Genomic DNA, 72,089 nt, shown 5'->3' on the forward strand with positions numbered 1-72,089 from the left:
GAGAAGAATTAGTCAACAAGGAGACCACCACCTGAAAGCCATTCCCTTTTTGGGGTTGGCTTGAGGTTCCTCTGCAGGATGGAATAATTGTCTGTGGCCACCACCTGAAAATATTTTTTTTGGGGGGTTGTCTTTCTGTTCCTCTTCAGCGCTCCTGTTGTCATTTTAATTTTGCACCAAAGCCAGTGACATTGACTCACAATCAGTTAGGGTACGGCTCTACATATTCTGCCGAAACTCATCCCACCATCATGGCCATGATTCATGATTGTGCAGACATTGGCCCACCCTTATGTTACCAATCTGGACAGATTGAGGTCCCTGACGTTAATTTGACTTTGGGGTCACATTGTGATGTGAAAGTTTCTTTCATTTCTTTGAGCTTTGTGTATAAGACCTACAAGATGACTACGTCTGTGCGGTTATTCAGACCTACACTTTTCATCATTCCAGTTGTGCAACAGACTGATGATTACTTATCGCTTGTTTCCATATACTCGGTCGGGGTCCATAACCTTTTCCGTTGTTTTTCTGACGTACTTTAATGCATCCAGTGCAGACAATGGGTGTAGACGGGAAAATAAATGAATATGAAGAAAGTGCTGTGTAATGGATAATATTGAATCATGCTCAAGGGTTTACTAAAAATCCAATCAAAGTATATAGGGAATAGGTTTTTACAATCAATAGTCCTGACCACATCTTCTTGGAGTGTGCATGTTCTCCTGATCTCTGCTTTTCTTGTGCACTTTGGTTTCTACTGAAAAAATCATGTATTCACCTCCAGGCGCTGTATTCTCACATATAGAATGAATCTGTAAGATGCCTCAGAAAGAGAGAGAAGAGGTGTTAATTGGGTCGCCCTCCGTCCCAGGGCTGTGGGGTACTCGGTACCGGGCCGGTGTCAGTGGGATGTGTCACAGTGGCGGTGACCCGGTCCGTGGCCCTGGGCGCCCAAATCAATGGTAGTTTGTAGTTAATGTAGTTTAAGTGGAATGGAATAGTTCGTGACGCCACCTGTGGTGTTTGGCAAGCAAGATGTTAAGCCAACGCTGTGTGCAGATCCTCTGGGACTGATGGTGTGTTGCAGCATAGATGGTGTAGCTCCCCACAGGTGAAGTTGTAACCCTAGGGCAGTGTATAGGCGCAGGCAGTGTGAGGAATGTTGGTACCCAGATGTAGCAGTGCTAGCAGTGCTGGCAGTGTTGGCACAAAATTGAATGGAAGACACCAGGGCTTGTAGTTCCAAAGCTTTACTCACAGTTCATGGTACACACTGGTGCCTGCCTCCGTGCCATGTCCTCCGGGGCAGAGACTCAATCAACCTCCCGGGCAAGTCAGGCTTCTCCTCTCCGACACTCCGTCAACATGTACCTTTCCTGAACGACTCCTCTATTGCGCCTTTTAGTGTGAAGAGCTCCAGTACCGTGGTACTCTGAAGTTCCTCCTGTCAGATGTTCCGAACAACTCTCCTTGTACGGCAGACAGCTGTAGCCTACTTCGGGGACTCCCTTTATCCTGAGTCCCGGCTCTCTATACAGATGCTGTTGTGCCCCAAGTCTTGGATGGGAATAGTGCATTTACAGCCAACTACTCTACCGGTGTCTGCTGCAGAACCATAAGTGTCCATACAACCTCGGGGACCGGGCCCCGGCCTTGCGCTGAGAACCTATAGGCAGGGTTCTTCTTCCAACCCACAACTCCTCTTTGTTCTCCTACTCCTTCGTTCCGCGCTGTTCCTTCTCTCTCTTATGGAAGCTTAGGTTGCAGTTCTACATCTTTCTCCTTCTGTTCCTTTCCCGTGCCAGCTGGCTCAGATCACTGAGGCAGATGCAGCCCTCCTTCCTCCATCCCTCCTCCAGGGATCCGTCCTCAGACTCTCCTGACTGACTGACCTCCAGACTGACCTCCAGACTGGCCTGTAATTCTAAACCTTCCCAACCTTTTATATATCTCAACTCCACCCATCACCCAGCACATCTCGTGTTACGAAGCAAGGACCCACGAAAGGTGCTCTGCTATCCTCTAAGCGTGGAGCCGCAATCTGGTCCATTGCTGAACTATCCTGTGAGTGGGTGCAGGTGTTGGAGTGTGGAAAGGAGTTCCCAACTTACTTAGTCGGTGGGGCACTACACCTTAGGAGAAGGTGCAGTACCTCTGTGGCGACTGAGCCTCAGGGGCACCACATACCCCCCCGTTAAACACAGCACGTCCGCGGGCTGCAAGATCACAAAGTAGCCAGCAAAGAAACATACAAAAATTTTGTAATACATAACAAACTTTTCTTATACTAATCTTCCTAGTATAGGAGGTACTCATCTTGAACGTTACAAACAATTCTATCTTAAATTTTTAATTCTAAGTGCAATTCTCAATTCAAAGTGCTATTCTCTGTAACACATTTTTCTCTCATTTTCCTTCTCTAGTACACATTTATTTTTCTACTTTCACTGTCTCTTCTAGACGCAAGACACTGACCGCAAGTACCTGGTCCGTCACCTGTCTACTTTCAATTCTTTATTCACATCACTCATCTCTAGATCAGACATTCCTAATTCTTCTATAAAAGCCATTTCTCAGTTACTAACACTCTTGTAAAACACATTATCAAATACTTCACAGTAAAACATTCAACAGTTATTCTTGTAAGTGCTGGACACCGCTCCCAGCCGGGATTTCTTGCAGTGTCCATTGAGGTAAGCATCATCTTCGAAAAGTCTCCATGCAAAAACATTATCTTCGCAAAGTGTCTCTATATGTAGAACCAAGAGAGGGCACCTAAAGAGGTGCAACTATTTACAATAAAAGTTTTTGGATCACTCCAAGTTCATGATTGCTAGTTCAAAATTGAAGAACGCTGCCAATCAAAACAGGGCAACTAAAGGTGCTACCAAAAAAACATGATAGCAAAAATAGAAAAATAGAAAAAGGCACAACTGGTGCAAACAAACCCTCCTGGGCAACGAGATTTAAAAGTTTTTATTGCTGGTCCCCTCTTGGGGTTCTGGAAGCTGAACTGGAACTGTTCTCATCCTGATTCTGGTTTCTTGCAACAGGGCCTTGAAACTGTGGCAAATTGAACCCATGATGTATCTCAACGCCCATCAACTGCTCTTCCACAATAGGTGACTCCTTTGCTCTGGTACGAGGTCTGGCTCCTAGGGCCTCCGCAGCTTGTCGGCTTTGACAAGCCACTGCCTGGGGACTTGGCATGAAGGAATCCCGAGATCACCGTCCCAAAACGATCCAGACCCCCCCTCTGGCCAGTAGATGTCGGATCGGGCATGCCGGCTCTAACCGTACCCCTAGCAGCATGGTCCTCCTCCTCCTCCCCATCAACCCATTAGGAAGGCCGGGGTATATACCTGGGAGTTCCCGGCGGTGCGGCCTCTGCTCCGGTGCAGGCGTGGTGGTAGCGGGCGCTGCCCGGCGTGACACCGGGGACGGCGGTGGAGCCCATGGCAGCTCCGGTTCCGTGGGGGTCGCTGGCGAGACCTGCACAGCTGCGCCAGGTCCGGGCAGGAGCTTCTCTTCCTCCGCTTCAGCTCCCTGGGCTCTATACAACTCCTCCGGTATCAGCGGCAAAGAGGGGACAGTATGCACTGCCGATGGCATGGCAGCGGCTCCAAGCTCCGCAAGGTATGCCGGGAAAAGATCCGATGCAGCAGCGGCGGGTACCGGTGTCGCGGGTACCGCAGGTGTAGGCCCCTCCCGGGCGCGCTGCAGGTTTAATGTCCGTAGCGCTTCACGCCTCAGTCGCAGGCGGCGCGTCAGCTGGATAATCTCATCCTCCAGCTGTTGATTCATCCCTGAGATCGGGTCGGAGCCTTCAGCCATGGCGCCGGTGAGATCCGTTTCTCCGCGCTCCGCAGGCCTCCTTCCCTCACTCTCCAAAATGGAGTTCTGGCGTTCTTCCTCCTGCCTCAGCCCCTTTCCCGCCACTGACTTCTTCTGCCCCTCCTTCCGGGGGCGGCGTCTTCTTCCAGCGCCTCCATACCAAGCCAGTATACGAACCCCTCGGGGGGGGGGGGGCCATGTCGCTGTCACATAGTAATTCAGGCAGGGAAGACCCAATACTCTTCGCGGTCTTTTCCTAGGACCTCCCATCTCTTCACGCCCTTCTTCTCCGCGCCAGCGGCCATTTCTAATGTCCATTTTAGTCTATTAAATCAGGTCTTCTGCACATTTTCAAAAGCAAAAAGTCTCACAAATTTCAGGCGCACACAACCCGATGGCATCGGGTCTCGTCATCCTGTTCGTGATGCCAAAATTGGGTCGCCCTCCGTCCCAGGGCTGTGGGGTACTCGGTACCGGGCCGGTGTCAGTGGGATGTGTCACAGCGGTGGTGACCCGGTCCGTGGCCCTGGGCGCCCAAATCAATGGTAATTTGTAGTTAATGTAGTTTAAGTGGAATGGAATAGTTTGTGACGCCACCTGTGGTGTTTGGCAAGCAAGATATTAAGCCAACGCTGCGTGCAGATCCTCTGGGGTTGATGGTGTGTTGCAGCATAGATGGTGTAGCTCCCCACAGGTGAAGCTGTAACCCCAGGGCAGTGTATAGGCGCAGGCGGCGTGAGGAATGTTGGTACCCAGATGTAGCAGTGCTGGCAGCGTTGGCGCACAATTGAATGGAACACACCATGGCTCGTAGCTCCAAAGCTTTACTCACAGTTCGTGGTACACACTGGTGCCTGCCTCCGTGCCGTGTCCTCCGGGGCAGAGACTCAATCAACCTCCCGGGCAAGTCAGGCTTCTCCTCTCCGACACTCCGCCAACATGTACCTTTCCTGAACGACTCCTCTATTGCGCCTTTTAGTGTGAAGAGCTCCAGTACCGTGGTACTCTGAAGTTCCTCCTGTCAGATGTTCCTAACAACTCTCCTTGTACGGCAGACAGCTGTAGCCTACTTTGGGAACTCCCTTTATCCTGAGTCCCGACTCTCTATACAGATGCTGTTGTGCCCCAAGTCTTGGATGGGAGTAATGCATTTACAGCCAACTACTCCACCGGTGTCTGCTGCAGAACCATAAGTGTCCATACAACCTCGGGGACCAGGCCCCGGCCTTGCGCTGAGAACCTATAGGCAGGGTTCCTCTTCCAACCCACAACTCTTCTCTGTTCTCCTACTCCTTCGTTCCGTGCTGTTCCTTCTCTCTCTTATGGAAGCTTAGGTTGCAGTTCTACATCTTTCTCCTTCTGTTCCTTTCCCGTGCCAGCCGGCTCAGATCACTGAGGCAGCTGCAGCACTCCTTCCTCCATCCCTCCTCCAGGGATCCGTCCTTAGACTCTCCTGACTGACTGACCTCCAGACTGACCTGTAATTCTAAACCTTCCCAACCTTTTATATATCTCAACTCCACCCACCGCCCAGCACATCTCGTGTTACGAAGCAAGGACCCACGAAAGGTGCTATGCTATCCTCTAAGCATGGAGCCGCAATCTGGTCCATTGCTGAACTATCCTGTGTGTGGGTGCAGGTGTTGGAGTGTGGAAAGGAGTTCCCAACTTACCTAGTCGGTGGGGCACTACACCTTAGGAGAAGGTGCAGTACTTCTGTGGCGACTGAGCCTCAGGGGCGCCACATTAAAGGGAACCTGTCACGTAAAAAAAACGCAATTAACCTGCAGATATGGGGTTAATAAGCAGGTTAATAGTGCTTCTGCAAATAAACTAGAAATACAAAGTCTACTGGTTAGTTGTAGTACAAAAATTAACCTCTTTTTGTACCATGTACATAATGATGCAGGGGCGAGTATATGGAGAGGGCTCCAGGGATGAGTCTGATGCATACAGGAGGCAAATGTCTTCTGTGTAAGGGTGTGTGCACAGGTTGCGGATTCTCCCGCTGATTTTTCCGCACAAAATCCACATTTCTTGGCAGAAAACGCAGGTGCATTTTTGATGCGTTTTTGCCACGGATTTGATGCGGTTTTTCAGTGCGGTTTTGCCTGCAGATTTGTATGCGTTTTTGTAAGCTAAATAAAGATATGCTGTTTAACAAAAAAAAATTGTGATGTCATTTCTGGTCCAACCTCCTCTTTTACATTTGTCCAACCCACACTCCATTACACACACAGATAGACAGATGATAATAGATAGATATGGGATAGATAGATAGATAGATAGATAGATAGATAGATAGATAGATAGATAGATAGATAGATAGATAGATAGATAGATACTGTAGATAGATAGATAGACAGATAGATAGATAGATATGGAATAGATAGATAAATATGGAATAGATAGATAGATAGATAGATAGATAGATAGATATGGTATAGATAGATAAATATGGAATAGATAGATAGATAGATATGGTATAGATAGATAAATATGGAATAGATAGATAGATACCGTGTTTCCCCGAAAGTAAGACCCTGTCTTACATTAATTTTACCCCAAAAAGTCCCACCCTGTCTTACTTTCGGGGGAGGTCTTACATTAGCCGAAAAAAAATGACAATTTCTTTTTAACCAATAAATTAACATTTATTAACATGCTGTTATACCCCATAACAGTGCCGTATCCCACTGCACACAGCCCCACACCCCACAACAGTGCCGTATCCCACTGCACACAGCCCCACACCCCATAACAGTGCCGTATCCCACTGCACACAGCCCCACACCCCACAACAGTGCCGTATCCCACTGCACACAGCCCCACACCCCATAACAGTGCCGTATCCCACTGCACACAGCCCCATACCCTATACAGTACATGTTTCCCTACTTGGTTTTTAAATGCTGGACGTTTTCCTCTGCGGTGCGGCTGTGGGTGCGGAAGGCCTGTGCTGCAGGGAACGCTGTGCCAATCAGCAGGGAAACAGCGGTGACGTGGGGCTGGGGCGGCCAATTACAGCCCGAGCTGCTGGACCAATCAGTGCTCGAGCCGGGGGCCGGCGGTGACGTGGGGAACAGGGGCGGCCAATGAGCTGTTGAGCTGGGCGGATTGCGGGGTTAACACGGCGAGTTAACCCCATGAGCGCTGGACCCGCCCAGCTGCACCTGAGGACACCTCTGGAGCCTGGGGACCCAATGGGGGACAGCGGCGGCCCAAAGGTAAGGGCCTTACATTTCACAGCGGCCCCCAACCCTGCCTTACATTCGGGGGAGGCCTTACCATTGAAGGACCCCCCCGTAACCCCCACCCTGTCTTACTTTCGGGGGGGTCCTACTTTCGGGGAAACACGGTAGATAGATAGATAGATAGATAGATAGACAGCTAGCTGCCCCCCTCAGCTTCATTTGAGAGCTTGTTTCTGTGAGGAGTGGTTTAGTGTACTTTTTCTCTCAGTGTGAGTTGTGCCTGTAAAAATGGATGTTACTCCACAGAAGAGGTCTAGAATTGTTACTCTTAATGAACATGCAAGTCTGACTGTTAGAGAAATTGCTTCCACTGTTGGTATTGGAAAATTTACCGTTTCAAGAATAATTCGCAGACACAATGAAACTGGATAGTTTTCTCCAAAATGAAATGGGAGATGTGGAAGAAAAAGGAAAACGACATCAAGAACTGATAAAACACTTCTCAGAAATAGTAAAATTAATGCAAGAAAAACAAGTAAAGACCTCCAAAGAGACTTGTTCGCTGCAGGTATTGATATTAGCGATTCGACTGTACGGCGCAGGCTTCTGGAAGTTGGTCGGAGGGCAATAAAGCCAGTAAAGAAACTTCTGACATCTCCAATGAAGGCAAAACGACTCGCATGGGCAAAAAATATAAATCTTGGACAACTAGCCAGTGGAAAAGCGCTCGAGCAGCGCGAAACGGCCGTTGTTAGCCTTCCTTGCACTCCTTATGTCACTCCCCCGACTTGACATGTTCATGATATGTCAATAAATCAGTGAAACTTTAATCTCGATGAGTGCGACCTCTTCTCTTTGCATGGATTCCCAAGATTGACTGTTTCCAGGTCTGGCACCCGAGATTCCCAGCTGCTGGACTTCTGCATGCCGCACATCATTTGAAGTCATATGGTAACAGCGGTGCCGTCCGCTTTTTAGCTTGAGTTTTGTGAAACCCATCTTTTTGTTCAAGGGTACAGAGCAAGTGTTGTTAGAAGAAGCAAAAATGAACCATTGCGAGCTGATCATATTCAACAAACTGTAAAATACCCTCAAAAACAGATGTTTTGGGGCTTTTTACAGCTGATGGTACACAGAGCTTATTTCCTGTCGATGGGATGATAAATTCATCCAAATACATAGTCATTTTATTGTGCCATCCATGCGTAAATTTGAAGGGACATTCCAACAAGATTTGGCTCCATGCCACAATTCCAAGTGTGTGAAGAAATTCCTGGAAGAAAATAAAGTAAAGGGGCTGGACTCACCTGGCAATTCACCAGACTTAAATCCTATAGAAAATTTGTGGAGCATTGTGAAGCGACGTCTTGGCAAAATGGACTGTACAACGAAAGAACGCATGATAAACAGTGCCATACAAGTGTGGTTCCATGATGGAGAATTTATGCAAAAACTTGGTAGAATCAATGCCAAAACGCATTGAAAATCTCATATCTGCGAAAGGAGGACATATTTTTTACTAAAATTAGTATGTAGCAGTGCATTATAACATTTTATTGTTAAATATTCAAAAATATGTGTTTTTTTTGCTTTGTCCCAATTAATTTGCACAAATCTATAGATAGATAAATATGGGATAGATAGATAGATAGATAGATAAATATGGGATAGACAGATATATCTTTCCATATATTTATCAATATATATCCATGTTTATTAATGAACAATATGTTTCATTAAAAAAAAATGAAAAAAAAAAAGGCGTGGGTTCCCGCACAATTTTCTGCGCCTTAGGGGGAAAGCCGACAGCCAGGGGCCAATATTTGTAGCCTGGGAAGGGGCCATATTTACTGGCTATTTAAATAGGGGGACCCCCCAAAAAATGACGTGGGGTCCCATGTTTTATAGCCAGAAAGGCTATGCAGACAGCTGCGGGCTGATATTCACAGCCTAGGAAGGGGCCATGGATATTGACCCCCCCCTTGGCTACAAATACCAGCCCACAGCCGCCTCAGAAATGGCGCATCTCTAAGATGCGCCAATTCTGGCACTTAGCCTCTCTCTTCCCACTCAAGTGTAGCGGTGGGATATGGGGTAATATAAGGGGTTAATGTCACCTTGCTATTGTAAGGTGACATTAAGCCTGGTTAATAATGGAGAGGCGTCAATAAGACACCTTTCCATTATTAATCTTTTGAAAGGGTTAAAAAACCACATACACAAGACTAAAGTATTTTAATGAAATAAAACACGACACTGTTTTCATATTTTTATTGCACTCCCAGATCCAAGCGACGCCCTCAGTCTCCTATAATAAAAAGTAAAAAAATAAACCAACTGTATACTCCTGTTAGGGACAGCGGAACGCACTAATAATAAACAATAGAAAGTGCGTTCGCCGCCCGGGGTCCACCGTGCAGAAGGTGTTACACTGCTGCTAGGTAATGGCGGACACGCAATATGACGGTATATCGCACTCGGGTTGAATGTCACCCGGTGTGCGCTGGGCGTACCCTGTTGATTCACAGAGGCGCCAAAGCAATAAACTTAAATACCAAACCTGTTGGACTCACAGGTCTCAGCGGAATGTACGCATGGTATATGGTCACAGGACTAGGGCCCAAGACACAGGGTCAGTGTCCGTCTAGAACTACCGTGCGTGCGGCATCGCTACCGCGAACGCCGACAAGTGCTACTGATTGCAGCGTGGCGACTGACACAGCCGCTATACGACAATGCCCAGGAGGGGGCGTACTGCGGATGCTAGTTCTGTGGAAATATGCACTGTGGCCTGTAGCGTACCACAGACTGGTGCTGACTCTATGACTAAGTCCCTATCCACACACGTAATATCAGAGGGAGGGGAATCTTAATGAGTCATTCGCAGGTTCATGCATCCGTCATCATTCACACAGGTAGCAACTAGAGTCTATACTAGCGCATGGCCGAGCGGCGATGTGAACCTTTTATAGCCGGGACCTTCCGGAAGCTTCCAGATCCCTGAGATGGACCAATCAGATCTGGAGAAGGACCTGGGCATGTGACTCCCGATCTCCAATGGGAGATCGTCTCGTGAGCATGCTCAGTGGAGCGACAGAAGGACAGCCTCTGGAGTGGTTTGCTGCTAAACAGCCTGCATTGCTATTGCTGGCCCAAAGGTGGCAGCAACAGCCAGACCCACAGAGCAGGTCTGGGCAGAGCGTCGGGAACGACGGGGCTGCTGAGCAAGCTCCTCCGCGGTCGATGGGGAATGGGAGACCGCAGAATGTGAAGCTCTGGATTCCTGCTGTGTCGCTGCAGGAATCAGACGCAGTCCAATTAGTAACGATAGTCCTACAACAATCTCCCCTATAGAACAGTGACATCAGGTGATGTCACTGCTCTATAGGGCCTCCCAGTGATGAACTGACAGGAGACAATGCCTCCTGCAGTGCATCACTGAGGTTACCTGAGTTCAGGGTCTCACTTTACCGCAATCCTGCGTGAGAATTAGGGTTAGGCTTACGGGACCACTTTCCCAGCAGTGGAGGGATACACAGCAGAGGATGACCTCCGCCTGTCATTTCATCGGTGGAGCCCCTGGAGAGCGGTCGCATCAGCAGATGCTCTCCACGGGAGATTGTCATGGGACCCTCGTTATTTATTGGACTACGGCAGAAAGGTAAGTATAGGTTGTTTTATTATTTTATTTTTATTAAAGGAGACGAGGGCATCGGGGAATTAGGTGATTGGTAAGTATGTACTCTATGTTATGTGTTGTATGTTATATGTATGTTCTGTATGTTTATAAAAGCTCTCAGTACAGTACAGGGGTATGTGCATCTTTTATTACCTTGTTACCTGATCTTTAGCATTGTTATCCTTAGCAACATAGGTCTTCTATGCCTTTCTGCTATCCGATGTTTGAGGTTTCTTGGCATGTATTATCTATGAATTTATTATCTTGTTCCCAGACAAACCTCTGTAAAAGATATGTATATACTTTATTTTTTATGTTACAAAAACTGTAATTAATTTATTTTCAGTACATTGATGAAGGTCACAAGACCGAAACGTCACTGACTGTATGTACTGCATTCTATTAAATACTTCTGCCCATTTGAAATTCACTTGTGTGTGCCAGGTTTATATTACACTTACCAGGGATTGGGCCCCTACTTGTGCACCGCCTACACTGAGTTGTGCCAACGGTATTTCATTACATACACACGCACAGTCACCACCCACACTCTTCACCCCTCCCGATCTGCTGCGTTTCATCTGCAGCAAACCCGCAGATCTTTTTTAGCCTTGCGGTTTTGCTGCGGATATGCCGGAATCAATGCAATTCAATGGGTGCAGAAACGCTGCAGATCCGCACAAAGAATTGACATGCTGCGGAGATGAACCCGCAGCGTTTCTGGGTGGATTTTTCCGCAGCATGTGCGCAGCACTTTTCAATTTACATAGGATATAATGGTATTGTACAGTACAACGCAGCAGAATCTGCAGCGGACCCGCAGGGCCGATCTGCAGTAGAATACGCAACGTGTGCACACAGCCTAAAAGGCGTTTTTTCAGGACTATCTGGCCCAGCTTTCAGCACCAAATCCCTTGTAATCAGATGGTCTGCAGAGATGCCAGAAATCAGACCCTCGCCCATCTGATCTGTATGGTCTGTGGCGGATCTGCAATCTCCCAATACACGTCGCACTACTTCAGGCCCTCACCATTGTTAGATCTGATCGTTCAGTAAATACAATTCTATGAACGACTACTGAAAGCTGGCAGAGTTTATAATCTGTCGCTAGGCAGCATCTGAGAATCGTCACACAATCTGATCACAGGTGCCATCGACTCTGATCGGTCACCGACCTCCGGCGACCAATCACTGTGCAGCGCCTGTCACTAGCTCCAGCGCAGGAGAGAGAGAGAGGCTACTTTTGCATAACCATTACTATTGGCTACCGGTTAGGGGGTGTGTCCGTGGTTTAGTGTTTCAATTGGTTACATGGGACAGCGGTAATAACCCATAAGCACCTCCTAGTTTGTTTAGATCACCTGACACAATCTCATCCAATCCCAGCGTACAACTTGTCCGGCACGTACACGCCTGCGCCATTTTGTCGTAGCTTGTTTGCGTGGGGACTCCGAGAAAATGTCTGGTGTGGTGGAGACACATTGATAATGATAAAGCTGGCAGGGGAGGGGGGCGCTGAGTGATGTCAGCGGGTGTCGGAAGTGGAGAAGTCAGTGAGTTGCAGGGCGGCAGGCCCATCCATAGCTGCAGGTATCAGGTGCGTATCAGCGGCTCAGCCTCCCCTACCTGCATGTGTAGCATAGAGCTGCTGGTTACCTGCAGGGCAGCCCTCCTCCTGCCATAAGTGTCTGTGTATGCTCTCCACGAGGCTTGCACGTTCCTATGTGTTTGTATTATTGCACCATGATTCTGGGACTTGTAGTACTTCTTTTGCACTGGTACATACCTTGACATACTCCCTAAAAGCTGCACCTGCCTCTGGTGGGAGATATTCCACTAGGGATTGTGGAAGATTGGAAAAATCACTTACTTAATAATAAAGTGCCTCCCCCCATCTGTGGCTGTTATTTAGTCTTGCAGCTCTGCTCCTTTCACAGCACTGGAGTCAAGCTGCAATACCGGAGTCAACCTGTGGTCAGGAGTGGCGCTGTCTTTCTGCTGCTTTGAAATCCCATCCTCTCCTGGGAAAGCTGTGTGACGGACATGGTTGCCATTACAGATCGCATCCAGATGTCATCCTGCTTGTCTAGAATACTGAATGGCATGCGATCTGATTATCAGGGGTGCGAGACTGAGGCGACTATCCCCCCCCCCCCCCCCGTATAAGGAGATGACTGATAGAAATATTGGGCCTGGTGTCCAGCGATGGGGAGGTTTTGCTACATTACGGGACACAGGGAAAGCTCAGGACGACCCAGTGACTAACATTTACGGGTATATTTCTAATTTGTGGGATACTTGCCCTTTAAGCAACGGTTGCAGTATTCAGCCCCCACGTCTCGCATGTCAGCGTGATGAAGGTCAGGGCATGACGCTGCATCTGCCAAGAGCCGGGCATCGCGCTGACAGATCTGTGACTTTCCTAAAATAAACCCGCACTTTGATGCCTGAGACGTGTTACACTCCTCCACCCCTGCTCCGAAGGGAGAGCGCCATGTCACCCAATCACAGATCGTGTTATCATTGCTGTGCACTAATGTGGCCGTACATATTAGATGGCTGCCTGAGCTTGTGCAGCTGTTCCTTCTCCCATACACATGCACACTCGCCTCAACTGAGCATCCATGTGAAGTAGGGAGTCAGGCAGCGCTGGCCTCTTATCTCTTGTAAGAAGAAGAGATTGAGCACGTTGAACTCCAACAGCCCCATCCTACTTTCCGCCAACATCTGTTGGAGAACAGGGGCCCCACCTGCGCATTGGGTGGGTGATTGCTCTTAGGCCTCATTCAGACGTCCGTGTTGCATGTATGTGTTCAGTCTTTTTTTTATTTATTTATTTTTTTTATTAAAAAAATATTTGCACCCATTGAAATCCACGCAATACAAGTCAATGGGTCCATGAACATCACGGACGGCACATAGCTGCATCAGTGAGCGGTCCGTGATTAACACTGCAATGAATGGGAGAAGCTTTGCCATTTAATTATCTAGTGAAAAGCACTGAGCGAACACAGACGCTCTGATCCAAAACGCTGATGATCGGTACAGGCTTTATGTGTAAACACTGACGTCTGAGGCTTTTAGTTTATACTGCTGCCCGATGTCTCCCCGTAGGCCGGGTGCAGATGATCCGGAAGCAGCAGCGCTTGGACGCAGTGTGTGTGTTCGCTGCATCCATAGTGCTGCCATCTACCGAACGCAGGTGAATCCTCTGTTCACTGAACCGTGCAGAGTCGCCATGTCCAATACATTCTATGGGTGACATTTGCGTCTCCGCAAGTGAAATGGACCTGCTGCGGTCTGGAGAAATGCTTTGTTCCTCTCAGATGGTGACACACGGATGTGTGAAGGCAGCCTGAAAGAATTGGACATGTTGAAATCCAACATGCTCCATCCTTCTTTTCCTCAGCTTGTACGACGTGCTTGTTAAAGGGAACCTGTCAGGTGAAAAACCGCTATTAACCTGCAGATATGCGCCTGCACTGAGAGCCCCACTGCCAGGAGGAAATGAACTTTATTCTTCCTGGCAGCGTTGGGTGTTCAGTTACAGGGGTTGTGATGGCGCAGGTTTAATCACCTCTCTGTATATAGAGCGGCGGCTGTAACTGCGTCCCTGGCCCTCGCTGACAGCCGGCCCTAATGCTGAGCTGCTGTCAGTCAGTGTTGGGGGTGCGGATATCGCCTCTGCTCTCTATACACTTATGTGGTGACTGAAACCCAAATGCTGCCAGGGCAAATAAAGTTAGTTTCTTCCCGGCAGCGGAGGTCTAGGTGCCAGTGCTGGGCAGATTCGGAACACTATTAACCTGCAGATTAACCCCATATCTGCAGGTTAATAGTATTCTTTCACATTACTGCTTCCCTTTAAATTGTTGGGCAGTCCCAATAGGCTTATTCGTCTGTCTATGGCCAACCTATAACTGCCTATGAAATGGCCAGTCTGCCGACGTCTCTCCTGACTCGTCCATACATGGGAGTTGTTCATTTATTTTCAATAGAGAGAGGAGATGGCTGCTGCCACACATCCCGGGCGGCAGCTTATCTCCCCTGAAAACAAATCGGGCATTGATAGTCCAACTGGAGAAGTCAGGAGTAGAGCTGAGCGAATATCTTTGGTTCCCCACTTATTTGACATGCTATAGCGCTTGCTGAATGAGCTACAGTGGGATCTCGGCTTCCTGGATCGCGCCGGCTGAGCAGCTGATCGCCGCTGCAGTTGCATGTGTCGCGGCTGTGTCACAGCACATGCATGGAGATCCCAACACACAGGCTCTCCATGCATGTGCTGTGACACAGCAGTGACACATGCCGCTGCGGCGGCGATCAGCTGGTAAGCCAGTGCGATCCAGGAAGCCGAGATCCCATCCTCCCATGCTTTGTAAATACTAATACCCTTTATGAAGCAGTCTTTGCTTCTGTTGCTCCAGTTTAGAGAGCGGATCCATTCGAACAGTCCTATTTGCTAAGGATGTATTCCCAATAAGTGTAGTATTTGCTATTTAACGGCCTACAGCTCGATCTCGACCCAGGGCAACTTGATGGATGAACAATCTGTAGCACAATCGATCTTGTGCAAGCCTGGATAGGTCCACCAGGGTCTTCTACCCCTGTTATCTTGTTAATATCAAGCCATCAAGTTGTTGGTCTTCCTCTTCACCTTGTTCCTTCTATCCTTCTCCAGTTTTTGCTGTCTTTGTTATGATGTGTCCAAAGATATTGGCTCATTATAGTTTAGGGGTCTTTGCCAACAGTGATCCAGTGTGTCAATGCCAGAGTTGGGGGCTGTATTGTCAGGTTCCATAGTATGACACTTTATTTCAGAGGTGATTCCAAATTTTCAATGATTTCCATAAGAAAAAGTGGACTTTTTACCCAAATCACAGGGGGACGTAAGGGTTAAGATTTTGCCTTAATCTGTGTAGAAAAGGTGAACGTGAGTAATGTGACCTTCATTCTATAGGGATGAGGACAGGACCTTCAGCGTTGTCGTACCTGATTATTGAACAGCTGGCTGGTGTTAATTCAGTGCTGGTCTCATGGGTGGTCACCCAGCTTTCCCAACCCCACTGTTGACAGATTTGCCTTTCAGGACTCCAGGAAAGCTGCAGTCTGTACAGGAGCTTTGTTGTTGGCCATTTTGTTGGTCACCCAGCTTCTCCTGCAGCACTTGAGGTCGTGTGAAGGACGCCTGCTCTCACTGGTGGCTGTGCGATCCATGGTGGATGTGTGCTCTGCAATGTCGTGGAGTAGGAAGCCTCGGTGGCCTCCTCTGGTATGTGTGAGCCTGTGGTTGGTTGGTTGGCGGTGGGTGGCAGTCAGCTGGGATGGATTGGCAGAAGGCGGGGTAGATTCCCCTCTTTACACTGGGGTGTACTGGCCTTGCTGTGTACTGATCAGATGTAATGGAGGCTGGTGTATACCATCAGTGCGACTTGGGTCACATTTTTCAGAGCCTTGGATGTTGCTTCAATTATTCGTGTGGTGCAGTGTCCTCTGGTGGGCTGCACAGTATACAGAGGAGGAGGAGGGAGAGGACGTGCTCTGTGTCTATGGTCCCCCGGGCTGTCACATGCCATGTCAGGCACTCCCACTCCCATTGATGAAATGTGCATGTCGAGTGCTCAGCCCTGCACAGTGCATCATCGCAGGAGCTGCACACACGGAGGGGGCACTAGTGCCAGTGAACTTTCCCTGCCTGCACCCCATCTGTGGAGGAGGAGAACATCCCCCCCACTCTACAGGAATTTGTTTGCGTTGCCTCCTCCTTGGAAGCCAATATTAATGCCTGCCCATTGATGCTACTTCCTAATTGACTCAAGTGTCGCCCGTCTACGTTAGCCCTAACAGTGACCGTACATTGCCCAAGATTTTTACCACCATGTCTTCTCTGGCAAGCGGTAAGTGCACTCTGTATTCACCTTCTAGTAAGTGCTGCCTTGTGGTAGCCGAGGGGTTAACGGAATCTGCCAGGTAACCTGTGTATGGGCGCTCGGGGCTGGGGACGTGCGGCCGGATTACTGTGCTGGGGTCATTGGGAAAGGATAAGGCAGCGAGATGTGACAGCGGCTTGTTTGCTGGGCTCCTTGCATGGGGTTTAATAATGTATTAAATGGTTGGAGCCATTAGCCTGTCATAGTGCTGAGCTGTGGACGTGGTCTGGGGCTCTGATCCCCGGCTTGTGGAATGGCAGGCACCTAGTCCTCAGGATCTGGAGGTCAGGGCTGGAGCACAGATGACTGCTGCATTGCTGCAACTGTGGGATCCATGCATGCACGCCCGCTGCCCGTCACCCCGTGCATCTCCTGGATGCCCACTGTCTGCCATGGGCATCTGTACCTGGATATTATAACCTACTGATTCCTATGAAAATGAGTTTTACTTATGAGGTAAGGGATGTGTGTGTATATTACGTATGTATGTGAAATATATATGTATGTATCCTTGTTGGTAGCTTAATTATGACTGTGACTATATGATTACATGCCATAGGCTGTGTGCAGATCCGTCCCTGTCGTAACCCCCTGACATCGAGACAGATTGGACTTTATCCATATCTCTACGTACAGCCATCTCCTCCTGTTGTCCAGTATAATGGTCGGCTCTTAGGTCCTCGGGGCTTGAATAAGTTGGTGAACTTCTCTGTGGTTCTTGAAAGCCTTCTCCATTCATTCTTATAATACACCATGAGAGGAGACCCCCACTGATATCCACCACCGCTCATGTTCTGAATATGCTTCTACACTAATTGAGGTTTTGTTAATCGGTGAACCCCGACACCGCTCTTCTTTGGAAGAACCATTCATTTTGGTGCCGCTATGTTGGCACACTAGGTATGGCATCTTTAGAGTCCTTGCTATGTAGGTTCATATGTACATACAAAGACGTCGACCAGCCTCGTTATGCTACCAGCGAGTCCCCCTGACCCTTCCCCATTCCTGTGGACATTCATCTGAGAAAAGGTTCAGGTGCACTCTTTTAGCCCAATTCATCTTGATCTTAGAACCAATTTTACTCCTGGGGAAAAGTTGAAATTTTGACTTTGTTTTGCACTTTTTTTTTTTTCCCCCTTTTTTGTAATTGTGGCTTAAAAAAAAAAACTATGACCACTGTATATTACTTAGTGACAAAGTAATTGGTGACGGAAAGTTGAACTTGATGGACCGGAGTCTTTATTTTTTTCATCCTGTGTAACTGTCCTTCAGAACCCTATTGGAGTACAAAATCGGAAGTTGAAAGCTTTTTTTTGCGACATTTTAGCAGATCATTGTTGCTCAAAAAAGGTGCAAAAAAAAAAAAAAAAAGTAAGAGAAAATTAATTTGCATCAGACGCCACCAGACTAAAAAGAAAAATCATTAATAAAACCCAAACCAGCAAATGATGAACGAGTAGATCACACGTGCTGGAATTCAATATGCCTGACCCCTTATTCCCAAAACCAGTAGACCCCTGTACACATTTGATTGAACCCACAGAAATTTGCCTTCATGGCATCAGAAAATGACAGAAGTGCCAGATTCTTGCTTCGATACAGAGCTGACGGACTCCATTGGGTATATCGGAGTGGTGTGGGATTCTGTCGTGGCCGCCTTTATTTTATGTATTTTCCCGGGATCTGTGACTGAGTCTCAAAATGAAGTCTCCAACCCAAATGTGAACAGTGACTGTGTATGGCTACCGAAGGCTGTCCTATCGCTCTGCCCAGATCCTCGCTGATATTGGTGCTTGTGACCTGTCTCTGCATTGTGATATATGTGATAAGGGCGTCTATCTACTCTCGTCCACCTCCCCTGGGGATGGTCTTCTGTCTTTCTGTAGCCTTTTCCATTAGGCAATAAAAACACTGTTAATACTGCAATTTTGAAGAAGAAATCTGCTAGTGTTTTGTTGCCCAACATAAGCCTCTAAGTAACCCGAGGCAAACAGAATATCAGGATTATTTATCAGTTTTTCAAAAGCAAAATTCTAAGAAAAGAAATAAACCCGTCTAAAATGTGCAGCACAATCCAATTCTCTCACCATCAGTGGGCTTTTCTGGGGTGATATGAAACCAGTGGCTTTATTGTGATCTGTGGATTTGTCAACTGTCCGTACTAATAAGCCACTTATTTTTTAAAAGCCCTGACAATATAATGTTGGGGTCATGGAAAAAATGGACGACCGCGTGATGAATGTCAACATGGGTCCGTCAACCAGAGAGGAGCTGTTTCTTACTGGCTGAGCTGGAGCCCCCTCAACCTCCTCTCTGGCATCCATATACTCTAAGAAGTGTATGGACAGGGGTCATCATCGAGAGATTAATCATTTTGGATCTATTAAGCTTGGAACTGATCTAACCCCCCCCCCCTCCCCAAATAAAAAAAAAAAAAAAAAAGATATATATATATATCTATATATCTATATCTATATCTGACGGTGCGGATGCCAATCCCGGACATACATACATACACACACTTGAGCTTTATATATTAGATATAAAGCTCAAGTGTGTGTATGTCCGGGATAGGCATCCGCACCGTCGCAGCTACAGCCACAATATTTGGCACAGTCACACGTCTGGACCCCGAGAGCGTCCTAGGCTATGTTGTGAGGCGAAAATTTAACCCCGCGTGTTCCAATTCACCAAATTTGCCCCTATCTACATAATGGGGGGAAAAAGTGTGTGTATCAAGCCCCACCGCTCATTATGATGTCATAATGGTTGACTATGGGATGGAGGATGTGTGATGGGTATATGGGCACTGGACTATGGGATGGAGGATATGTATGACGGGTATATGGGCACTGGACTATGGGATGGAGGATATGTATGACGGGTATATGGGCACGGGACTATGGGATGGCGGATATGTATGATGGGTATATGGGCACGGGACTATGGGATGGAGGATAATTATAATTTGCTATAACTAACCACAGTTAGTTACTATGCCCGGGCAGCGCCGGGCTCTTCAGCTAATATATATATATATATATATTATATATATATATATTAGTCTGGTCAGTATCTCACCTGGTTGCTGATGAATAATTCGAGGGCGGATATAAAAGGATGCCAGGTGGTTGTGTGAGTGTCTCAGCCTGGGAACACAGAGAGTCTGTCTGAGTGAGAGACACAAGTGAGTGAAAGCAGTGCCCACGGTAACTGTGGTTTGGCTGGACGGGAGAAGCCTGCCAGTTGGTAGTTAGGTTGTACCTTGTTTAGTTAGTGCCGGACAGGCAAGGATTTGTTTTGTTATTTCTTTTATGCATTGCTTTCACCTTTAATAAACCTGACCCAGTGTCAGTTACACCCGGACCCCGGCCGTGCGCCTGAGTTTCTTGCTGAACGCACGTGACCTTTGACCCCAGCAAAGATGATCCCGGAGTTTTTTATCACATTGTGGTGGAGAACGCGGGCATCACGTTGGAAGCACGAGCATGGAGGACGTGGTGAAAGCGCTGGTACAGTCCACCGCCGTCCAGCAAGAAGCTAATCGGGTGATGATGGCCCAGCTGAAGGAGTTGGTGGACATGGCAGCTACCGATCGTTCGCTTCTCCAGCAGGTGGCGCAGCGCCTGGCAAGCTTACCTGAGGTTAACCTGGAAGCCGAGTCGAGAGTGATTCACTTGAGTCGGTACTGGCAGAAGATGACGACCGAAGATGACGTCGAGGCGTACCTGACCACGTTTGAACGGACGGCGGTGCGAGAAAAATGGCCGAAGGCACGATGGGCCGGCCTGATTGCCCCGTTTCTTTCCGGTGAGGCCCAAAAGGCATATTATGACTTAGAGCCTGAAGCCGCGCGGGACTTTGACAAACTGAAAGCCGAGATCTTGGCCCGGCTGGGAGTGACGACCGCTGTCCGTGCACAGAGAGTGCATCAATGGACTTATCAGCCGTATAAACCACCGCGGTCACAGATGTTCGACCTGATCCACGTGACAAAGAAGTGGCTACAACCCGAGGTGTTGACAGCGCCAGAGATAATCCAGAGAGTCGTCATGGACAAGTACCTGAGAGCTCTACCGCCAGCCCTGAGGAAGTGGGTAAGCCATGGAAATCCTACGACGGCAGATCAACTTGTGGATCTGGTTGAACGTTACTCCGTGGCGGAAGGACTCCGAGACGACGCTACCCCACCTCGTTCTTCATCATCTCCACGTGGAACCGGTGAGACTGTTCCAGGGATTAGGGGAGAAGGAAAAATCCCTAAGACAGTGGGGGAGGAAAACGGGACTGCCCGCACTGCTAGGCCGAGAGTAACGAACTTTGGTCTAAGCAAGGGGCCCATTAGGTGTTTCCGCTGCCAAGAGATGGGACACATTGCTGCGAACTGTCCGGTCACTACTGAACCCGTGCAGTGCGACATCACAGACTCTAAAAACTGCATGTCTATGGTTGCACGGGTAGTGAGTGTGAATGCCGGTCAAAAGGATGTGGAGAAACACTTGTGTGATTTAACTGTTAATGGAAAAAATGTGGTGGCATTGTTAGACTCGGGAAGTGTGGTGACTCTGGTGAAGGCCAGTCTGGTGTCAGCCCCGACTGGACCATCAGACAAATTTTCTGTAACGTGTGTGCATGGAGACACCTGTTCGTACCTCACCGCGGTCATATGCATTACTACTTCCTATGGGTCTGTGCAACATAAAGTGGGACTCGTCCCTGCGTTATTGCATGATTTTATCTTGGGCCGGGATTTTCCCCACTTCTGGCAATTGTGGGAGAATCAGTTGATACACCAGGGTAATAGTGTACGTGATTCTTCTCCCAGGACGTGTGTGGGTCCCGAACCCCTGGAAGAGGTCTCCCCGGAAGCCTCGGGGGAAGAGTCTGCTGAAAATGACCTGCAGTTCCCATTTTCAGTCATGGCGGCTGATACGGAGGAGACCGGGGAAGAGGAGGAGGCCGACAGCCATCCACCTCCCCGTTTGCTGGATTTGGAAGTTCAGAAAGATGACTTCCAAAGCGAGCAAATAAAGGATCCTATCCTTTCTCAGGCTAGGACAAATGTAAAAGTGATAAATGGGGTACCCGTAGAACCTGGCTCTAGGCTGGCATATCCTTACATGGTCCTGGAGAATGATTTACTCTATCAAATAGAGAAAAAGGGGGAAGACACGGTGCAACTATTAGTCGTGCCAAAACCCTACCGGCGGCAGGTGCTGGCCCTGGCCCACGGACATATGATGGGAGGTCACCTGGGAGTCCAGAAAACCACCGAAAAGATATTACACTGTTTTGTTTGGCCAGGCATGCATCACGATATTCGTGTATATTGTGAGTCTTGTCCTGACAGCCAAGCCTCTGCGCCTAAGCCCCGGTTCTGTAGCCCTTTGGTACCCCTACCTATTATTGAGGTCCCGTTTGAGAGGATTGGGATGGATTTAGTTGGGCCCCTCCCACGGTCTGCACGTGGACACCAACATATCCTGGTCATCTTGGATTATGCCACTCGTTACCCGGAGGCCATCCCTTTGTGTAACACGGCTACCAAGACGATTGCCAAGGAACTGGTGCATGTGTTTAGTCGGGTCGGTATACCAAAACAGATACTCACTGACCAGGGGACCCCCTTTATGTCCAGGGTAATGAAGAAGCCCTGCAGGTTGTTACAAATCGAACAGCTACGCACATCCGTATATCACCCTCAAACAGACGGGTTGGTCAAACGGTTCAATAAAACTCTGTAGCAGATGCTGAGAAAGGCGATAGACAAGGATGGGAAGAACTGGGACTATTTACTTCCGTGTTTGCTTTTTGCCATCAGGGAAGTGCCCCAGTCTTCCACGGGATTCTCGCCTTTCGAGTTATTGTACGCCCGACGTCCTCGCGGACTGTTAGACGTCGCCAAAGATACCTGGGAGGGTCAGGTCACTCCGTTTAAAACGGTGATAGATCACGTATCCCAAATGGAGGACCGTATTGCGACTGTTATGCCTATCGTCAAAGAACACATGATGCAGGCTCAAGGAGCCCAAAAAAGAATCTGATAGGGGCGCCAAGATCCATACGATTGCACCTGGAGATAGGGTGTTGATCCTGGTTCCCACGGTGGACAGTAAGTTCCTAGCCAAGTGGCAGGGCCCCTTTTGAGATTAAGGAAAGAGTTGGTGAAGTAAGCTACAAAGTATAGCAGGCAGGTAAACGGAAACCTGAACAGATTTATCATGTAAATCTGATAAAACCCTGGAAAGATCGGTCTACCTTGTCAGCGGAGCTAGCCTGTCCCGTCTGCTCGCATACCGTACCGGAGGTAGGGGTTGCCAAGACTCTATCGGAGCAGCAAAAGACTGAGGTCAGGCAGTTTCTACTTCACAACCAAAAGTTTTTCTCAGAAAAACCCGGGCAGACTACGCTAATGAAACATGACATCGTAACGGAACCTGGTGTCGCAGTTCACGTAAAACCCTACCGAATCCCGGAAGCGCGCCGTGAAGCCGTTTCCCGAGAAGGGAAGGCAATGTTAGAGTTAAGAGTCAGTGAGGAATCGCACAGTGCTTGGTCCAGCCCGATTGTGCTAATTCCTAAACCGGACGGCACCATCCGGTTCTGCAATGACTTCAGGAAACTGAATGCTGTCTCAAAATTTGATGCCTACCCTATGCCCCGGGTCGACGAGTTAATAGATCGGTTAGGAAAAGCCCGGTATATTACGACCCTAGACCTAACAAAGGGGTATTGACAGATCCCTCTGGCGGAGGCTGCCAGAGAAAAGACGGCATTTGCTACGCCGGAAGGTCTATTTCAGTATGTGTATATGCCGTTTGGACTGCACGGAGCACCGGCGACCTTCCAGAGACTGATGGATCGAGTCCTGAGGCCACATAGGCAATACGCTTCGGCCTATTTGGATGACATTGTCATTTACAGCTTGGACTGGGAGACTCCTCTCCAGAAGGTACAAGCTGTGATTGACGACCTGTGGGATGCAGGTCTCACCGCGAACCCCAAGAAATGTCACATCGGGCTAGAAGAAGCCTGGTATTTGGGGTATGTAATTGGGAGGGGTATTGTTAAACCCCAGCTCGATAAGATTCAGGCGGTTCAGGACTGGCCGCAACCTGTCAGCAAGAAGCAGGTGCAAGCCTTCCTGGGGATCGCCGTCTATTATCGCCGGTTCATACCCAATTTTGCAGCCATCGCTACCCCCCTGACGGATCTTACAAAAGGGAAAGACTCCGTCATGATTAAATGGAGTTTAGCAGCTGAAGAAGCCTTCCATAGCCTAAAACGGGCACTTTGCTCTCAACCCGTACTGGTGACTCCGGACTTCTGCAGCGAGTTTGTGGTACAAACGGATGCCTCTGATACCGGTATCGGGGCCGTACTCTCAAGTGAGGGACGGAGTGGAACACCCAGTCCTCTATCTCAGCAGGAAGCTGAATAAACATGAGCAAAGGTATGCAGTCGTAGAAAAAGAGTGCCTAGCCATTAAGTGAGCTCTAGAGGCCCTCAAATATTACCTGGTGGGCCGAAAGTTCAGGCTGATCACTGACCATGCCCCTCTCAAGTGGATGCACTTACACAAGGAACGGAATAGCTGGGTGACCCCGTGGTTCCTTGCCCTGTAGGCCTACACTTTTACAGTGGAGTACCGCCCAGGGGCACAGATGGGGAATGCAGATGCCCTGTCTCGGGTGCATTGTTTGGCGGGTCTCATTGCTCGACCGGAGTGGTCTGAGCACGGGGGGGGATATGTGAGAATCATGTGGGAATAGTGGATGAGGGCAGGTATATCTCGTCCAGATACCTTTCCTATGTGGCCTAGTCTGGTCAGTGTCTCACCTGGTTGCTGATGAATAATGGGAGGGCGGATATAAAAGGATGCCAGGTGGTTGTGTGAGTGTCTCAGCCTGGGAACACAGAGAGCCTGTCTGTGTGAGAGACACACGTGAGCGAAAGCAGTGCCCACTGCAACTGTGGTTTGGCTGGACGGGAGAAGCCTGCCAGTTGGTAGTTAGGTTGTACCTTGTTTAGTTAGTGCCGGACAGGCAAGGATTTGTTTTATGTTATTTCTTTTATGCATTGCTTTCACCTTTAATAAACCTGACCCAGTGTCAGTTACACCCGGACCCCGGCCGTGCGCCTGAGTTTCTTGCTGAACGCACGTGACCTTTGACCCCAGCAAAGGCGATCCCGGAGTGTTTTATCACTATATATATATATATATATATATATATATATATATATATATATATATATATATACACACTGAGCACCCAAAAAATACATTTTTGCAACTTGGCTTTGTTACACCTTATGCACCATTTGGCTTTGTCAGATTCTGTTTCTCTGCACACCGTGGACCCCAGAATAAGTCAGCAGAGAACTAGTCGGGCCTCTGCTGACAGGAGAGTCTGCAGCAGTTCTGAGTCCACATCAAAGTTCAGATCAACTTTGATGTGGTCTTTTGTCCTAAATAAGCTGAAGGAGTGCAGAAAAAGATGGATGAATGCATTTCAAAGTCACCTGTCAAAGCGAGCACACGGCACTGTGCAGGGAACTGCAATCACTCGTTGTGAATTGGTCAGGAGAATTGGAGCTGACACTCGTGACATCCGGAGATCTAGGCGTAAATCACAACAGGCCTCCGTACTCATTAGATTACTGTTGGCAGAAAATCTGTGTTATGGGGGCCTATTGATGGAGGAGATAAGGATCGGACAGTTGGTGTTCCAAAAACGTATTACTTTTTAACCTCTGGCAGCGGCTTACTCCTCTCTCACCATAGAGAACACCCGGATGAGCTGAGTGTGGTCTTGTATCTGACTTTTGCCGAGATCAAACATTTGGACTTTATGTCATATCGCATTGACATCCTATAAATGTTGTGGCAAAACCCCTCTTGATCTCCATGGTGGGATTACGGACTTTAGAAACCTGCTAGATGAATCCGTGAACCAGAACCACAGTCTTGGTGGTCAACCACATGAGAACTTCGTAGACGACAGTGGAAAAACACATTTCTTGCTGGCTTCTAGTGGTTAATATGAATGCACTACAGTCTTGAGTAAAGCTATCCCCCTTTTTTTTGCGCAGGACCTATGCAGAATTGTCTCCTTGGTTATGGACTACAAATAAAACTAGTTTTTGGCTTCCTCTGGCAGTCCCTGGCTGCGGTGGATTGAGGTGCCCTAGTCTTAGCACTACAGGACCTCTCTGATCAGCAGGAAGGAATTAATAATTCTCTGATAGGAGTTCTATCCTTCCTGTAAAGTTTAGTGAGAATAATCAAGGTTCAGATCAATGTCTTTTGGCTTTTGGCCCAGGAAAAACCTTCTTTCAAAATTGCTGAGCCTGCTGGATACACAGCACTTGTTTGCGGGCAGCACCAGGACACTTGTATGGCTGTATATTATCCTTTGCCCTCATGGATTACTAAACCCCTCCACTCCCTAAGACTGTGTGTATATTTTCAGGGAAAAAAAATACCCCTTTGTAAGACCGCGTTCTGACGAACGTCCCATACATACACCCCAATGTTCACACCGGTTACTGGTCCCCTGCCCCAAACTAAAGGCCTATGATGCCAATAGTTTGGGTCAGGAGACCTGCGGCCGGTCCGAGCATTGGGGTCCAGATACGGAACGTCAAATGTACTCGTCTGACAACGGTCTTCCATGGGATACATCTTATTATGGCTGCACAGGGCTTATATGAATCCAACCTACAGTTTTAAGGGGTTTTCCTAGAGTCACCATTTTTTTTTTTTTTTTTATTTATCCACAGGTTAGGTGGTACCGTAAATGTCTCCCAAACTGGGGCATCCACCGATCATGAGAACTGGGGTTTTGTGTCCTTTATCCCTCCTCGCCACTATGGCTTGACATAGAGAGCAGGCGACAATGTTCCCCAGTGTTCCACTGTTATGTACATGGGGCTAACAGGCACAGCCGATGAGAGAGCTTGGGTGTTCCCATCAGTTCCGTAGACACTGGATGGAGCGACGGTGGGGGGATAGACTTGACCACCACTCTACAAACTTTTGTCTGCTTGCTATATCTGGACACGGAGCATAGACTCCTCCTCATTCCTTTTCTAGCTTTGTATCACTAATATAACTAGAGATGAACGAATTTGTTCGGATTCGGTTTCGAATGCGATCGGAATCGAATATTGTTTTTGCAATATTCCTCGAATACAGCCGAACATAATTAGTCATTGGGAGTAGAAATTACCGAATGTGTTCGGCACCGATCACAACACATAAATTTGGCACGAATATTGTTCGAATATGTCAAAATCAGATTCGGGGACAAAATCTAAACAAACTCGCTCATCTCTAAATATAACTAATTATTGGATATGGCCACCTTGTGGCTTTAGACCCTGAGGCAGTACATTTTCTTCTACCGACCACTAGCTTTAGTAATGCATCAAGGGGGAAGAATAATCCCAATATCTGGCATACGATGGTACATACCACCATCTGTGGCCTATGAATTGAGGAAAAAATTCTTTTTGGCCACGGACATAAAGCAAATGATGTAATACACATACACAACACTAATCCGTCACGTGCCCATGTGGATGATGTTCTAACCACTTAACTACTCTGAAAAAATGACCTATATTCGACCTACTCAAATATATTTATTTTAACATTTATTCTTTAGTGACCTTTTCTTTAGTTGGTAAATGCAGCAGTGTAAAAATACATTTGAATGAAGACTGGACGGCCCGTGTAAGTGTAACAAATGTTCCTGTGACCTCTGGTATTTCTGGAGGAGGAGTAGTGTTACAGAGTAAAGGTACAATATGTCCCTGCAGAGATTTCACATTGTAGTTTAGGCCTGTTTCACACATCAGTTTTTTTCCTCAGTTAAAATCCGCTAACGTTTGTCACTGGACCGTTGTTTTAACGGATTCGGCGAAGGAAGAATTTTAAAGGGGAGAGAGAGAGAGAGAGAGATTTTTTCAGACGCCAGAACTGAGTTTAGGGTTAAATTTCCGACACATGCATTTCTCCCGGGCATGCGCAATAGAAAATGCGGATCCGACCAGGGAAAAAAATGTTTCATTGTCCGTCCTGTCCGCTCAGCGGACGGCAAAATCTTGGCGGATCCGTAAAAAAACGTAAACGGAAAAATCCGTCAAGATCTGCCGTTAATACAAGTCAATGGGGGAAAAAAACATCCGCCAAAAAAAATGGCGGATCCGTTTTTTTTTTTTGTTTTTTTTTTTAGCAAAACGGCGGATTTTGACTGATGTGGAAAAACGGAAGTGTGAAACAGGCCTAAGGCTGTGAATCGTCACTGCGGGGCTCATCTGTCCGGTGTCTTCTGACAGCTAGACTGGTCCTCTCCATATCTTACTAGTAGGTATGGATTGGGGCAGGATCTTGATAAGCTCCATTTGTAAGGAGACTTTTACCAATGTGGCTGTTGTATCTCGCTCTGTACACGAGGATTTGGCCTCACTTCTACTGACTTGATTTCTTATAGAAATCTAAAATTGGTAAGCATTCTCTAAAATGTAACTCCAAATGTCATGTCTCCAATTTTGGGCTTCTGCAAGAAAAAGCATTGCATTATCAATGTTCTGAAGTTTTGGCTCTATGCACAAGAGTGATTTTCAGCCAAAGTTTATATCCATTTTCTGAGAACCCCCTGAGATTGAATATTAGGGGTGCAGCAAACTCTGTAGGTGTCGGCTTGAAAAGTTTGAGACCCATACTGTATTTGCTCTTTTTTAGGTTTATGCTGAAAAAGATAGGAGGGAACTGTGATAAAGCTTTGGGGTAATCATGTAAACCATGGTTGATGGAAGTCATGCCCATCACCATGGGGAATAAAAATGGTCTGATTTCAGTCCAAAAAAGTGTGACAACTGTCATGCAATTTTTATGAGTACAATACGATTTTAAACACCTAGCATCCGATTTACAGTACATGCGAATGCAATGCGATTTTAACACTGGCATTTACATAGAGCAATTCTCTATGTACTATACATATATAGTTTTCCAAGGAATATTCTTCAAGAGGGGTGTATGTGTTTATATATAGATAGATATGAACGATGTGTGTGTAGTTTACTCTACATGTTTTTTTTTATTTTTAGAAAATTCCTTTCAGAAAAAAATGGCATGGGATCCCCGACATTTTATTAACCAGCAGAGGAAAGATTTTTATAGCCTGGGAAGGGGGTAATACCCATGGAACTTCCTAGGCTATTAATATCAGCTCCCAGCTGTATACTTAGCCTTTCCTGGTTATTAAAATGTGGGACTCGTCCCCAAAAGTAATGTAGGGTCACCTTTTAATGAATAATCAGCAAGTGCTAGGCAGTCAGCTGGGAGCTGTTAATAGTCTAGGAAGAGGCCATGGATATTGGCCCCCTCCAACACTAAAAGCATAATTTCTCGGTGGCCCCAGAAAAAGCGCATTTTATATAGAAATACATGCAGCTGAACGCTCTGATCCGAGTGCCGGCAGCAGTGTCGGGTATTAAGATGCGAGACTCGTCTGAGTTTCTCGCATGTGTGATCCCGGTCTTAGGCTTGCACTTGCCCTGTAGCGGTGGCAAGTCGGGTGATTGTTGGGGGGGTTGATGTCACCTTTGTATTGTCAGGTGACATCAAGCCCAAAGGTTAGTAATGGAGAGGCATCTATAACCTCATAGTGATATTGTATAAAATAACACACCCAGAATAAAGGCTTTTTTAATTGAAATAATGACTCCTTTTTTAATGAATGTACATTTAACAAAAACATGTATACTGACGTCCTCGCCCAATCCACTGAAGCCAATGTCTCCTATAACAGAAATAAATTAATAAACAACTATATTCCTCACCTGTCTACAAAGAAGATAATCATTTGTCCCGCGATGCGTCTAGCTCTGCTACATCTAGATGGCAGGCTGCATTGTTGCATGATGTGACTATACAGCCTTCCATCCAGCAGAGACACTGAGCTGCATGGGCTTGCTCAGCTCAGTGCCCCATGGTGAACTCTTGTCACCTCACTGACATCAACGCGAGCCTGAGAAAGTTCTCACGCTCTTGCGGTGCCGTCTGGTCCTGGGAGTTCATAGCCAATGAACTAAGTTCAACTCGCTGACGTTAGAACTTTTCCCATGGCACTTGCTCGCTTCATGTGAATTGTTGAAGAGATTCAGTTGGAAACTTGGCCAATGAAACAGAAAAAAAGAAAATTCTAAACGTAATTTTTTTTTTTTAAATTTTACTGACATCAGGTGGCATCTTAAACTATCGCTGCTCAGTTACTATGGGAATACATGTCTAATGAGCAGTAATTAACTACATCAAAATGAAGGGGAAAAAAATAGTCTGCAACAAATAAAATCAGCACAGTGAAGGTGTGAATCGCTTCTCAGTAACATGTCGCCTTAAAAGTTTTTAATTAGCATGCCGAAAAGTATCTCTGTGAACGGGAGCCCTGATTAGCAAGTCTGCAATTAAAATGATCAACAGTTTACAGGCAAAGACAAGATTTCCTTTAGTTGCAGCGTAGCAAAATGAGTTCCAGTCGCAGATTCGGAGGTAGCTGAGAATGCGTGGAGCACCAGCCCTCGTTACTGTTAAATGCAAGCAAAACGCTGACTAAAGCTTGTTTACAGCCCTGTCCACATTCATTGCATTTGTCGTGTTAAAATTTTGGAAGGAATGCTGCTGAAATCCAAAAAAAGGGGTATGTTCACCTAGAGTCTTTTTGTTGAGTTTTTGGAGTGGAGACTGAGGGTAAACGCCAAGTTTTGTGGCCAGTTTTAAACTGTTCACTCAACTTTCTTATCAAAAAGTGCGCACATAGCCTTAGACAGGTCGCTTTATTTATCACCTATTGTAACATGTACAGCCTGTATGAATTTCTAACTGTTTTTTGTTTGCGTTGTCTCATGATCATAAATGGGTAAAAACATAGAAAAAAAGAGCTTGGCACTGCTGCACCACCCCAACCTCAGCACAATGCTTAGAGGTCAAATCACACGCACATTTTAAAAAAAAAACAAAAAACGCCATAACCCCGCTAAGAACGGGAGCTCAATCCAGTGAAGAAAGACACATAGACCCATAGAAGCGCAGAAGCGTGAAATGGCCGCAGTCCGTACTCGGCACATAGCTCCCAAGCTGATGATTTTTATTCTTGAATAAACCCTTCAATATTTGAACGGTGAGTGCCATCCTTGTATGCATCTGGATAAAAGGGTACAAGTGCTTGTAAAAATGAGCAATTTTGCAAAAAAAAAAAAAGTATTGCTAAAATTCTCCTCTGTTCTAAATAAGAGAGGTTTTTAATTGTTTACTGCTTGTCGGCTAGGTTACCAGCCACCTCTGCACTCTGCAACCTTTCAGCAGTAGCCGGTCTCCTTGACAACAAATCCAGGGCTTACAAGCTCTTTGCTATATATTTTGCAACTGGTTATTTGAGATTTTTTCAAATGGAAAACCAGCTGGCAATCCTCTGTGTGTTGGGGTAACTGAGGCGATTTCCCTTCCTTTCTGCCTCGTTTAATCCCCCCCCCCCATACAAGATGTCAGTGTACCTTGAAATGGGGGTGTAATTAAGGGCTGTTGTAAAACTATAACTCCCAGCATACCCTGATAATGCTGGAAGTTGACAATCTCCAGCTGTTGTGAAATTACAAGCTAGAGATTGTTGCTTTAGTTTCCAAGCGATTTAAAAAAAAGTGTCTCAAAATAAATTAATACTAAGATGTTTTGAGAAATCAGACCATATGTCTGCCCATCTGTCTATAGCTATTGAAGCTGCGATCAGGCACATAATTTATGGGGACAGGAGAAATCTTTATTGTGCAAAATTGTTCTATTGTGTAACGTACTGACACTTCTACATCTCCTGCTAAGATTGTCAAGACAACCCTTGGCTCAGTCATGTGTGTGTATATAATCTCAGCAGTCCATATGATAGCCGGCACTCACGTCTTTTTAAAAGAATTGCTTCATTGATCCAGTAATATAAAAGGTACAAAAAAAGTTGAACACAACAGCACAACATGTTGCAGACCTGCATGGTCCATTTTCATAATAATTTGGGAAAGTTCCTAAATGTCTGCTCTGTTCCTGATCTAAGGATCTGGGATTTTAGTGGAGATGAATCTGTGCTGCACTTTATGCACATGCTCAGTAGTGACCAGTGCTGTTGAGTCATAGATGAGATGAATCTGTGCTGTTATGTACATGCTCAGTAGTGACCAGTGCTGTTGAGTCATAGATGAGATGAATCTGTGCTGTTATGTACATGCTCAGTAGTGACCAGTGCTGTGGGGTCATAGATGAGATGAATCTGTGCTGCACTTTATGTACATGCTCAGTAGTGACCAGTGCTGTGGAGTCATAGATGAGATGAATCTGTGCTGCACTTCATGCACATGCTCAGTAGTGACCAGTGCTGTGGGGTCGTAGTGGAGATGAATCTGTGCTGCACTTTATATATATATATATATATATATATATATATATATATATATATATATATATATATATATATATATATACTCAGAAGTGACCAGTGCTGTGGGGTCATAGATGAGATGAATCTGTGCTGCACTTCATGCACATGCTCAGAAGTGACCAGTGCTGTGGGGTCGTAGTGGAGATGAATCTGTGCTGCACTTTATGTATATGCTCAGAAGTGACCAGTGCTGTGGGGTCGTAGTGGAGATGAATCTGTGCTGCATTTTATGCACATGCTCAGTAGTGACCAGTGCTGTGGGGTCAGAGTTGAGATGAATCTGTGCTGCACTTTATGTACATGCTCAGTAGTGACCACTGCTGTGGGAGGGTTTGTAGTCGAGATGAATCTGTGCTGCAATTTATGCACATGCTCAGTAGTGACCAGTGCTGTGGAGTCATAGATGAGATGAATCTGTGCTGCACTTTATGTACATGCTCAGTAGTGACCGATGCTCTGGGGTCATAGATGAGATGAATCTGTGCTGCACTTTATGTACATGCTCAGTAGTGACCAGTGCTGTGGGGTCATAGATGAGATGAATCTATGCTGCACTTTATGCACATGCTCAGTAGTGACCAGTGCTGTGGAGTCATAGATGAGATGAATCTGTGCTGCACTTTATGCACATGCTCAGTAGTGACCAGTGCTGTGGAGTCATAGATGAGATGAATCTGTGCTGCACTTTATGTACATGCTCAGTAGTGACCAGTGCTGTGGGGTCGTAGGTGAGATGAATCTGTGCTGCACTTTATGCACATGCTCAGTAGTGACCAGTGCTGTTGAGTCATAGATGAGATGAATCTGTGCTGTTATGTACATGCTCAGTAGTGACCAGTGCTGTGGGGTCATAGATGAGATGAATCTGTGCTGCACTTTATGTACATGCTCAGTAGTGACCAGTGCTGTGGGGTCGTAGTGGAGATGAATCTGTGCTGCACTTTATGTACATGCTCAGTAGTGACCAGTGCTGTGGGGTCGTAGTGGAGATGAATCTGTGCTGCACTTTATGTATATGCTCAGAAGTGACCACTGATGTGGAGTCATAGATGAGATGAATCTGTGCTGCACTTTATGTACATGCTCAGTAGTGACCAGTGCTGTGGGGTCGTAGTGGAGATGAATCTGTGCTGCACTTTATGTACATGCTCAGTAGTGACCAGTGCTGTGGGGTCGTAGGTGAGATGAATCTGTGCTGCACTTTATGCACATGCTCAGTAGTGACCAGTGCTGTGGGGTCATAGATGAGATGAATCTGTGCTGCACTTTATGTACATGTTCAGTAGTGACCACTGCTGTGGAGTCATAGATGAGATGAATCTGTGCTGCACTTTATGTACATGCTCAGTAGTGACCAGTGCTGTGGGGTCGTAGGTGAGATGAATCTGTGCTGCACTTTATGCACATGCTCAGTAGTGACCAGTGCTGTTGAGTCATAGATGAGATGAATCTGTGCTGTTATGTACATGCTCAGTAGTGACCAGTGCTGTGGAGTCATAGATGAGATGAATCTGTGCTGCACTTTATGCACATGCTCAGTAGTGACCAGTGCTGTGGAGTCATAGATGAGATGAATCTGTGCTGCACTTTATGTACATGTTCAGTAGTGACCACTGATGTGGAGTCATAGATGAGATGAATCTGTGCTGCACTTTATGTACATGCTCAGTAGTGACCAGTGCTGTGGGGTCATAGATGAGATGAATCTGTGCTGCACTTTATGTACATGTTCAGTAGTGACCACTGCTGTGGAGTCATAGATGAGATGTATCTGTGCTGCACTTTATGTACATGCTCAGTAGTGACCAGTGCTGTGGGGTCGTAGGTGAGATGAATCTGTGCTGCACTTTATGCACATGCTCAGTAGTGACCAGTGCTGTTGAGTCATAGATGAGATGAATCTGTGCTGTTATGTACATGCTCAGTAGTGACCAGTGCTGTGGGGTCATAGATGAGATGAATCTGTGCTGCACTTTATGTACATGCTCAGTAGTGACCAGTGCTGTGGGGTCGTAGTGGAGATGAATCTGTGCTGCACTTTATGTACATGCTCAGTAGTGACCAGTGCTGTGGGGTCGTAGTGGAGATGAATCTGTGCTGCACTTTATGTATATGCTCAGAAGTGACCAGTGCTGTGGGGTCGTAGTGGAGATGAATCTGTGCTGCATTTTATGCACATGCTCAGTAGTGACCAGTGCTGTGGGGTCAGAGTTGAGATGAATCTGTGCTGCACTTTATGTACATGCTCAGTAGTGACCACTGCTGTGGGAGGGTTTGTAGTCGAGATGAATCTGTGCTGCAATTTATGCACATGCTCAGTAGTGACCAGTGCTGTGGAGTCATAGATGAGATGAATCTGTGCTGCACTTTATGTACATGCTCAGTAGTGACCGATGCTCTGGGGTCATAGATGAGATGAATCTGTGCTGCACTTTATGTACATGCTCAGTAGTGACCAGTGCTGTGGGGTCATAGATGAGATGAATCTATGCTGCACTTTATGCACATGCTCAGTAGTGACCAGTGCTGTGGAGTCATAGATGAGATGAATCTGTGCTGCACTTTATGCACATGCTCAGTAGTGACCAGTGCTGTGGAGTCATAGATGAGATGAATCTGTGCTGCACTTTATGTACATGCTCAGTAGTGACCAGTGCTGTGGGGTCGTAGGTGAGATGAATCTGTGCTGCACTTTATGCACATGCTCAGTAGTGACCAGTGCTGTTGAGTCATAGATGAGATGAATCTGTGCTGTTATGTACATGCTCAGTAGTGACCAGTGCTGTGGGGTCATAGATGAGATGAATCTGTGCTGCACTTTATGTACATGCTCAGTAGTGACCAGTGCTGTGGGGTCGTAGTGGAGATGAATCTGTGCTGCACTTTATGTACATGCTCAGTAGTGACCAGTGCTGTGGGGTCGTAGTGGAGATGAATCTGTGCTGCACTTTATGTATATGCTCAGAAGTGACCACTGATGTGGAGTCATAGATGAGATGAATCTGTGCTGCACTTTATGTACATGCTCAGTAGTGACCAGTGCTGTGGGGTCGTAGTGGAGATGAATCTGTGCTGCACTTTATGTACATGCTCAGTAGTGACCAGTGCTGTGGGGTCGTAGTGGAGATGAATCTGTGCTGCACTTTATGTATATGCTCAGAAGTGACCAGTGCTGTGGGGTCGTAGTGGAGATGAATCTGTGCTGCATTTTATGCACATGCTCAGTAGTGACCAGTGCTGTGGGGTCAGAGTTGAGATGAATCTGTGCTGCACTTTATGTACATGCTCAGTAGTGACCACTGCTGTGGGAGGGTTTGTAGTCGAGATGAATCTGTGCTGCAATTTATGCACATGCTCAGTAGTGACCAGTGCTGTGGAGTCATAGATGAGATGAATCTGTGCTGCACTTTATGTACATGCTCAGTAGTGACCAGTGCTGTGGGGTCATAGATGAGATGAATCTATGCTGCACTTTATGCACATGCTCAGTAGTGACCAGTGCTGTGGAGTCATAGATGAGATGAATCTGTGCTGCACTTTATGTACATGTTCAGTAGTGACCACTGCTGTGGAGTCATAGATGAGATGAATCTGTGCTGCACTTTATGTACATGCTCAGTAGTGACCAGTGCTGTGGGGTCGTAGGTGAGATGAATCTGTGCTGCACTTTATGCACATGCTCAGTAGTGACCAGTGCTGTGGAGTCATAGATGAGATGAATCTGTGCTGCACTTTATGTACATGTTCAGTAGTGACCACTGCTGTGGAGTCATAGATGAGATGAATCTGTGCTGCACTTTATGTACATGCTCAGTAGTGACCAGTGCTGTGGAGTCATAGATGAGATGAATCTGTGCTGCACTTTATGTACATGCTCAGTAGTGACCAGTGCTGTGGGGTCGTAGGTGAGATGAATCTGTGCTGCACTTTATGCACATGCTCAGTAGTGACCAGTGCTGTGGAGTCATAGATGAGATGAATCTGTGCTGCACTTTATGTACATGCTCAGTAGTGACCAGTGCTGTGGGGTCATAGATGAGATGAATCTGTGCTGCACTTTATGTACATGCTCAGTAGTGACCAGTGCTGTGGGGTCGTAGGTGAGATGAATCTGTGCTGCACTTTATGTACATGTTCAGTAGTGACCACTGCTGTGGAGTCATAGATGAGATGAATCTGTGCTGCACTTTATGTACATGCTCAGTAGTGACCAGTGCTGTGGGGTCATAGATGAGATGAATCTGTGCTGCACTTTATGTACATGCTCAGTAGTGACCAGTGCTGTGGGGTCGTAGGTGAGATGAATCTGTGCTGCACTTTATGCACATGCTCAGTAGTGACCAGTGCTGTGGGGTCATAGATGAGATGAATCTGTGCTGCACTTTATGCACATGCTCAGTAGTGACCAGTGCTGTGGAGTCATAGATGAGATGAATCTGTGCTGCACTTTATGTACATGCTCAGTAGTGACCAGTGCTGTGGGGTCGTAGGTGAGATGAATCTGTGCTGCACTTTATGTACATGTTCAGTAGTGACCACTGCTGTGGGGTCATAGATGAGATGAATCTGTGCTGCACTTTATGTACATGCTCAGTAGTGACCAGTGCTGTGGGGTCATAGATGAGATGAATCTGTGCTGCACTTTATGTACATGCTCAGTAGTGACCAGTGCTGTGGGGTCGTAGGTGAGATGAATCTGTGCTGCACTTTATGCACATGCTCAGTAGTGACCAGTGCTGTGGGGTCATAGATGAGATGAATCTGTGCTGCACTTTATGTACATGCTCAGTAGTGACCAGTGCTGTGGGGTCATAGATGAGATGAATCTGTGCTGCACTTTATGTACATGCTCAGTAGTGACCAGTGCTGTGGAGTCATAGATGAGATGAATCTGTGCTGCACTTTATGTACATGCTCAGTAGTGACCAGTGCTGTGGGGTCATAGATGAGATGAATCTGTGCTGCACTTTATGTACATGCTCAGTAGTGACCAGTGCTGTGGGGTCGTAGGTGAGATGAATCTGTGCTGCACTTTATGCACATGCTCAGTAGTGACCAGTGCTGTGGAGTCAGAGTTGTGGAGTTGGAGGTTTGGCTTACCGACTCCATAGCCCTGCTTGAGAGCGCAGCAGATATTTCTTTTCTGCCTGTTTTTTGTGCTGTTGTGTTCAGCCATTTTTTGTGCCTTATATGCTACTGGATCAAATAAAGCAATTCCTCTAAGATGATGTGAGTGTCGTCTATCGTTTTGGAGGCGGCACATCAAATTATTATTATTTTTTTGTTTTAACTTCTCTGTCTGGATAGTTTGATATATACTAGGGAGGATTTGCACTCTAATGTCTTTAAAGGTGCCACTCTATTTTTATGAAGAAGGAAAAGAAAATGTATACTAATTGTCTTGTCCGGCTTGTTAACCTTTTCGTTATGTCCTTCCGTATGGAGCCATCTCGGGGCTTTGCAGGTGACCCTGATGTATGTGTGACCTTGGCAGTGTGGATTCTTGGCTTGCAGCTTTGTGTCCCGGATAGTGAGCATATACCGATGATGATCCGATGCCACTGTAGCTCTGCTGATTACTGCAGCTTGTTGATTCATTACAGTAATCTGGATGAAGCTATGGATTTAGGATGCATCGTGGGAAAACTCGCAGTTTCTCACTGCCAGTTTTCTTCAGTGTGTTTTTTTTTTTTTTCTTGTGCATAGTTTTACATAAGAAATGGTGTCTGCAAATGGAGAATATAGCAAGCCAATAATAGTGAGTTTTTTTTGTTTTGTTTTTTTTTTATTGATAAAAACTTCCCTCCGTTCCATTCCTCACCTCCATGTTAAGAAGGATCCAGTTTCACATGAATCCTTCTGATTTTTAAGCAGGCGTCCTCAGGAATAATTGTACTGATTGTTCTGTGGCCCCTATCGATGTAAAGAGCTAATGTGAACAGAGCATTTCTTGCTAGAAACTTGACAGATCCCTTTAGGGCTTGTGCACACATTGCAGATTTGGTGGTGGTTTTTTTTTTTTTTTTCTTCTGCCATACAGATTTGCTAGCAAAACCGGAAACAAAATCCTAATGCCAGCAAAGTGAATGAGAAACCTGAACTTGCTCTGCTTATTTGTGACTTGCAGATTTGGTGCAGAAAATGATCTGCTGCGTGTCAATTCTGTGCGAGTCTCACTATTGACTTCACTCAAATCCATCAAAAACACACCAAAAACGTTGCACACCCAGCCTTAAGGGCTCCTTCCAATTCTTGTGTTTTGGGTACAAGTTTTGTATGTTCTTCATGTACCCGTTAGTCCGCTGCTTTTCACATGTGTATTTGATCCTTGTTAAAGATTAAACTGCCCATTCATGTCTATGGGTCTGACTGCACACTGATTGCATCCTAGCTCCCTCCTAGTCGTAGAAAGTCTTTGCATTAGTTTTTCTCAAAAAAAAAAAAGTGATAACTGACCAAACACTAATGAAAATCTGATCTACAACACTGATGGGAATTTTGTTTTTGTGCCCAATGGCTCTCATACTGTTGGGTTTGAACAAAGCCCAAGGATTACATTTTTTTTTTTTTTTATTCGATAACCCCTTCCCAACCAATGACGCATACGTAGGCGTCATAAAAACCTGTGCCAATTCGAACAGTGATGCATAATAATAAAATAAAGAAAATATTTGTATTTTTCTATTAAGGTTAAGGATGGTATTAGGGTTAGGGGTGGGTTGGGGTTATGGTCAGGGTTGGGATTAGGGTTAGGGATGTGTTGGGGTTAGAGTTGTGGTTAGAGGTGTGTTGAGGTTAGGGTTGAAGTTAGAATTGTGGGGTTTCCACTGTTTAGGCACATCAGGGGGTCTCCAAATGCTACATGGCGCCACCATTGATTCCAGACAATTTTGTGTTCAAAAAGTTAAACGGTGCTCCCTCCCTTTGAAGCCCTGACGTGTGCCCAAACAGGGGTTTACCCCAACATAAGGGGTATCGGCGTACTCCGGAAAAATTGCACAACAACTTTGGGAGTCTAATTTCTCCTGTTACCCCGGGAAAATAAAAAAATTGCGGGCTAAAAAATCATTTTTTGAGGATAAAAATGATTTTTTATTTTCACGGCTCTGTGTTATAAACTTTTGTGAAGCACTTGGGGGTTCAAAGTTCTCACCACACATCTAGATAAGTTCCTTGGGGGGGGGTCTAGTTTCCAAAATGGGGTCACTTGTGGGGGGTTTCTGCTGTTTAGGCACATCAGGTGGCCTCTGCAAACGTAACGTGACACCCGCAGACCATTCCATCAAGTCTGCATTTCAAAACGTCACTACTTCCCTTCCAATCCCAACATGTGCCCGAACAGTGGTTCCACCCCCCACATATGGGGTACCAGTGGCCTAAGGACAAACTGGACAACAGCTTTTGGGGTCCGATTTCTCCTGTTACCTTTTGTGAAAATAAAAAATAGCGGGCTAAAAAAAAATCATTTTTTGAGGGAAAAAATTATTTTTTTCACGGCTCTGCGTTATAAACTTCTGTGAAGCATTTGGGGGTTCAAAGTGTTCAACACACATCTAGATGAGCTCCTTGGGGGGTCTAGTTTCCAAAATTGGGTCACTTGTAGGGATGCTCCAATGTTTAGGTACACGGGCTCTCCAAACACGACATGGTGTCCGCTAACGATTGGAGCTAATTTTCCATTCAAAAAGTCATATGGCGCTCCTTCCCTTCCGGGCCCTGTCGTGTGCCCAAACAGTGGTTTATGACCACATATGAGGTATTGGTGTGCTCAGGAGAAATTGCCCAACAAATTTTAGGATCCATTTTATCCTGTTGCCTATGTGAAAATGAAAAAAATTGATGCTAAAAGAAAATTTTTTTGGAAAAAATTAAAATGTCCATTTTTTTCCTGCCACGTTGCTTTAGTTCCTGTGAAGCACCTGAAGGGTTAATAATCTTCTTGAATGTAGCTTGAGGGGTGCAGTTTTTAGAATGGTTTCACTTTTGGGTATTTTCTGCCATATAGACCCCTCAAAGTGACTTCAAATGTGAGGTGGTTCCTAAAAAAAAAAAAATGGTTTTGTAAATTTTGTTGTAAAAATGAGAAATCACTGGTCAACTTTTAACTTTTTTTTTTTTCCCCCTAACAAAAAAAAGTTTGTTTCCAAAATTGTGCTGATGTAAAGTAGACATGTGGGGAATGTTGTTTATTAACTATTTTGTGTCACATAACTCTCTGGTTTAAAAGAATAAAAATTAAAAATTTGGAAATTGCGAAATTTTCGCCAAATTTCCAATTTTATCACAAATAAATGCAAAAATTATCGACCTAAATTTACCACTAACATGAAGCCCAATATGTTACAAAAAATATCTCAGAATCGCTAGGATCCGTTAAAGCGTTCCTGAGTTATTACCTCATAAAGGGACAGTGGTCAGAATTGCTAAAAATGGCCTGGTCATTAAGGTCAAAATAGGCTGGGTCATGAAGGGGTTAAAGGGAATCAGTCAGCAGTTTTTGACTAAGTAATCCAGCAACAGCATGCAGTAGGGGCTGAGACCCTGATTCCAGCGATGTATTACAAGGCGCAGCAGTCATATGATCCGTTTTCTCAGCTGCAGATCTAGCAGAGCTCCGTTGTTGATCTGTATATAACCCTCTCACTCCGCAGCTTTCTTTGTACATTGAGCTGAATTCCTGTCTTTCCCAGTATTTTTTCCTGTTTCAGGCTTCACACCCGGCTTCATTGACTTGTGGAGTTTTTCCTTTGAGGGCACACAGTTAGAGACCTGGATATGCGGATGGTGACTTTTAATAACTGTATAATTTGGTGGAATTTCTGAGCGATCCTGACACAATGGCTCCTCTATGAGCGTTCCGTCCTTCCTAGTATTTCTGATTTATGGGTGCAGTTTATTTGCTCACTGCATGTATAATCCCACTATTTGGCATTTCTCCTATACCCTCCCTTACAGCGAAAATGTGTCTCCGTGTAGGACTAAGGGGCTATTTATGAGATCCCTCAAAAGGGTGTTTCAGTCAGATGGCGAGGAGGTGAATACTCTTTCCAGACCCTCAAATGTCTGCTTCTGCATCTGTAATCTGGGGGGGGAACCCTGGCAGTAAGGGAATGTCCACACTGGGTCTATTTCTGCAGTTTGAGAGGGTCTCTTCTCAAAACAAAAAAACCCCAATAACTCCAAACTATTATATTAACTTTGTATGGGTCGCTGTTAAGGCTTTTGAACATCTTTTCAAGCTTTTTAGGCTTTGGGCAGGTCACTTCTTCAGGCGTTTTCTGCTAGGAAGACCCTCAATTCCTTACAATAGTACACTAGTCGACGTGAAGTCTAAAAAGTCACCTGGGTGTCTTGTCAGCTTCAAAAAGCAGGAGCAGTTTCTTTTTTTTTTTTTTTTTCTTTTTCTTTTTTTCTTCATTGTTTAATAGATTAAAAAAGTCTAGATAGCGCCAGTAAATGCCAAAGAATAGCACTCCAAAAACTTTTTTTTTTTTTCTAAATGCTTGGGAGATGCCAAAACCGTGCTAAAAGGCAATCCTTTAGGATTAAACAAACAAGAAAAAGATTCTTGAAGTGTCTTCTGTTTAAAATTGACTGTTTTTTGATCATCTCAAAAAAGATGGTATGAACATGCCCTAAGTGTTCCGTTTTCCTGCAGCACCACCACAGGAGAAATGAAGTACTGCAAGAGGATGCTCCATAAACCCAGAATTCGAATATATCCCCCCGATTAGGCATGTATCAGAGGCCGCCCAGTCCACAACATGGCGGGTGTCGTAGGTTATTAGGAGCCCTGTGTCTTGCCCTCAGTATTTTTTGTGACTATGGAATGATCCTGTAGCGAGGGCTCGGTGCCAGCAGCGCTTGTAACTGTAAGACTCTGACATTATTCTACCACTTACGACATCAGAGAAGCATTGACAGCAGCTGTCTGGTTTTGGCTCTGTAATTATGGACATGCTTTCATAGGAAAAAAAAAAGTTTGAGAAAATGTAATATATTTTTGGCACCTTAGATAATATCCAGAGGAGAGAGAAGGGGGAGTATTGTGCTAAAATGTACAAATTATACTTGTATTATAATGTAATAGTGTAAAGTAAATGTATTTAGTGGTTTATCTCTTGCATAATGAAGCCTGCACGCTCCAGTTCTAGTAGTGCACAACGTCCACCATTGTCATCGTCTGACATCCGAGGAGTGAGAGCCGCCAGAAGGACAATAGTTACCTTTAGGGGTTGTCTAATAAATAACCTTTCATGATATGTAAATCACGCAGTGACTGGTGTCCACCAAATCCAAGAGCAAATAGTCCAGAATCTTGGAAACAATGGGAGATCTAGAAAAAGCAAGGTCGGCCGTAGGGACAATGTCCCATCCTTTGTTTCAGGTATTGCCAAGTATTTGCTCCCCAACCTTCCTCCATACTATATCTATCTGTTTGGCAGTGTGTAAACCAACTTTGGACCCCCTTGACTCCAGCCCCGACTACTACGTAATAATCAGTAACTACAAACTTACTATAGACAATGTGGACCTGAGATTGATAAAACACACAATTATATTCTGCACTTACAATTTCCCAACTTTTCCTATATATTTAATAAATTATGCATTTTTAAAGATGGTTTCCAGCAAATCTCTTCGCACTATAGTCCTGTTGGCCTCATTCCGCTGCTAGGCTTTCCATGTCGGGCACTTGGTATGTCTTCTGGTCTGGTGCTCAAAACAGGACAGTGACTAAAGGGGGCTCACTGACTGCTCGTTTCTGTACATCGGAGAAGGGGGCTGTCTCAGCTAATATAATGAGTCGGTGCATTTGGCCACACGATTCTGAATCCACCAGCGCAGGTGGGGAGATGTAGCGGTTGGTTGACGGATCCTTAGTCACCAACAGCTACAGTGTGTTACGGCTGTGGGTCTGCTTTACTGTAAAGAAGACCTCCATGTATGGATGCTAAATGCGCCTAACGTTATCTTTTTCTGACAACTCAGTCTTGGCTTTTGCATTTGCACAGAATATCTGTTCTCTATTAAATTCTTGCAAAGTGAAATAAACCGTGGCAGCGTATAAGAGGACATAACTCATCTCTTGTTACAGCTGGGCCTCTCGCCACTTCGGGGGCTTTACCGTCCTCCCCGATCCAGACACATGTGCATTAGGCGTACATAGAGCTCCAGCAAGCACGGGGCAGCGTTAGACTTCAGCCTTTCAGAAGTCCTGGGGGATGTTTAATGGCTTATATCTGGACTAGATGTAGAAGAGCAAGAGAGTCTCACGTGCAATGTGCTGATAATGGCGGAAAATGGTGTAATTCTTTAACGAGGAATGTTGCTGAACGAGGTCTTCCGCCTCTTGCAGTTTTGTGGTTACTACGCCGATGTTGTTCTAACTGTGGGTCGCTGCCGCTCATTGGCCTAATCTGATGGGAAGCAATCACAAGTTTATTCTTGTGTCTGATTCTTTATGTAGATGAAAGATTACAAAGGCGTTTTGTTACGAAGCAGAAGTAAAATAACTCCATGTCTCAGAATAATGTCTAGTTTCGTGAACTGTACGTGTGTAAAGCGGCTTCTCTGAGAAGAAGGAAACTTCTAGAAGAGGCGGCTGCCCAATAAGTCAACGGACAAAGTCAAGATAAGTAGTGGTGTGGCAAGGCTTGTTAAATGGCTTTTCTACTTTCAGGAAAGTGGACCCCAAACTGTGTAAAATAGCTAGAAAAACAAACTGAGCAGGTACTTGTCCTTCCCGGGTCCAGTGTGCCCTCCATGGGATCAATGCTGGCTCCTTGATGCTGCTCTTGCCTCGGTGTTTCATCTGCTGCGGTGATGTGACATCAATTTCTGAGCGTTAAACACCTTTTAAAGATCTCTGTTGTGTTGGCCACTGACTCTTAGGGTTGCTGCCTTCTGTTGGTGGAACTCGAAAGCCACCTTACTTCTTGGAGGAGAGTTTATTTGCATCCCCACTGGCACTCTTGCACCACACACCAATCTATCCTAAACTCTGCTGCCTGACTAATCCTCCTGTCTCCCCGTTATTCCCCAGCCTCTCCCCTATGCCAGGCCCTTCACTGGCTTCCTATTGTCCAGAGGCTCCAGTTCAAAACCCTAACTGACATACAAAGCCATCCACAACCAGTCTCCTCCATACATCTGTGATATGGTCTCCCTGTATTTACCTACATGCAACCTTCGATCCTCTCAAGATCTCCTTCTCTACTCCCCTCTTATCTCTTTTTCCCACAACCGCATACAAGACTTCTCCCGTGCTTCCTCCATACTCTGGAACTCTCTACCCCAACACATCAGACTTTCGCCTACCACGGGAACCTTCAAAAGGAACCTGAAGACCCACCTATTCCGACAAGCCTACAGCCTGCAATGATCCCCACTCTACTGAACCACTGCACAACCAGCTCTACCCTCTTCACGTGTATCCTCACCCATCCCTTGTAGACTGTGAGCCCTCGTGGGCAGGGTCCTCTCTCCTTTTGTTCTTGTTTGTGCCTTGCATTGCCCATGTTTATTATGCTTGTCTTTCTGTGCCCCTTTTTCACATGTAAACCTCCATGGAATAAATGGTGCTAAAAAAATGAATAATAATCCCTGACATTATGAGGCTACTTACGACAACTTGGCAGTCTCCACAAAGAGAAACACTACCCATTAGCGTAATTAATTTACGACTGTTAATCAAAAGATGGTTTGTCTTATTTATTAGTATGGTCAGCTGAGGTCTCATACCAGACCCATAGGCACTCTCTCTTGCATTCTCCAGATGAACCGAATGCTACTTGGGGATGATACTGGCGTCATAAATCAAGTTGTCCACAGAATCTAATCTGCACAACTCAGACTATGAGAAAACTCCTGTAAGATATTATGCAAATTCTGCTTCCCAGGAGCAGTGTGCTCCTGATGATTCTCAATTTGGACTAACTATATGGGTCAGCTGCCGGCCTGAGTGGCGCGCTCTCCAGTGCTGTAAACAGAGGCCTCTTTTCCTTTGCAGCATCGGAGGAACACAGGGGCACTAACGGTGGCTGAATCAAGCAATTGTACCAGCTTTAGCACACTGCTTTATAGTTAACTATAATGCTAAAAATCCCTCTGTCCTAGAGTATTTTTTAAATTTTTTTCAGTCATTTTACAATTTACCCATTTAAGAAGATGAAACATTCCCTTTAAGACACCAGTGCATGATGCCGCAGTCTGATTTTACCTCTTATCTTTGCATTTCTTACCTAGTTTTGCTTTCCTTGACCAAGCAACTTTAATTGGTTAGTAAGAATAGATCCTGACCCATTTATCAAGTGTAAGTCCCCCGAGGATTCTGCAGAGAATTCTGGGATGCGGGAAGCACAATCTAATATCAGTAAGTTTTGTGATGTGAGCTACTGTCATCGGTTCTTCTGCGCCTTCTTCTACTGAACAAAAGTCATCAGATTTCACAGGTCTAATATTCAGTAACTGCGATAAAACCACTGGAAAGGATGCACTTTTTTACTTATGGGATTGGAAAAGGCAAACTTTTTTTATGCATATGCATCTACATACTTAGATGCCTTTAAGTCCGTATAAGTAGCGGTTTTAATCCATACCCCTAAAAATGCCCCCAAAATGAGACTTTTATTCACATTTTCATAAATCTTGCCCTTTTTGTGATCCATTTTGTTCTGCTAAAATCAGGACCGTTGGCATGTATGAATTTATAGATGTCAGGAACACCGCACTGCACTTGCTCACTGAGCCAGTGCGCGTGTCCTGAGTACAAAAACTGTGCACAAAGATACCTGTGGAGTAGGGCAGCAGTGGTGACGATGCGTGCTTCAGAGTATCAGGACCTGAAGCACGTGACTACTGAGGGCGTGGTCTAAACTCCAGAGAGCTTGGAGCTGAGGAAAACTCTTAAAAGGGTAACTATGGGACAATGTTACCAGGGGGCACAGACAGAGACAGAAACCAGATCAGGCCGGGGTCAAAGCACGAGATAGCACGACAATATCAAAGGATTAGACACAACGGATAGTCAGGACGAAGCAATAGATCAGTAAACCAGAACGGGCAATAGATGGTACAGTAGGGGCAAATGGAAACGGAGTAACGATAGCCAAGCCAGGAGGTCAGAACCGGAGAAGACAATAGTGCCAAAATGTGAGACAGAGAACAGAGTGAGGGGACAGACCGGGTCATACGTGGGAAGCAAACAAGCAATGCAGTATACACGCACACCAGGGGTCAGACACACAGCCAGAATAACAGTATAGCTGACAGGGAATCTTAGTCTGGAGTGAGTATAAATTTCCCTCCCAGATCCGAAGGGAGGCCAGCAAAAGTTAACCCTCCGAGAACAGGACATTAACCATGTCTTATACCATGACAGTAGACATCTGGCATCACAGATAACTTCTCGCTTATGGTGCAAATTAATTAGCAGGACCCGGTCCAGTGACCACGTCTGGAATCTGTGGGAGTCCTATAAATTCCCTCTAACCTTACTGCATCCGTGTCTCCTCTTTTGATTTGCTGGCCTGGTCATCATTGCGGTGTGAACCACATGAGATATCGCGCCAGACCGACTAATCAAAAGACGAGCCACGGACGGTGGCAGTTAGGAGGCAATTCTCCGGGCTTCCATCTGATGGCCACACATTACTGACCTGATCCTCTGAACCCATTCTCATCAACTCTAGAAGGACCTGATGTGACCGCACCAAGAAAGTATAGGTGTATAATAAAGGAATAACCGGAGAAAGCTCTGACAACTAGTAGAATAATTTAGTGGATTGCGTACGTTGATGTCAATCATAAAGCTGTAAAATGCTTCGCCATAAATATTACATTTACATTAAACTTCTATTAGATTATGACTAAGCAAGTTTATTAATTAATATAAAACCCTTTACTTTACGCTCTACTCTCTGAAGCCCTAGACGAGCTGTTGGCACGGTGTGGCCATTAGGAAGGCTTCACGTTCTGCAGTCACATCTCCGAAGAATGCAGAATTTTCCGTGCGCATCCGCTTGAGTGATGAGCGGGGCTGGAATATGTGTGCATCGCCCCGAGGGATTCACCAGATGTAAAGCTACAGCTCCTGAACCGGTCCCTGGGTATTTCCAGTTTCTCCAGCGACACTGAAAAGTAAAGCGGCCAAACTTCATGCACCTATGAAACAAGCAATGGTGGAACGGCTCCACCATTATCGTCGTCGGGCGGTCCGAGAAGTGAGGGGCACCTTCAGAAGGACAGTTACCTTTTGGGTTTCTAATAACCTTTATGATATGTAAATTGCACAATGTTTGGTCTCCACCAATTCCTAGATCAAAAGGCTTGCAATCTTGTTTAGTTTATAAAACAATGGGAGATCAAGAGAAAGCAAGGTCGGCCGTAAGGACAATTGTCCCATCCTTTGTTTCATGCAGATGGGTATTGCCAAATATTTGCTCCCCTCCCGTCCTCCATAGATAGATCTAGTATGTTGTGGGGGCAGCTGGGGCACAATTATAAAGTCTGTAAACCTATTTTTCACACTCCAGCTCTGACTACTCCTCATTCATTAGCGGCGCCTGTATAATAATCATTAATTACAGATTTACTATAGAGAATATGGACCTGAGACTGATAGAACATACTGAATACTTTGTACTTAATTTTTCTTCTTTTAAAAATTCCTAAACATTAAATTATACAATGTTAATGTGGGTTTCCAGCAAAACGTAAACGATAATTTGTGCAATTCTATAGTCCTGCTAGTCTCATTCCTCTCCTAGGCTTTCCGTACCGGGCCCTTGGTATCTCGCTTCCGGTCTGGTGCTCAATACGGGACTGTGACCAAAGATGGCTTACTGACTGCTCATTTCTGTACATCGGAGAATGGGGCTGGCTCGGCTATTATAACAGGAGTTGGTACACTTGACTCCTCGAATCTAATGACCCCCCAACATGGGTGGGGAGATCTGGCGGTCACTTGAATACTCTTTGGCTCATATACCATATATTTTTTTTTTCTTTCTTACCATAAATGGCAGAACATCCCAGATTTTAATCTGAAAGGGGTGCTCAAATTTTGGAAAACTTTTTCCCCCGCTCCAATTTTTGTTTTAAAAATAAAACCAAACAACCCAATAAGCTGTGCTTTACTCGCATTCCCCGGGTCCAGCGGTGAATCCGTCGCTGCTCCCAATACCTGTTGGTCTCAGTGCTTACGTCAAGTCATCAACGCTACTACTGCCAATCGGTAAGCTCAGGGTGATTTGTCGGCAACTAAGACAGAACCACTGAAGTGATTGGCTGCAGTGCCCTCCACATGATGTCAGTGCTGCAGACAATAATGGCCCAAGAGCAGCAGCAGAGACTCCGCGGTGGACCCAGATGGGGTTTGTAAAAAAAAAAAAAAAAAAAGTTTTTTTCTTTTTTTTTGATAAATGTGTGTGGGGGGGTTAATACAGTACCACTTAGTCTTAGTTGGTTCATCCAAAAGCAAGGGGGAGCATCACAGACCACAATCAGTGTGGAGAGAAATGGCCAGAGAAACTGACGGCCAACTTAGAGATGCAGAAGGGACGGTGAATTGGAGAATCTCTCCAAAAAATAAAATAAGGAGGGCACCAGGTATTTATCTATGCATTAGGCATTATTTTATGCACTTCTTAATTGTGAACCCACAAAGTTACTTTAAGGTTTTATTTTTTTCTTAAATTTTGAAAGTCACTGTTCTTAGGTCATAGACTTCCCCAATGCGATCATCTCACATTGGCATATGATCTGTCACAACATAAACACTTGACATATATGGTTACTGGATTTTCTCTTAAAGGATCCCTGTCTCCAGATTCATCAGCCATGTATATTTTACGCAAAAATATGCATTAAAAAGTTGACAGGTCGCTGCGTATTGGCGGCCTAGTCCGAGGCAGGTCACCAGCAGCATCTTCTCTCCCAGATATTTTTGACCAGTGTCGTCTTTTTGTCAGTCTACTGGAGCCGGTGGGGAGAAGCTGCTGACGACCTGCCTCTTGCTTGTCCTCAAAGACGGTCTCAAAATATGTTATATCTAAAAAATATTTGGCTGCCGTCACGTGACAAGTGTCTGCTTCTTTCTGGGGCACCGTGGATCTAATGGCTGGTTCCCTTACCCTTATTTTCAGTCTGTACATTTTTTTCCGAATAGTAAAACCAGTTTTAGAAGCCTCCGTTTATTTTACATGTAGCGCAGGGCATCTGGTTTTCAATAACTAAAAGTTCTTGGGGAAATTCTGTAGAACTGGCCTGAAGGAGGAGAGAAAAAAAAAAGTGAAAAAACTACCATTATATAATCCCCCACAGTTCACACAGTCTAATGCAGGTGCAGTTTTGGGCAGGATGACTACCGGTGGGATTCTCGGCTGTCTAAATTGCTGTTGAGAGCACTATTGAAGGCAGCGACCAGTACGGGTGGCTGAATAGGATGTACTGAATTTCCTGTTGTTCAGATCAGGTCATGTGTGACCGGGCTGACACTTCCCTGCCAGTCTTGTGATCCTGTCTGATATTTTTTTTTTTTTTTTTAATTTTATTTTGCAAGGTTTGTTTTAATTTCATATCACAATCAGTATTAAAAAAAAAATAAATAAAGACTTCTCATGATCATAGACAAGACAGAATGTCAATGATTGGTAACCTCTCTATATACAGATGATGGCACAGAATCCACAATTCACAAAAGGTCTTCTGTCCACGTAGAATATCATTATTCTCGGCCGCACAGAACGTTTACACAGGATGACGTGCTGTGGGATATTGACAGCCTGTTTACACTGGCCGACTATCATGAAATGAGCGTTCTCGGACCGGCTGCGGGTCGGCCAGGCTAAATGCACCATAAGAAGTTAGCCGTCGACCTTGGGTCTTTACTCCACAAGGCAGCTGTCATATTTGGATATTGTCAATCTTACAAAGACCAGTTATCATTGGGATTGTATTGGAATTATCTATAAATATTTTTATTTCCACTGATTTTTATTTTTTTTCTCACCCCCTGTGTTTCAGATTTAAGCAAAGCAATGTCTGGTGGAGGGATGTCCCAGTTCCAGGAAGCCATCCGGCAGGAGCTGGAAGAGGCCATGAAGGTGGACTTGGAGAAAATCCTGTCTACAGCCCCGGAGTCTGAATTAGAGGTACACTATTCCCTTTGGCTTTCTGGTGGCACTTGCTGGTTATAGAGCCGGTATATCACCCATAATGGGACTGTACAGCATTAGTGTCTTGTGTAATAAATGGATATACCCATCATTGAAAGTTATCCCAATCTGAGAAGAACAGGAGGTCCTCACGCTCACCGCCGCTCTATGAATTGTTTATGGCCTTGTCTGAGAAGGCAGGGTACACCGCTTGGCTATTCTCGGTAGGCCGATGGACCATGAATAGAGTGGATGTTGAGCATGAGCACCTCTGCTCCGTTCACACCAGGCGTCTTCTCGCTATCCTGTGCAGTAACTTTATTTGTGGTGATACCTGGGATATTAAATGTGTTGTCTCATTAGGGTTAAATTCACACACTGCAGGTTTGTTGCAGAAATTTGAGACTATCCCAGTCCTCTGAATTTGGCTTGCTGAAATCTTTTTTTACTTGCAGCCAAAACAGCTCTGTTCAGATGACCGATAAGACGGATCCTTATGCTAAAATTTGACCTATTTGCGCACTGGACTCGCTGGCAGGAATCTGAGGTTAACCTTCAGATATCCACCATAGATTTACTATTCAAAGTGTCACAGGTTCGCAAGCAGACAATCCTCACTCAAGAGGGTGAATCCACATTTTCGTGAGACTGATATGTTTTTTATTTATATACCGTAACTTAATGTCCTAATAATGAAAGAACCCCATCTCAATGGGTGACGCCCTAAATAATAGAACATATCAACCCCAGGTGCCTATTTACCCCAAGGTAGAAGGAAGTGCTACAATGTTGGGTTAAAAAACTAATATATATACGACCATGCAGCGTTTGCCGTGCTGTCATGTTCATGACAGCACGACAAACACTGCTTCTGATCGGCTGTAAAATCATCACCGCCGGTCAGACAGCCATGGTTTCCATGCTGTCCAATGACAGCGTGAGCCCACAGCTGTGATCGGAGGTATAAAGTTTACCTCTTGTCACTTGCTTGGGCTGATGGGACTACTGCTCCTATCAGCGTACGCCTGCTGCCACTAAATACAGTGAGAGCAGCTGATGGGAGTATTCATCAGCTGGTGCCTGCGCTCTAAATAATAAAAAATAATAGAAAAAAAAATGGCGTGGGTTCCTTTGTACTTTTGATAACCAGCCAGTAAAAGTGACAGCTGGGGGCTGGCATATGTCAAAACGACAGACAGGTGAGGGATATGCACAATCTCCAGCCGGCTTTTCAAAAAAATGTTGTTTTTTCTGAAACTTTACTGAACCGCACTTTAGAACTGTAGTCTAACCTCATCAGTCTTTTTTTTTGAGCCATACACTAGACCTATAGTCTGTAGTCGTAGTGGACATTTACCGCCATAACTTTCATAGACAAGGGACACCTCTGCCTTGCTAAAGATTAATAGACTAGCATCTCAAAATATTGGGTTATGTGACCTAAATTAAATACATTATATTTCTGCTGATCAGATATTTTATAAGGTAATGCTTTCTATATCTTGTGTCCTTGTTGTCCATCGTACCCTGAATGGCTTGCTTTGTGCCCTGTGTAGTAATGATGGGTCCAGAGTTTTAAGTCCTCTTATCATTTTTATTGGATTGCGGCCATGTTTAACTTGCAGATCAAACAAAATTGTACTCTGTTGTAGTGAGAGCACGTTTATCAGCTTCCTGGTTAATGTTTGACGACTGCCTCCTGTGCTGTTACATTGCATAGCCACTCTCCTCCTGTGCTGTTAAACTGCATAGCCACTCGCCTCCTGTGCTGTTACATTGCATAGTCACTCACCTCCTGTGCTGTTACATTGCATAGCCACTCTCCTCCTGTGCTGTTAAACTGCATAGCCACTCGTCTCCTGTGCTGTTACATTGCATAGCCACTCACCTCCTGTGCTGTTACATTGCATAGCCACTCGCCTCCTGTGCTGTTACATTGCATAGCCACTCGCCTCCTGTGCTGTTACATTGCATAGCCACTCGCCTCCTGTGCTGTAACATTGCATAGCCACTCGCCTCCTGTGCTGTAACATTGCATAGCCACTCGCCTCCTGTGCTGTAACATTGCATAGCCACTCGCCTCCTGTGCTGTAACATTGCATAGCCACTCGCCTCCTGTGCTGTAACATTGCATAGCCACTCGCCTCCTGTGCTGTAACATTGCATAGCCACTCGCCTCCTGTGCTGTTACATTGCATAGCCACTCGCCTCCTGTGCTGTTACATTGCATAGCCACTCGCCTCCTGTGCTGTTACATTGCATAGCCACTCGCCTCCTGTGCTGTTACATTGCATAGCCACTCGCCTCCTGTGCTGTTACATTGCATAGCCACTCGTCCACAGTGCTTCGTCTGTGCTTCTACCTGTTCTAGATGATGATTGATAATTTCTAGCTGGGCATCTTCTCTTTAGTCTTCATTTACATGGCTGTCAGTCATTCTGTGTGACTTCAGACTTCTGAGTCCTGACAGTGTGGTGCACTTGCTAGAGAGCGCGGGTTGTCATGTGACAATCAATTTCCAAGTAACCGTGCCTGGTTTCCCTTAGTACAAGTGAATTGAGAGAAGCTGATATCTAGTTGGCAAATCGCATACATACGGTCACATGACCAATATGGGTGAATCCTGACCGCTTAAGCACCAAAACTGTCAGGATTCATTAGTCTGCAGTCCCCTAGTGACTGCAGACTTTTATTAGAAGACTTGAACACCCCCTTTTAAACAGGTAAAATTAAAAGTTCTTGCAACAACAAACAACTTTGCAAATTATGTATTGTTAAAAATACTCTGTTCCAAAGAACATTTAATTTCATTTTTTACTGATGCTGGATTCCCCTGTAACTTAGGCTGACATATTAACCCCGGTTGTAGGGCAAATTCAGCCTCCTCGCTGCTCTGCAGAGCTAATCTGGGTCCGCTAAGAGTAAACAGTTCCTACTTCCTCCCGACAGCTGGCGATCACATGATTGAGAGAGCAAAGTGATGTTGCTGCTCCTTTTGCTGTCTGCGCAGCACTCACTCAGCGCTGTACATACAGCAATGCAGAGATGTCATGTTCAGAGTCATATGCAGACCAGCGCAATGTTTTTAAGTTGTTGGGTGGTCTGCAAGCAATTACGGTAATTGGCCACAAATTCAAAGCTGGGGTTTTTAAGCTTTAATCTTAGTAAAATGTCGCAATACCTCTTTAATAAGCATTAAAATGTTAGTCCTAAAGAAGCATTCCCATAAAGTTTTTTTCTATCCTCCTTTTAATATACTGCAATCCTATTACATGGCGCTGTGTACGTACAATTGCTCATTTCGCCTTTCTACCCAGCTAATTCTTCTCTTTTCCATTAGGTCTATGACATTATGTGATTAAAAATTGACTAGCTGAATCTTTCTAAGCTCTATGTAGAAACAGGAGATCAATTTTCTCTGCATGAATCTCTACAAAAGTCCCTAGCAGGGGGAGGAGGGAGCAGCTGAGTCTGGAGTTTAAAGGGGGAAAGATAAATGCAGGGTGAAGAGACTTCCTGTTTTTACATAGAAAAGAGAAGAATTAGCTTGGTAGAAAGGCAAAATGAGCAATTGTAAGAACACAATTTTATGTAGTATGATGACTGCAATATGGTAAGAGGATAAAAACATTGATGAGAGGAGGAGGAGGGCTTCTTTAAACTGCACAAACGAAGAGAACATTTTTTTATTTTTTTTTGTACTCTTACTAGGGTAAGGTAATTGACCACTTTTTTTATTCGCTCTCTGTTTCAGCCTTCTTACACATCTCTGAAGTAATATGCATATGTTTTCTCCCCTGCAGCATACCAAGAAAGACTTGGAAGGCTTCCAGAAGTTGTTTCATCGCTTCTTGCAAGAGAAAGGACCTTCTGTTGATTGGGGAAAGATCCAGAAACCCCCAGAGGATTCTGTGAGTTACTATATCATGTTACTCATCACAACCCTGCGGCCTATGGATATACTGTAGGTTCTGCACATTGTAAATTTACACAGTTGTACAGGTATTCCTTTGTCCGTTTTGGCTTCTTTGTGTTTTTTTTTTGTCTGCAGCTTCCTTGAGAATGAGAGGATAGTTTCACAAAAAAAGTTTGTAATAACAAGTCCTACTGAGGTTTAGAGCATGTAAGTGTAGATGAGGAGCTGGTTGTACGGTGCGCCATCATGAAGACTGTAATTATTTATTGCTTTAACTACAGATGGTCATCTCTGGACAAGACGCCACCTCCAAAGTCACTTTTTTTGCCTTTTGGTATTCGTTGATGTGTTTCGCACGTGGCTGACAAATTTTGCGCAAAATAAAAAAAAATATGCTGTTTTATCTTATTTTTGGGTTGACCCAAAAAGTCACATGTTGCAAAATTTGCTCAGAAACTTCAGACGTCTATAAAATTATGGCAAATCACAATTGATAAATGAACTCCAAACATCTGGAAACCGCACAACTCGCTCACAATGACTAACCCAAACCAAAAAGGTCAAAGGTTCACCCATATAAAGGAGACTTTAAAAGAATAAAGAGCAAATAAAAAAGAGGCGAAAAGCACCAAATACTAGACAAAAAAAGAGGCAAAATTTCTAATAAATCAGAACCTAAATGATCAATGTAATTGGCGGCACGACGAGCTACGGGCGTCCTTCACTTTGTCGTGGGGAGTGGAGCAGAGATTTCTTACTTTGCAGCGGGCCATGAATCCACGCTTCTTATACTTGGATTTGTCTACGTGGATAAAGGCCAGCGCTGGCGTAAACCCAGGGAATAGCAATGTGATAGGAAACACTGAGGCTCTTTTCACAGGGTACAAGTAAGCTTTATGTCTAGTCTAGTCCTTGCGAACCATAGGCTGGGCTTATCTGGGGTTAGCTAAGGTTTTAGGTGTTTGTTTGTTTTGTTTTTTTAATATACGCAATGTATTTGTCTTGTTTTTTCTTCACCTTAGTAATTATTGGCGCCTGTACGTTATTTTTAGTCTAGTGACAAATTGTTAATGTCTCTTTTCACACTACATTTTTCTTTAAATGCATAAAGCTCGAAAATAAAATTTACATTTAAAGACTTCGTATTCTTTCGACCCTTTTTTTTTCCCCTCCATCTTTTGTTAATTTGCTTCCTTTATGCAGAGTTAAGCAAGTTTTGAATTAGTCTTTATTAACAACTTTCTACCACGTTACTGTGACTACAGCGCATAGATGACGGGCCGGCATCAATCATGCATGTTATGTTACTGGCAGAGATGATGCAACGAGAGAAAAATCCTAAAACTTGGATCAGGTTGTAATCTGCATATCGGGGGTCTGAAAACGAAGATTTAAGACTGAACCTTGGCACAATTTTATTAACCAGTGACATACGATAAATCAGTTTTTCCATGTCAAAGGTGTCCATAGGTCTTCCTGGAAGGATTATGGTGGCATTTGTCACCTGTTGGACTGACTCTACTGGATGCCACTGTATGGGAAAGTCCAATTCTATACCGCAAAAAAAAAAAAGACTACCCCCCCATACAGTGCCAGCAGATCGGTCTTGATTGGTTGAATCAAGGGACCTGTGGTTGTCTTTAGTGTTTTAATGCAGCTGCTCTCCAGAATCCGGTTGTGCCTCTCTAATTCCATAGATATGGGCCCCTCTTCCCAATAAGTAAATCTAGGGCTTTTAGCCAAGTGGGTGTGACCCTCTCCTTTATTGTTTGGTGTTCTTGCGGACAACGCCCACTTGTATAAAAGACATGCATCATGCGTACCTATGTTTACCATGGCGTACGCATGGTCTTGCGTTTGCATGCGTTCGTATGCTTTTTCATGCGCATGCGTTTTTTCGAGGTGTGCGCCTAGACGCGCCGGACACATGTTGCATTTTTGGGTCCGCCAAAAGGCGTAAAAAAAAGCTTGCACATATAGTGCGACAAAATAACGCATTACAGTCTATGGGAATGCAGGCGTGTGCATGGACATGCGTTCGTCTGCGTTTTCGTGCGCATGCGTTCTTTGAGTAAACATGTCTAGACACTGGTTTAAACCACCCCCTGCACAAAGAAACATTGCTTGATGTCCCATTGGTGGATTCTGTTTCAAGGATTTTTCACGGATTTTCCTCCTGTGAAATGTGACACCTAGAGAACGCATGCGCATAAAAAACGCAAACGCATGCGTTTTTACTTGCGCACGATGCGCTGTGCACAAAGATGCAAATGTGAAACTAGCCTAAGATACAACATCTGGGAGAGTTAGGTTGTGATGAATCTGTCACTACGGCTGGTTTATCTCTTGTTTTTACTTGCATTATTTTGTGAGAAGTTTTTTTTTTTTTTTTTTTTTTTTTTTTTTTTTTTTTCAGGGTTTAGGAAAAAAAAAAATTACATTTTAGAAAATACAAATCTGGACATGCGATCCCAGTCTGAAAAGCCTAGAGCACCACGATCGTCGGTCGCTTGTTGCAGGCGGGTCATGAGTGTGACGCTGTAATTACAAGATTATTACCTGAGCAGTAAGCTGGGGGGCGGTTCTATGTCGCTGAGCAGTAAGCTGGGGGGCGGTTCTATGTCGCAGAGAGTGGTTCTTTGTCGCTGAGCAGTAAGCTGGGGGGCGGTTCTATGTCGCTGAGCAGTAAGCTGGGGGGCGGTTCTATGTCGCTGAGCAGTAAGCTGGGGGGCGGTTCTATGTCGCTGAGCAGTAAGCTGGGGGGCGGTTCTATGTCGCTGAGCAGTAAGCTGGGGGGCGGTTCTATGTCGCTGAGCAGTAAGCTGGGGGGCGGTTCTATGTCGCTGAGCAGTAAGCTGGGGGGCGGTTCTATGTCGCTGAGCAGTAAGCTGGGGGGCGGTTCTATGTCGCTGAGCAGTAAGCTGGGGGGCGGTTCTATGTCGCTGAGCAGTAAGCTGGGGGGCGGTTCTATGTCGCTGAGCAGTAAGCTGGGGGGCGGTTCTATGTCGCTGAGCAGTAAGCTGGGGGGCGGTTCTGTGTCGCTGAGCAGTAAGCTGGGGGGCGGTTCTGTGTCGCCGAGAAGTAAGCTGGGGGGTGGTTCCGTGTCGCTGAGCAGTAAACTGGGGGGCGGTTATTTGTCGCCGAGCACTAAGTGCGGGCCAGCAGTTTTTTGTATTTTTCCTGCATGCAGGTATGATAGTCGGGCTTTCAGAAAGCAAGCTTGTAAATTGAGAAAGCTTCTGGACATTTTAGATTTGTATTCGCCCCATAAATCAATTTGTGTATAGGTTTTGTGTGAAAGGGTAAGTATGCTTTAACCCACTTGGTGGTGTTTTTGTTGTATGCAGATTATTCTTTCGTTCTGTTAGTCATTCTTTGGATGCCATAATTTATTCTGTACATAATACGCTGTGCTCTATACTAAACACTGTGCCTTCAGCCGGACGTTATATTATGTATTGTTTGTTTTTTCAGACCCTTATTGTGCCATAACATTACTCATCCACAAAGCGTATAGACGACGGGGAGGCGGCAGCCGTGCAAGGCACTCCTAGACTGTAAAGATTCATTGACAATTTTTGTGAACTTATTTAAAAAAAAAAATTCAGTATTAAAACCTAATGTGTCTAAATGCTCCCATACATAATTCTTGTGTACTATAGTTCAGACTACAATGTTGTGATCCGTGTGGTCATGTACAGCTCATGTGCTTGCCCAGGAAAATGCACGCTTGTGGACATTGAGAAACTCTACATGATGGAGGTGTCCTGCTAGTATATTGTGGACACCGGGTGATGGACACCGGGTGATACACACCTGCGTGGCTTCACCATCAACTTGCACGTGGAGAGCGGCGGTTGTAACCACTCCCTCGCACTGACGGCCAGCCCATCATTGGGGTGGGCTGTCAGTCAGTGTCGAGGATGCAGTTACAGCCTCCGTTTTCTTTACACAGAGCGGTGACTGAAGCCACGCCGGCGCCACCCCTATGACTGAAAAGTCAGAGCCTGCCGGGGGAATAAAGCTAATTTCCTCCCTGCCGCAGCGCTCTCAATACAGTGGCTGCATGGTGCCAGAACCTGCAGATTAAACCCATATCTACAGGCTAATAGCGTTTTTTACATGACTGTCTCCCTTTAAAGTCAATTTCTGTCCACTTAGCCTGATTGACAATTCCTCAGTGTTCCTCCTCCCTGCTGCTCTCTCTTACTGCTTAGTACAAACTGCAGTTGTAGTAGGTCAGTTTGGGTTGGTTAGTAGAGACTAAATACACAGCAACTCAAGAACGCTCACTCTCTCTATATCAGGGGTGGGGAACCTCAGGCCCAAGGGCCATTTACGGCACTCAGTGACCTTTTATCAGGCCCCCGAGCAGATTCTTAGAGACTGCATTCTTGGGAAGGGAACTGCATTTTGATTGCAACCAGCTCTTTAATTACTTATCGTTAAAACGTGCGCTATAGTGTTAACCGGGTGAGGATAGTTTTGCCCATGGGCAAGGTTCATCAGGTCCGTACTTGTAGCAGCTGCTATGGAGCCCCACAGCTAAGGAGGGCTTATACCAGAGGAAAGGTGCACTTGGTAAAGACAATGATGCAAGATACATGTGGAGAATTGAAAGTAGCCGAGCGTGCAAGAGCTTTCCATGAAAATGTGGAGTAAGCTGCTGATTCTCCTCTCCCCCTGGATCTTCTGTTGGGGGTCACTGGTGAGGCCTTCATACATATTAATGGCTGCCTGATCCCTTTATTTGGTGAACAATAATTAAATATGTAATGGGACCTAAAGCGTCAGCAGCTCTCTTCCAATAATCCGCTTAAAAGTGCATTTAAAGAGTAACCGGTGTCTTTATAGAAAATTTTCTCCATAAATCAGTAGTACTCTTGAAAATAAGAAACTTTGTAAAATATCTTATCCGATAAATAAATGTGTTTGTGTTTTTTTTGGTTTTTTTTAACGCTTCCTGGAGTGATCATTCATTTTCAGAATTCTCAACTATCGGGTAAAATCTGTATTCAGTGAATACAGATTTTTGTTTACATTACTGAAAAGACAGTTGGTGCTTGAAATGTTATATGGAACGTGTAGCAGAATGTCTGACTCCTCCCACTCCATGGAATCTTATAAGCTCCAACTGTTACCTCCTATCCCAATAATGGGTAAATTCTGTATTCAGCCAAGACAAAATTTCCCATGAATTGTGATGGATTATACTGGGGAAAGAAGTAGATTTCTCTGATAAGATATATTACAAACTTTCATAGTTTCACATCTGTTACTGATTTATGAAATGCCAACATTTACTATTTAAATAAACCAACAGTCTGCAAACAAAAAAGAGAACCTTTCTGTAACGTCTGTTCCCAAACCGTTTATATAACGCTGTAGCGCATCTATTCAGAACTATAAAACTTGATTTCCTGCATACTTTGAGGTCATAAAGGGATCAACTTCTCTTTTAAAGTGCTACACCGACATATAAATGTTTCTTGCAATGTAGAAATTACTTTCTGGTTCCTTTTTTTAAAGTTTGCTCCTAGAGCAAAAGTGTGCAGACACAGTGTTTGCTTAGATTGCAGCGTGTGCCGCTCATTCATAGACTTTACGGTTTGGGTTAAGTTTTCTATCCGAGATACATGTGTAAGGCTGCGTTCACATTGTTTCGCTGCAAATTCCACAATCTTTTAGAGGTTTCCATTTTAATACCTGAAAAAGCGTATACTCATACGTTCATTCATTGAGCTTAGATGGATCCATTTGACCCTTGTTACGATGGCATCAGGCTTTTTAGCTAGACCCAATAGTGGTGCCCACCATTCTTTTGTGTCTGACCGAAAAATAAAAAACGGACACCGCCAGCAAGAAGGTTAAACTGAGTTCAAAGTTTCATATTTTAGAGTCTTTGAAGTCAAGGATGGCACCGGGGAAGGATCTTGCTACCAATTTTTGGGAATTAATATGGAAACCCCTAATGGGGGACTGAAAAGTGACGGAAGTGGAGAAGAAGATAGAAACTGCATATAGGCACGGAGATGTCTGCTGAGTAGTGATGAGTGAATGTGCTTGGATAAGGTGTTATCTGAGCATGCTCGAATAATGTTTGCATATTTTGCGGCTCTTTGGCAATCCCCTGTATGAGTTGTGGCTGTCGAACAGCCACGAAATGTGCAGCCGCGAGGACTTGAACATATTTTTTGAGCATGCCAAAGTCACTCGGTTAGCACCAGAGCATGCTCAGATAACACCTTATCCCAGCACATTCGCTCATCACTACTGCTGAGCACTTATTACGTCGTAGTAGACCTTAACCTTGAGCGACAGTAAATTCTCCGCATTCTGCACTTTCTCTACAGCTCTTACTCTTTGTATCGCCGCTTTGCTGTTGTCATTTATGACGACTTTTTTTTTTTTATTGTGCAATAACTTGCCGGTGTATGGAGTGACGCCCTGTTGCTACATATTTCCATTACACGTCTGCCTTGCCGTTGACTTCATGCTGTTACACGGAGGCACACCCCGGTCATTCACACTACCAGACGCCAGTGCTTCCTATCCCAATCGGTGACATTTACAGAAAGTAATGCACCGTGTCCTATTAGAGGCAATTATGTCATTACGACATACACAGGGAAGAGCCGTTCAAAAATAACCTTTAGCAATGTCCCACCTTGTTAATACATGTCATGAGAATTGCAGTGTGCACCCCTGTGAGCTGTCGGCTGTCCTTTTTCCCGAGTCCTGCACAGATAAGCCGTGGCCTGGCGTGTCTGGCAGTGGCTAGAATTCACCGGACAACCCTTGTATCATTTATCCATTGATTGATCGGCGTTCAACTACACCGATCGTCAGAATTAAGAATTATTATCCTCGGTACAAAATGGGTGCAGCATATCGTTCGCACAACCGCTGCTCCATTCATTCTCAGAAAAAAGGCGAGCGTAGCGCTCGAAAGCCCCATAGGAAATTAATGTAGCGATGGTCAACATGTCCCATTCTGAAGATCGGTGTGGGTCCCACTGATTGATCCCCCACCGATCAACAAGTTTATCACCTATCCCTATTTTTGCAGCCTGGGTGGGTGAAGGCTGCTAACTCCCATACATATAAAAAAAAGTAGGCCAAACTGTCAAGATCTTTAGTTAATGCTGACTTTGCTAGAGCTTTAAGGTCAATTTTAAAGGTCACGTAAAGATCATTTTACTAGTATATAATAGAGATTGGTGGCAATGTCCTCTCTTGTAAAACCCCACCCTCTTGTTCAGGACAGAATACATAGCTGTTTAGACTTGGCTACTAAAGGAGGGGCATGTGACTGGAGACCACCCCTAATAAAATACACTGCCTAAGAAATAAGCAGAAGCTTAATTTGTTTCATTGCAGGTGGTTGTTGGGGGTCACGTGCCCCTTCATTAGTGGCCATGTTTAGGACTTGAGTGCTGTCCAATCGATAGCGAAGTCTGTACTAAACACGAGGTTTGTGCTTTACTAAGGAGGACATTGGTGCTTTTCTATGAAATTGGACATTTCCTTTTTGGATATTTGTCATATCCGCAAGATGTTCCATAAATGACAGATGGGACCACACTCTCTAAATAAGTTCATGTCCCGGAGGTGGGCTGCTTATTGATCAATCATTTACAGCATCGCCAAATGGGCCATATAGTCAGTATAATAAAGCTGTGCCAACGCGTTTGGTAAGAGTTAAGACACAATTTTCTGAAACTTCCTGAAATATGAAAATAATTTCTAACAGAAAAGACAAGTCAGTTTTTCCATCCTTGAGTTGTTTGCGCTCAATTAACCCTGTGATGATGTTAGTAATTATCAGATGTTTTCTTGGGGTGCGACTCGGAAGGAGCGCTGTACTCCTGTGCCTGTCTACTATTAACTGAGTGCCAGCCCTGTCCGTGCCCGGGGGCTCATATAGTGTAGATGGTTATCAAAAGTAATTCGTATTCCACATCCTGAATGCCATTAGTCAGTGTTATGAATGCAGGTTTAGGATTTCATGACGTCACTCTCCTAACCCGAGCACAGGAGCAGAAGTGCTGTCATCAGAACACCAGGGGACAGATGTTCTGCTATCACCATACTTAGTGTGTCATCTCTTCAAGAGGTTATCCAGTGCCTACATATATGCAACATGGCTCACTTCTATCGTTTTTGGGGTCCAACTCTTGTGTTCCATCATTGCTTCCAATCTGTGTCTCCGCCGCAGTATATCAATGGCCGCTTTGATCACGCTCTGTATTTCTATCATCTTACCCCAGTTCTGAGCGGTGAAGCTGCCACTTGGCAGGTCCATAAGGAACGGTATGTGATGTGAAAACGTGCGCTGCCGCTCGCTGTACTGTGGATAAATGTTTCCCATTCCGCTGACTAGTGCGGACCCCAAGCGTCGGACCACCACCAATCAAAAAGTTACCCGCTGTTTTGGATAGATGATGGCTTGCCATCACCGGAAAACCCATTTAAAAAGTCATTAAATGTTAACATTTTTTGTTTTAATTGCAGTATATTGGTGTAGTCTGGTCCTGAGTAATCCCCCTTCGCCTCCGCTGATTGCTCAAAATCTGTACGAGAAGAGCGCAGCTCCTGAGACCGGAGCACTCAGCCCAGGGCTGACTACACACACAGATCAGAGAATGGATGTGATGGAAAACTTAGTCTGGGGTATGGATGCAATAGATGGCATATGTTTTCCCTCTCATCCGTACTCTGATCTGTGCGTGTGCTCCGGAGCTGCGCTCTTCCCGTGGCGTTTTTGAGTGATTTGTGATAGTCTCAAAACTCAACCCAGTGTCCTGTAAATCTTCTAGGTCTACATAATTATAGTTCACCAGTAGTGATATTAAATTTCCCGACACCCCTTCTGACTAATACACCCTGCTACGTCATGAAATTGTGTGCACGACATCAAGGGGGCCTACTAGTTAATAGTGCCGGGGATGCTACAGGTAATTAGCTCTGCAGGGCTATGATCTTGGGGCCGTGGACTACTGACGTGGCCACTGGTTCTGTCAAATCTTTTCACACTACTCTAGAATATATTTCGTATTGTGCGACTGAATAATCTAGGTACAACATGTAATTTGGTGGTTTATGATTAATCATGGCGCCCTGACGACGTTCTGCTCTTGCCGGTTCCGCTTCTCTACAGTTAATCAGTTGGTATAAGTGACACCTGCATGTCTGCGGTTTTATTCTATGTGGCCACAAAGCAAAATAGGGAAGTTCTCTGCTCTCGACCTCTCTCCTTTATGTAGTTCAGAAAGTCTACTTCCCTGTAAGTGATCCACGTACACACTTCTCCCTGTAGATGTATAAATGAGACAATGTAGTGTTCTGTTTAGGATTAGTGACGAGCGAATGTTCTCGGTTAAGGCGTTATCTAAGCATGCTCCTCGGGTGCTGAGTGTCTTTGGCGAGCTAGAAAAATGTGAAGGGAGTTCAGCTCTTACAAGCTCTATCCTGTTCAGCTTGCATGTGCTGCTCTGAAGCCGGCTGGATTGCTGTTGTTGGATCTGGTCGGCTTCAGACCCCGGTGCTCCTACAGCGTCCAAGTTACCTCTGCTACAAGCTTTGGGGAGAGCACAGTTCAGACGGGCAGTTAAACCATGCTGCTGACCCAAACTTTTAATCTTTCTGCGCCTCCTTTTATCAAGCAAGCTCTAAGGTAGGGGAGCAGTGCGTCCTTAAGATTGATGTTGAGAAAACCTCTTTAACTGCCTATAATTTGATATGCATATCGCTTTAAGTTAATAAAAGTAGATTTCAACTTGTAGTAAAAAAAAAACAAAAACGTACATATATTTTGGCGGTAAGAGTGTCTGTACTTCCTGCTGCACTTGTAGAGATCAAAGTTTGTCTAAAATTATTATGTCCTTGAGTGCTGCGGGTTATTCATCAATCCATAGGAGTAAAAGGGAATCTTCTAGGTCTGTGTTACTATTGGAGTTACTGATGTGCTGTGATCTGTGCAGAGGTCACAGCGCAGAGAGGGGGAGAATGGTGGGTTCTGTGCTATCCATATATAGTTGTCTTTTTATTGTAATCCTGCCTCTGATAGTAATTCAGACATTGATGATGATAATAATCTTTATTTTTATATAGCGCTAACATATTCCGCAGCGCTTTACAGTTTGCACACATTATCATCACTGTCCCCAATGGGGCTCACAATCTAAATTCCCTATCAGTATGTCTTTGGAATGTGGGAGGAAACCCACGGAAACACGGGAAGAACATACAAACTCCTTACAGATGTTAGGATTCGAGCCCAGGACTCCAGCACTGCAAGGCTGCAGCACTAACCACTGAGCCACCGTGCCGCCCCAAGACTAATCAGGACGTGTCAGCCTCAAGAGGGATATATTATAATATTTGGTGGACCGCCATCCCTCCTGACTCCCCCATACTCAGAAACGCCTGGCTGAGCGCTCTTGTGTCCTGAGAGAGCAGCTGACACTTCATGTGGTGTTTTACCTCACTGGCCAAACAAAAGGATTCTTCTGTTGAGTTCCAACCCTCATGTCTTATGTAATCGGTCTCCTGATATCATCGGTCGCCAACAGCCAGGAGGAATCACAAACATTACAAATTTTGATAGTCATCCAAAATTGTCAGATCCGTCTCACATTTATTCTAACGTGTGGAAGGGCCTGAAAAGAAGTTTATCCCAATACGAAAAAAAAAATCTATTCTATCATATGTCCGTTTAGTCTGTGATGTCGGGGAAAATAAAAAAAACAAACATGATTGCCGTAACTTGCTGTAAACTGTGCATGACTTTTCTGGACCCCTTCCCTATAAAATAGTCGCAAAATATGTCCCTTTAAAAGTTTGTCATCAATGTGACGTCTGTCCTCTCATTGGCTGTGAGGTCACCGGTGCCGGGGGGGGGGCGTATGACCAAGTTTTCTTGCCTACTTTGTTGCAGAAACTGTAGTAGGTAATAACTATAGGTTATCCTGGTGACATTGCTGAAAGGGCATCGGATGGCAAAGTGATGCAAATATGTAGCCGTTAATATTAATTTTTGCATAGTAAATAACATTTTGAGGGATTTTGGAGAATCTGATTATTATTCTTGGCTATATGGATTTGTGATAGGTTATTGGATATTCTGTAGTAAGAAGAAAAGATGAAAAGTATCATTTTCCTTTTATTTCTGCATGAAGTCTTGTTTTTTTATTTTTGGTGTTGTAGTTTTAATGCACATAAATGACTAAGACTCCAGGGTATAAAATGTGTGAGATTGGGAACATCCTCCCCAGATCCCTTCTGCATCCTGTTTATAAACGAGATCTAGAAGTTTATAGAAGACTCCTGATTGGAATATACAAAAAAAAGGTCTATCTTCCACTTTGGACTTTTCCAACAATCAAGCATCTGTTAACTTTTTAGAATTGCTTACATGTGTAGAGTAAAGCTCCGTGCGTGTTAGTTCTGCCGGGCCACTTTACCGTTTACGACACCCTAGGCTGAAACGAATTTATGTGTTGCGAAATGGAAAGCGTAGATCTTCCTATATCCGTGCCTCACTGCTCCATTGTTTGTTATAATCAGCAATTGTCACAAATCAAAGACTCCATAAAGGAGGAGGACAAAATAATACAGCCGTAAGCCTCGATCCACCTGAGGGTGCAGGGAAAACCTGACGTCGGCAGAAAGCTCTCACAGTCAATTACGCACTATTGTACAATACATTTCATAGAAAGTACCGGCCGTCCTGGCGCCATAAGACTTTAAAAGACCATCAGTCCTAATAACTGGCAGGTTTGAGCTATACAGGGGTACGGGGCCCCATAGCAAAAGTCCAAATTGCCAAACCGCTCCTTGACCAGCCCCCCAAAAATAAAAAAAAAAATTGCAGAGTAGTCAAAACGTTGGCACAGCCACAAAGATTGAGGTTGCTACATTATGGTGCCCCACCGTTCCTCTACAAATGTGGCTTACTATAAAGATCTGCTCCTAGCCCCATTCTCCCGATGCGCCGGTCCACTCGGTGAACTTTACTCTCCGCCCAGAAGGCGTGATCTAGTGATGTCATCACATTTCTGTTAGCGGTACCCTGTGCATCCACCTCACAGACTGAGTGTACTGACAAAGATGGGGGTGTCAGTGTTTCACAGATTTCCTGTACTCCGTATGGACAGTCCGGATATTATAATACTTGGTGTTTTTTTTTTTTTGTTTTTTTTTTTAATCCAAATAACATTTATATTGTAGGAATTATTAATTTGCTCTCTAAATATACTGTTACTTTCATCGATGGTTTATCGTTAGTCTGTGTATTGAAGGGGTTTTCCAGTGGAGACACATTTTTATTCTTTTTGAGCCAAGGGCTTGTTAGTCAATGTCTCCTTCTCACTGATGGTCTTCCGCTCTCCCGCTCACACGAGTGCCGCTTCAGTGCTGGTGCTTTACTAGCCGATCCCTGGTGCAGAAGTGACCTGCATCAGCCACTGGTCGGCTATGTGGCCACCTCCTCTTTTCACCTGTAGGCAACTCCTTAAAAATGGAGAGCCAACCTGCCAGGATGCCCAGCAGAACCTCATTGAATTGCCAAAAGAATCCCGGCCTCACCTGTATGTATGGCAGCGCATACTCTGGCGAGTGCCGTGGCCCCTTCCTTTTGTATTGTTTTTCAGTCTTTCCTTGTTTCTGGTTAGGCCTGTTTCACACATCAGTTTTTTTGCTTCAGTTAAAATCCGCTAAAATTGCGGACAACGGATCCGTTATTGGACTGATGACAACGTTTGTCACCGGACCATTAATTTAACGGATCCGTCGAAGTAAGAATTTTAAAGGAACTGCTGCCTGAGAGAGAGAAGAAAAAAAAAAAAAAAAAAAACACAACAGATCGAACAGATGGCCATCCGTCAAGATCCGCCGGTAATGCAACTCAATGGGAAAAAAACGGATCCGCCAAGCAAAATGGCAGATCTGGTTTTTTTTTTTGTTTTTTTTTTGCACAATGGCGGATTTTGACGGATTTAAAAAAACTGATGTGTGAAACAGGCCTTACCTGTTCATCAGTGTAGTAATACTTCCCCTGCCCTGGTATAGAATATCACTAAGCAGATCTACAGCTCTAATGTTGGCGATCTTGGTTTTCTACAAGCTTTCCTGGGAAATGGAGTTCTAGAAAGTTTTGTGTAAGTAGCAATCTCCATAGATAAAGTAAGACTGTGTTTAACCCCTTCACGACCAATGACGCCACATAGGCGTCATGAAACCTGGTTCAAATCTGACCAGTGACGCCTATGTGGCGTCATGACTTCAAAGCCCCCCTGCGGGTCGGGTGACCGGGGTCACTGAAAGGTCACCCGACCCGCAGATACAGGGGGCTTTGTAATTCACCACAGGGGGCGTGGCTTCGCCCCCACGTGGCTACGATCGCTCTGATTGGCTGTTAAAAGTGAAACAGCCAATCAGAGCGATAGTAATATTTCATCAATGAAAATTGATGAAATATTACAATCCAGCCATGTCCGACGCTGCTATAGCATCGGACATGGCTGGAGACACCGATCCCACCCCCCCCACCGGCGATCGCCCCCCCCGCAACTGAATGACAGCGGCGATCTGCCGCCGCTGTCATCATCTGCCCCCCTCCCATTCCCTCTGCTCCCCGCCAGCCTCCGATCCCCCCCTCACCCCCCCGGTACCTCCTGAGTCCCCCCGTCCCTCCCGGTGTCCCTCGGGTCCGGATGATGGGCGCCGCCATCTTTGAAAATGGCGGGCGCATGCGCAGTGCGCCCGCCCGAATCTGCCGGCTGCAGATTCCATTCTTTCATTTTGATCACTCTCACAGTGATCAAAATGAAAGAAAAAGTAAATAAACCCCCCGATTATCACCCCCATAGGTAGGCAGAACTAATAAAATAAAGAAAATATTTTTATTTTTATTTTTCCATTAGGGTTAGGGTTGAAAAGAGGGTTAGGGTTAGGGTTGAAAAGAGGGTTAGGGTTAGGGTTAAAAAGAGGGTTAGGGTTGAAAAGAGGGTTAGGGTTAAAAAGAGGGTTAGGGTTGAAAAGAGGGTTAGGGTTGAAAAGAGGGTTAGGGTTGGAAAGAGGGTTAGGGTTGGAAAGAGGGTTAGGGTTGGAAAGAGGGTTAGGGTTGGAAAGAGGGTTAGGGTTGGAATTAGGGTTAGGGTTGGAATTAGGGTTAGGCTTGTGGTTAGGGTTGGAATTAGGGTTAGGGATGTGTTGTGGTTAGGGTTGTGGTTAGGGGTGTGTTGGGGTTAGGGCTGGAGTTAGAATTGAGGGGTTTCCACTGTTTAGGCAGATCAGGGGGTCACCAAACGCGACATGGTGCAACCATTGATTCCAGCCAATTTTGCGTTCAAAAAGTTAAACGTCCAAGCCCCGACGTGTGCCCAAACAGTGGTTTACCCCAACATATGGGGTATCAGCGTACTCAGGAAAAATTGCACAACAACTTTGGGGGTCTAATTTCTCCTGGTACCCTTGGGAAAATAAAAAATTGGGGGCTAAAAAAATATTTTTGTGGAAATTTTTTTTTTTTTTAATTTTCACGTCTCTGCGTTATAAACTTCTGTGAAGCACTTGGGGGTCCAAAGTGCTCACCAGGCATCTAGATAAGTTACTTGGGAGGTCTAGTTTCCAAAATGGGGTCACGTGTGGGGGGTTTCTATTGTTTAGGCACATCAGGGGCTCTGCAAACGTAATGACGACCGCAGACCATTCCATCAAAGTCTGCATTTCAAAACGCCACTACTTCCATTCCGAGCCCTTACTTGTGCCCAAACAATAGTTCCTCCCCATATATGGGGCACCAGCGTACTCAGGACAAACTGTACAACAACTTTTGGGGTCCAATTTATCCTGCTACCCTTGTGAAAAAAAAAATTGCTGGCTAAAAATCATTTTTTTTGAGGAAAAAAAAATATTTTTTATTTTCACGTCTCTGCGTTATAAACTTCTGTGAAGCACTTGGGGGTTCAAGGTGCTCACCACACATCTAGATAAGTTCCTTAGGGGGTCTAGTTTCCAAAATGGGGTCACTTGTGGGGGGGTTCCACAGTTTAGGTACATCAGGGGTTCTGCAAATGTAACATGATGCCCGCAGACCATTCCATCAAAGTCAGCATTTCATAATGTCACTACTTCCCTTCCGAGCCCCGACGTGTACCCAAACAGTGGTCCCCACCCACATATGAGGTATCAGCGTACTCAGGACAAACTGGACAACAACTTTTGGGGCCAATTTATCCTGCTACCCCTGTGAAAAAAAAATTGCTGGCTAAAAATAATTTTTTTTTTGTGGAAAAAAAAAATATTTTTTTATTTTCATGGCTCTGCGTTATAAACTTCTGTGAAGCGCTTGGGGGTTCAAGGTGCTCACCACACATCTAGATAAGTTCCTTGGGGGGTCTAGTCTCCAAAATGGGGTTACTTGTGGGGGGGTTCCACAGTTTAGGTACATCAGGGGCTCTGCAAATGTAACATGACACCCGCAGACCATTCCATCAAAGTCAGCATTTCAAAATGTCACTACTTCCCTTCCGAGCCCCGACGTGTGCCCAAACAGTGGTTCCCCCCCACATGTGGGGTACCAGCGTACTCAGGACAAACTGGACAACAAATTTTGGGGTCTAATTTATCCTGGTACCCTTGTGAAAATAAAAAATTGCGCACTAAAAAATAATTTTTTGAGGGAAAAATTTTTTTTTTTATTTTCACGGCTCTGCGTCATAAACTTTTGTGAAGCACTTAAGGGTTCAAGGTGCTCACTACACATCTAGATAAGTTCCGTAGGGGGTCTAGTTTCCAAAATGGGGTCATTTGTGGGGGAGCTCCAATGTTTAGGCACACAGGGGCTCTCCAAACACAACATGGTGTCCGCTAACGATTGGAAGTAATTTGCATTTCAAAAAGTCAAATGGCGCTCCTTCCCTTCTGAGCCCTGCCGTGTGCCCAAACAGTGGTTCCCCCCCACATATGGGGTACCAGCGTACTCAGGACAAACTGGACAACAAGATTTGTGGTCCAATTTCTCCTGTTAGCCTTGTGAAATTTAAAAATAGTGTGCTAAAAATCATTTTTGAGGAAAAAAAATTATTTTTTATTTTCACTGCTCTGTGTTATAAACTTTTGTGAAGCACTTGGGGGTTCAAAGTGCTCCCTACATGTCTAGATAAGTTCCTTAGGGGGTCTAGTTTCCAAAATGGGGTCACTTGTGGGGGAGCTCCAATGTTTAGGTGCACAGGGGCTCTCCAAATGCGACATGGTGTCCAATAACGATTGGAGCTAATTTTCCATTCAAAAAGTCAAATGGTGCTCCTTGCCTTCCGGGCCCTGCCGTGCACCCAAACAGTGGTTTATGACCACATATGAGGTATCTGTGCACTCAGGAGAAATTGCTCAACAAATTTTACGATCCATTTTATCCTGTTGCCCATGTGAAAATGAAAAAACAGGCTAAAAGAAAATTTTTGTGGAAAAAAAAGTATTTTTTTTTTTTTACAGATCAATTTGTGAAGTACCTGGGGGTTCAAAGTGATCACTATGCACCTAGATAAGTTCCTTGGGGGGTCTAGTTTCCAAAATGGGGTCACTTGTGGAGGAGCTCCAATGTTTATGCACACAGGGGCTCTCCAAACACGACATGGCAACCGCTAAATATTCCAGCATATTTTCCATTCAAAAAGTCAAATGGCGCTCCTTCCCTTCTGAGCCGTGCCGTGCGCCCAAACAGTGGTTTATGACCACATATGAGGTATCGTTGTACTCAGGAGAAATTGCCCAACAAATTTTCGGATCCATTTTATCCTGTTTCCCATGTGAAAATGAAAAAATTGATGCTAAAAGAAAATTTTTGTTGGAAAAATTAAAATGTCCATTTTTTCTTTCCACATTGCTTTAGTTCCTGTGAAACACCTGAAGGGTTAATAATCTTCTTGAATGTAGTTTTGAGTAGCTTGAGGGGTGCAGTTTTTAGAATGGTGTAACTTTTGGGTATTTTCTGCCATATAGACCCCTCAAAGTGACTTCAAATGTGAGGTGGTCCCTAAAAAAAATGGTTTTGTAAATTTTATTGTAAAAATGAGAAATCGCTGGTCAACTTTTAACCCTTATAACTTCCTAACAAAAAAATATTTTGTTTCCAAAATTGTGCTGATGTAAAGTAGACATATGGGAAATGTTATTTATTAACTATTTTGTGTCACATAACTCTCTGGTTTAACAGAATAAAAATTCAAAATTTGAAAATTGCAAAATTTTCTACATTTTCACCAAATTTCTGATTTTTTGACAAACGCAAAAATTATCAACCTAAATTTACCACTAACATGAAGCCCAATATGTCACGAAAAAACAATCTCAGAATCGCTAGGATCCGATGAAGCGTTCCTGAGTTATTACCTCATAAAGGGACACTGGTCAGAATTGCAAAAAATGGCCTGGTCATTAAGGTCAAAATAGGCTGGGTCATGAAGGGGTTAATGGGCGCACATTACTCTCTAATTAGAAAATAATGACTGCTTGGAAATATTCTCATCAGGACCTGCCTGTGTTAGCACAGCTGTCAGGTGAAGTCACAGGCACCGGTGACGCCCAAATGTTGTGCAGATATTATCATATGGTGCAAACAATGGCTACCTCACGTTCTGTGCCAACTGATCTAATGGGTTCATGGAAAAAAATAAAAGTATGCCTGTCGAGCATTATATTTATGTATATAAATGGCGGTCCTAGTGGTGCCCCCCCCTTTCTGGCTTTGGGGTGCCCCCCCCCTTCTGGCTTTGGGGTGCCCCCCCCTTTCTGGCTTTGGGGTGCCCCCCCCCCTTCTGGCTTTGGGGTGCCCCCCCCCCCCCCTTCTGGCTTTGGGGTGCCCCCCCCCCTTCTGGCTTTG

At 45.1% G+C, this 72,089-nt stretch overlaps 1 protein-coding gene across 1 annotated transcript; it reads left to right on the forward strand.

Moving 5' to 3' along the window:
* The first annotated feature begins 16,175 nt into the window (after nucleotides 1-16,175).
* LOC141057938 (UTP--glucose-1-phosphate uridylyltransferase-like) lies at nucleotides 16,176-54,272 on the forward strand. The gene is made up of 3 exons (XM_073554057.1): nucleotides 16,176-16,607; nucleotides 50,159-50,286; nucleotides 54,093-54,272. Exons 1-3 carry the CDS (start codon nucleotides 16,589-16,591, stop codon nucleotides 54,255-54,257), a joined length of 312 nt encoding a protein of 103 aa, XP_073410158.1. The 5' UTR covers nucleotides 16,176-16,588; the 3' UTR covers nucleotides 54,258-54,272.
* Nucleotides 54,273-72,089: the final 17,817 nt, after the last annotated feature.

This window comes from Dendrobates tinctorius, unplaced genomic scaffold (assembly GCF_039654945.1).
Source record: "Dendrobates tinctorius isolate UK_male_01 unplaced genomic scaffold, ASM3965494v1 ptg000205l, whole genome shotgun sequence".
NCBI classification, from domain to species: domain Eukaryota; kingdom Metazoa; phylum Chordata; class Amphibia; order Anura; family Dendrobatidae; genus Dendrobates; species Dendrobates tinctorius.

What these genes read in the sequence shown, in the direction of transcription:
- LOC141057938 (XM_073554057.1), top strand. An exon ending in CCCCGGAGTCTGAATTAGAG is followed by an intron (nt 50,287 to 54,092) that starts GTACACTATTCC and finishes TCTCCCCTGCAG; the next exon opens with CATACCAAGAAAGACTTGGA.